Source organism: Parasteatoda tepidariorum, chromosome 4, assembly GCF_043381705.1.
Source record: "Parasteatoda tepidariorum isolate YZ-2023 chromosome 4, CAS_Ptep_4.0, whole genome shotgun sequence".
NCBI classification, from domain to species: Eukaryota; Metazoa; Arthropoda; class Arachnida; order Araneae; family Theridiidae; genus Parasteatoda; species Parasteatoda tepidariorum.
Window position 1 is genome coordinate 84,569,833 of NC_092207.1, and position 61,235 is coordinate 84,631,067.

The 61,235-nt window shown below is 32.3% G+C and overlaps 2 protein-coding genes and 1 long non-coding RNA gene across 5 annotated transcripts in view; 2 read left to right on the forward strand and 1 right to left on the reverse strand.

Annotated features, from left to right (window-relative positions):
- The window catches only part of LOC107452144 (guanine nucleotide exchange factor VAV3), a 53,767-nt gene extending 49,720 nt beyond the window's left edge, over positions 1-4,047 (forward strand). The window contains exon 26 of the mRNA XM_071180132.1: positions 1,894-4,047. Within this exon, the coding sequence (XP_071036233.1) occupies positions 1,894-1,938 (45 nt within the window). The 3' untranslated portion in view covers positions 1,939-4,047. The remainder of the gene's footprint in view (positions 1-1,893) is intronic.
- Positions 4,048-15,247: 11,200 nt separating this feature from the next.
- Positions 15,248-52,673, reverse strand: LOC107452124 (uncharacterized). Of its 3 annotated transcripts, XM_071180131.1 has the most exons (6): positions 52,355-52,667; positions 49,113-49,420; positions 47,890-48,006; positions 43,091-43,237; positions 18,685-18,718; positions 15,248-15,688 (listed from the first exon to the last, which is right to left on the reverse strand). In XM_071180131.1, the coding sequence occupies exons 1-5, from the start codon at positions 52,554-52,556 to the stop codon at positions 18,716-18,718; spliced, it is 777 nt and encodes a 258-aa protein (XP_071036232.1). In that variant the 5' UTR covers positions 52,557-52,667; the 3' UTR covers positions 15,248-15,688; positions 18,685-18,715. The 3 variants fall into 3 exon arrangements, 2 of the variants coding, with proteins under 2 accessions (XP_071036232.1, XP_015923926.1); XM_016068440.3 differs by lacking the exons at positions 15,248-15,688; positions 18,685-18,718 and adding an exon at positions 36,921-40,187 and having other exon boundaries at positions 52,355-52,673; XR_011636648.1 differs by lacking the exons at positions 43,091-43,237; positions 47,890-48,006; positions 49,113-49,420; positions 52,355-52,667 and adding an exon at positions 18,813-18,924.
- On the forward strand, positions 22,867-26,954 carry LOC107452134 (uncharacterized). The gene is made up of 2 exons (XR_001585161.3): positions 22,867-23,313; positions 26,394-26,954. It is a non-coding gene; the product is annotated as an uncharacterized lncRNA (long non-coding RNA).
- Positions 52,674-61,235: the final 8,562 nt, after the last annotated feature.

Sequence of the window (61,235 nt, forward strand, 5' to 3'; positions counted from 1 at the left end):
GGGACTAGTAGTTAGTAGGGACTTGTAACTAGTAGTTTGAATGTAGAATGTTTGAGTTTTCACAGCAATTACTTCTTACAAAGCAACGGTCAAGGAATTGTGCGTTGGTGAAGGAAAATTGATCGAGTTTTGGAAATCAAGGACCGAACACTCCAAAATTGGCAAAAGTGGCAATTCGAAGTTTGTCGGTGCCTAAAAACAGTGTTGACGCAGGAAGATCGTTTTCTAAGTATAAAAATGTATTAAGTGATGAAAGACGAAGGATAAATGAGAATTATCTGACAATGTACAATACTTTGTACCAAAATTCTCTTCATTTAAATAAGAATATTAATATTGCTTGAAATTCAAAGAAATACTTTTGTTGTGTATTTTTAAGTTTTTTTTATTATTTGCGCAATTTCTGTCTTTTGCATCATTTATATAATAAATTTTTTTATGTTTAGAATTTGTGTAATTTTCAAAATTTCCCGCGATTTTTCCGCCTATTTGGGGTCTTTTTTCCCGCGACAAACTTGCAGCCCTATTTATCATGTATGAAAAGTATCACTTTTAAAATATTTTTAGAAATTTTATTGTTAAGATAATTTTAAGAAAATTGTATTTTGGAATAATAAACCTTTTAAAAGAATGAACTTAAAATAAGGATTGTTTTTTCTATAAACCATGAAGCTTCATATCCTGCTTGCTCTCTAAAATCCTTTTAAAAAAAAAATTAAGCTAGAATATTTGGGTTGGTCAATAGAAAAGCAAGAAATTTTATAACTCTGTAATTAATTTGAAATAATAAAGAAAAAGTTTCAAACATGTTTTTTACCTTCAGTCGTAAGAGTGTGTGACTGCCAAAAATTATAATTTTACTGTGATTAGTTTTTCATGTACATAGAAAAATCTGAAAAACCATGACTGTAACCTATTTAATTGCTCTTCATTAATTGAATGAAACTAATTCAAAATTTAAACAAAGTGAGACGAGTTTTAATAAAAAATTTTAAATCAGCATGTTCTTTAAATGTTTCTTTAAAAATGTGCAAAATTTCATTTGTTTCATTGAGTAGCTTTTGAATTATGGCAGTGGGATTGACATTCGGCCAAAAATTTTTTAAGTTGTGACTGCGGTAGTGACCTTTTCACTTTCAAGGTATCTGACTAGTTTTGACACAATTTTTTTTCAAAAAAATCTCAATTAATATTTTCATTTTGTGCTTAATAAAAAGGGGTTCTAAAATTATAAATAAAAAGTAAATTTTAAAAATTTATAAAATCTTATTCATTATAAGAGCAAATTTGCACTTAAAAACTACTACTTTACATGTGTTAGTAATAGCTCTACAACAAATTGTAATGCATAAATTTAAATTTTTTTTTCTAGATCATTTTAATTTAATTACATTACTCATTTAATTACCTATGTTTACATGTGATTACCTGTGTTTTAAACTAAAATATTAAAAAAAGAAAGAAATCAAATTAAGAACATTGTTTAATATAAAATTTTTAACAAAAATTTCTAAATATTCTTACCTAATGCTTGATAAACATTGCAAATTCACACTTAGTTTTTAGTTCAAAACATCGCTAATATTAAAGAAAATCAACTTACAAAATTTTCTGAGTTCTATAATGAAGTGTTTTTTTAAAATGTGTTTTAGCCTGAACAAATTTTCTTAAAATCATTGTTCTTCAAAAAATGCATTTTAAATGCAAGAAAACTCTGAAATTAAAGAAAATTCTGGTCTTAATGAACTGAAATTTAAATATTGATTATAATAATAAAAAAAAGCAAAAGTTTTACCTAATTGGATATCTTAATAAAGAGAGATGTCTGTTTTATGTTAAAATTTATTATTAGTAGTTTCTAAATTTATATTAATTTGTTATTATCTTTTTTAGGTGGGTTATTTTCCATATTCATATGTGAAAGAAATCTTTGATTAGTATTGTGCGTTCTTCTGTGATATTATTTTAGAACTTTGTTACAAAGTGAATGACTTTTTTTCTGACAAGTGGGCAAGCATGGCTCTTATCTTTAATTGATTTCTTTTAAATTTGCATATCATGCATGATGATATTCTTAATACTTTGCTATTTGTTTTTAAGAGTTCTATATGTATCTGTTATCTGAAGACAATTTTAATATCGTTAATTTATATCAAGTGTGGTGCATAACAGATTATCCTATATGTTTTGTAAATATATATATATATGCTTTTAATTGCCAAATGATGCATTCAAAGTTTTGTGCGCTAGCGTAAATTCTGGTGATAATGACCATTGATATATTTTTGACTTTAATTTATAACTGTTATTTCCTGTTAATGTATATTTGAAAAGAGAATGATGATCTGTAGTTTCATTTTTTTTTTATAGAAAAAATTTATTGTTAAAAAAAATGTATATATGTAGTTCTATTAATTTATGCAGTTATATATCTTTGAAACTTTATTTGTGTTGTTTGTTTCAAAAAGAGTTTTGAATTTTTTTAAAAAATTTAATTAACAGGCATGAGATTTCATTTCATCACTTCCTTTTTATTCTAATTTTTTTTTATCATTTACCAGATTTATTTATATTTCTCAGGATTTTAAAGAATAAAAATACTTCCCAAAAGTTATGTCATACATATTTTGAAATTTAATTAAAACTAAAAAATATTCAGCTTAAAATCCATGAATTGAAAAAGATTTGAGATCAGATGAAAAAAATTTGCTGTTTTAGTTTTGCTTTTTAGTGGTTCATTTATTAATTTAATTAATTGTTATAAAGTTATGCGTTTACTCAATCAGACTGGGGTTTCTATGGTCTTTATTGCTATATAGTTCTTTCATATTAATAATACTAGTTTCATTAAGTTGTAGTATGATCTTATTTGTTTGAAACTCTATGTTTGTTACTAATATTCCATTATTCCAATATTTTTAAAATGCTATTTTTTTTAACTTGTTGATCTAATTGCCATATGATATGTCAATACTTTTAACTTACAGTAAATTATTATTATTGAGTTTGATATTTTCTCCCTTATGTAGCAGCATTTAAATTTGATTATCATTAGTTAATAAAATTATTGTTCACAAAATAATCTTAATGGATTTTTGTAATCATGAATCATATTTAAACTTAAAAGTTTAATTAATTTATGAACCCAAAATGGTCTTCTGATTGATTTTCAAATGCATTTTTTCAATATTTTTATTTCACAAGTTTCTTTTTTTGCTATCTCATGCCTGTAAAATAAGAATATATGAGATGTATGTTATGATTTTTACATGTATTGTGCAATTTTTTTATTATATCAATCATTTTGTACTTTTTGACTCAATTTTTTAATTTTGTGTTTTTGTGTGTCTTGTAATATAAAGTGTCATTAATATGAATGAAACATATATCCTTGTTTCATACAGAGTATAGTTGCCATAACAACATGGAGATGATGTCTTGCCAAAACTTTTATACATACTATGAAGGCTTCTTCTGCTTTTTTTAGTATACTGGCATCATCTATTGTCAAATGAAGCTTATTTTCTAAGAATTTACAGTTATATTGGAGACTTTTTATTGCATAACTGTTTCCAAAAATAATACTATCTTATGAAATTGATATATTTCTTTTTGAAAGATAATGTGTGCAATTAATATCTTTTTACTTAAATTTGTTAGGAAATAATAGATAGAGTAAATAAAACTGTCTTATCATTGATTCATAGCCATAGAGCTATAATTTTAATATCTTATTGATAATACCTACCGGGTAACATTTATTGAGCAATGTGAAATGGAAAAGAAATTTTTTTGAAAGCTATTAAAATATAAAATTTTAAAAATATGTCATGTTTGATATGCTTGCCAATAGAATAATAGCCTAATACAAAACTCAATGAAGTGTTAAGATATCAATGCTTTCGAAGAGGATTGATATATATAATTCTGATGCAGCAGGTGAGAGGTAAGCACAGTTCTTTTACCTCAGAAAAGATGCACAAATGGTATTGAAGCAAAAGCAACAAGCAATGTACAAACAAGTAAAAATTAACAATTAAAGAAAAACAGAAGGGAAAAAGTTCTAAAATTGGATGCAAGTTCTCTAGCCTCCCATTAAAAGGAGTCGATGGATTCTTCTTTCAGGGCTGGGCAGAGAGGGAGGTCGTCAGCAGTCATCACCTGGCCACCAAAACATAGGGGAAGTAAAATTGTTGGTGACCTTAAGTTCTTAAAAATGAGCAATAGAAGCAAAAAGCAGCAACTGCTCGTTGGAATAGTTCAAGAGATTACGAATAGTTCTACTCGAGCTACTCCCCAGTCTTTGCTTTATCTCGGATGCACGCAAATCTCGTGACCAAATTGATTTGTGACGCCGCAGATTCATAGTAAACTTCTTGAAAAGGTGTTTGGATGGTAGACCGTTTTTTGGATCCTCAATCTAATTTTGAGGGATACCACAGTGGGATGGGATACTCTGCAAGACAACTGTTTTGTTTCTGAGGAGGCTTCGAAGGTGGATCCTGCATTGTTGTACAAGAGCAGTAATAGGAGTTATGCAGCAGCTAGTAATAGGCAGGATCACTGTTTGAGAATCAGATAATGCAAGAGCCTACTAGTATGGCTCAGAAATATTGTATTTTGACATTTTCAATGAACAATAATGCTAAAAAATAAATTAATTAATTAAAATTAAAAGCATGCCCTTCATTTAAGCACCAAATTTTAACTGAATCTAACCCCCAGTATTATATCATCAAAAAAATTTTATTTTCATATAGCTCAAAAATTGTCATCCCATAAAAATATTTTTTTGTCATCTGATGTAATTAGTTAAAAGTAATGTATAATATTTGTCTACATAGTTTATGATTGCTTAGGATTTTCTATCTATCCATCTTTGCAGCAGAAGACTAATGTTTTATTTACTTATTTCATATTTATCTTGTCCAGAAATATAGATATGAGAAAATAGTAACTAAGAAATATTAAGTTTAGAGATGCTTTAAAATGGTTTAGACATACTTTAAAATGGTTTAGACATACTTAGACTATCTTCTTACTTTTATATCAAGTAAAATCTTTCTTTAGAAAAAAATTCATTGTGTGCTAAAAAAAGTGAGTTATAGGTGCTTGACTGTATCTAAGCAATAAATATTGCGTCAGTATTAAGTCACTTTTAAGGTGGTAATATCCCACAGTCATGAGAATATTTTTAGATAATTGATTACTCATTTTTCTCTTTTGATATTCAAATGATCTCACATTTTAAATGACGCATACTTTTCTAATACAATATTTATAAGGAAATTTTTTTTTAATAGGATTAGAGTGTGTGTGTAGTTGTGATGGTTATTTGAATGTTTAAAACATTTTTATGAATTGTATCTTTCATTGAACAAAAAACTTATTATTTATGTTTATAGTATGGGTGCACAACCTTTTTCCAAAATAAATCTGGAAGAATAATTCATTTTTAGCTTTCAGGATTTACAATTGATTCATTTGTATACCAATTTTTAATAGCGTAATTATTTCTTATTTTTAAAAAGACAATATCTTGAAAATAAAGAAACAAAATACTTCAAATTATGAATATAATAACAAGATATATATTCAGTATTATCTTTTAAATTATAAATCATGTAGAGTTTTATTGACTTTGACATAAATTTTTTTTTATTATAGCGTGTTTTTAACTTTTTTGTAGAAAAAGAAATTTTTTTTAGCAATATAGATTGCTAACATCTTAAATTTTTAAATACACCTTTGGACTACATTTTTTTAAAATCAATTTCGTCAAAAAAAAATCCTTTCTTAAATGTCAAAAGATTTACAACTTCTTGTAACACTTTGAATTAATACTTTTGCATTTTGAAATTATATTACTATAATTTCAGTGTTTCTTCAAAGTTTATTGAATAAAGTTTCTAAAGATTCTTTACACTAGATATGTAGGTTTTTCCAATTAATTTTTAGCTGCAAGGTGCGGTTGAAGGCCATATTGCCCATTTAAGGACTACAATTAGCACTTAGGTTGCAGGTTGTGTACCTCTAATTTAGAGTAATCTTTTTTTTTCTTTCTTTAACTTATGTCAGAAAAATACAAGGCGAAATGTATGAACATAATTTCACCAATGTTTTGCATGATAATTTGCAAAAGAACTAAAAAATGAGCTAAGTTATGTTGCTTGGATCTGCAGCGACAAATCATGAAATTTTATTTTGTGCTGGAATAATATAGCAACACATAAAAACTTTGAAAAACACAAGAAAAATCTTGAATAAAAGAGAAATTGTTGTGTTAATAGTTTAATATATTTATTTGATGTCCCTTTCTTTATGAATTAGTGTGACAAATATTCAGGGATGTTACAAAAATAAATCCATTCTTTGATATAATATTTTTATAACTACAGAGTCATGATTTAATCTGTATTTGATTATATTTTGTGAAAAAAAGATGTGATATCCATTACATTAATTGTGTGAATTCAGTTGCTTTTTAAATATTCGATGTGATTACTTATGTTTATAAAGAAAATATTCTTTTGATGGGAGTAAATTTAAATTTTTTTTTTTCATTGCTGTGCTTGAAATCTTGTATCAAATGAAGCATTAGCACATTAAATTATTTGTTTCAAACTAAATGCATGCTTTTTCTTATTTTACTAAAGGTAAAATATTAAAAAAGCTGCTTTTATTACTATTCTTTTAGTGATCTGATAGTGTTTCGTCCATCAAAAGTAGAATTCAATAGATAAAAATAATTACTTCTAAAAAGTGTGTTTCAGACACTTTCTTTTTAGACTAAAAGAGTTTTAATAGATTAGTGTGAAATCAGTGAGACACATTACTGCCGAGAGGTCCAATGGCATCACAAAGTTTATATTATAATATTAAGTGGATATAATATTTTGTTGTACAGAAATAAACCAGTGTTTGTGAATTTAACTGTAGCAAACAGGAATTGTTGTAATGTTAATGTTTGTGAGTATTATACACAAGATATATTTAGATCATAGTCAAACTGTGCCGTTGACGGTATTTACATAGACCATTCGTAAAGTTTTTATCCTCAACATCATCCATCCAGTTATTACTGTTGTGAAAATACTATCTTCAAATTATATTTCTATGTATACTTTGTTTAATAGCAGTAGAACAGTTGGTTTAATGTTGTTATATAGCAAATAATCTAGTTCTGATGGTGATTCTTTCTATGTATAACTGAAATAATTAATGACCTTAAATTTTTATGTGTTTAATTTATTATTATTATTATACTAAGCAGAGCTTCTTAAGCTATGGATTCCTTCTCCGAATAATCTTTGAGGAGTATGACATCAGATTAACATGGGATCACAATCCTAGGTTACCCCCAGTCAGGGCTGGATTACCCATTATGGTCTGGGGCCCCCAATGATTAGGGGCCCCCTTAAAAAATTTGTTTTGAAAATAAATTTAAAAAAATTAAGAAAAACAATGATTTTTAAAAAAAATCAATTTCAAATATTAATAAAATACGATAATCTTTTTTAGTTCTAATTTAATAGAATAAAGTAAAATTTAATTTATTATTGTTTATTTTAATTTTAAATATGCTTTCTTAAATGAAAAGATAAATAAAAAGTTTTATATTTGAATAAATAAAAAATATATGAGAATTTTTTTTTTTATCTGAGGGCCCCAAAAATTTGAATGGCCTAGGGCCCTGTGTCTGCTTAATCCGGCCCTGCCCCCTATCAAAGAATATATACAGGAGAAGGCTAGTTTCTATAGATATATTGTAAACTGGTCCTCCAATGGTTGGTACTGGTCCTGTATATGAAGGAAAAACCAACATTTAGGGCACTGCAGCAGATTGTTTATCCTTCACCTTTTCCAACCACTGTTGGAGTTGGAGATGAATTGGACTGTTTACTCCTTTCATTTATGATTATGATATTATTTTCCAAGTTTCATGTAAGTTGCTTTTCTGTTATAACATCCTGTTCTGTGTAGTTCACCACCATGGGTGCAAGTCTTCCGTCTCCAGGACGGATTTCCGTCTTTCGAAAATGTTCGTGGACGGAAGTAAGACGGAAACAAGACTGACTTGAAGACGGAAATCTGATTTTTTTTTTCTGCCCTTAAAAATATTTTTAGGTCTACGTTATTGGTCTACTTTCTTATGTCCTGTTGTTATTTTATCACAAGACAGATGAATAAATATTTTTTGTACAGTATTTAAACTTGATGTATTATGGTTCTTAGATAGTTTGCATATGTCGAGGGGGTATTGTGTATGTTAGGTATTTCAGTCAAAAAATTTTCAGTCTTGGCCTTTTTTCCAACTTGCACCCATGTTCTCCACTTAGTTACTTGTTCAGAGAGCCGGATTTCCTCTTTCTATGTTCTTTGTCTTAGTGATCTTGCATCAGACTTAGTGTATAACACCGTTTAATTTCAGTATATTGAGTAATAAAAACATAGTGTTTGGTGCTGCATAACCGATTAGGCGAATAGTTGAAGTGCTGCAAGTTTCATCCTGCAATCAAATGGGTTTTGATGTTTTTCTTCGAGACTCCCACATTAGCGAGTTTCAAAATTAATATCACATTTTTGTTGCTTTATTGTTAATTTGTGTCATCTAATGCATATACTTTTTTTGAAAAGGATTTAATAAATATGTATTAAGATTACAGGGCACTGTATAATGAAAACACTTGTCATAGTTTTACTATATGTTCCCAAATTTAATTTAAAAACAATTATTTTCAATGAAAATTTTCTGTTTCTTTTCAGATAGTCTTCCGATGGTTATAATCTCTTTTAGCAGTAATTTTTTAACATTTCTCAAACTTTTTTTTCTGCAGCTATTCATGTTCTGAATTTATTCTCTTTAGTTTCAATGAATTTATAAAATATATGGAAACAAATAAATATTAAAACGTTTTGTTCAAAGTCTGTGGTAAGTGTCTGTGTAATAATATATTGTTATTTTTACAAGCTTTTTAGCATCAATCTGTTACCTCCATTTATTCAGAAATTCTTTTGGATCGCTTTGTAACATGAATTTGAGTAACAATATTCAAATTGAAAAAAAAAATACCATCATAAAAAAAAGCTTAAGAAGCTCTGTTTTAGAGTAATAATTGGAAATTAAACTAAGGAAAAACAGACTTTTTTTCCTGTTTCATTAAACTATTTACCCTTATTGTTGTTTCATAACTAAATTCATATTTATTCAATTTAAATAACTTCTTTTAAATTGTTTTTAAGCATTAAAATTAAAAAATTGTATGTGCATATTATCTTTTTAAAATGAATATTATGTTATCCTGTTTATTGTTTGCCAATAAAAGTTTGTGAAATTATCGCAGTTTTTTTTTTTTTCCTTCACATTTAAGAAATATTTTCTTGGTAGAAAACAAAAATTATTAGCAATTCTTTAATTTGAATGTAACTCAAGAATTGTTCCATTTTTTGACAACCTGACGCTTTTATTTCAAACCACTTTTGTTGCTTCATATTTTGAGTGCTTGAAACATGTCGACTGTTTCCTATCTGTAATTTTTTGAACCGATTGAAGTTTTTAATCAAGTAGAAGTTTTTCTTAATAATCGTCTGTACTAATTAATAAGAAGCCTTTCTCTTTTTGTTCGAACGCAACTGTCAAAGGGGTGGAGAGTAAGTTCTAAATATGCTTTTAATCTTCTTTATTTAATTTTCATAAATAAACCGATGGTGGTTATTTACTCTATTATGCAGTATTTTTTGCAGAGAGATGGAGCAACGAGATGCTTGGGCAATAGTTGTTCCTTTCTTGGCTAAGAAATCAGCTTTTTCATTACCCCAAATCCCGCAATGTCCCGGGATGCATTGGAGGACGATTTGCTTGTCTTTTAGTGTCAGGCACTGAACAGAATTGTCACTAAATTGAACAGACTGTCAGGACACTGTAACTAATTGATATGACCAACAGAAGCGTAGGCAGAGAACAGGTGACAAAATACTCCCGCTCCAGCACTCACCCGCTGATCCACTCGGGAGCCATCTGTAAAGATTCTCAACCATTCAGGTTCAGGATATAGCTCATTCATAGTTGCGTAAGAGATACCTTTGAGGACATCACTATCAAAATCTGATTTTAGGACTCTGAGAGCAAGGTCTGTGACCACATTGAAAGTCTGGTAGTTCAGTGGGCTACAAGGAGTGAGAAGAATTTCAGACTCAATAAGAAGGTTGTACTATTTGTCTTTTAAGCTCAGCACCTCCTGTAGGAAACCTGCTTGAGTCTTTAATTGGCGATGCCTGGGACTCTCTAGGTTCCAAAGAGAAAGATACCCAGGAGTCCGTAATATTTTTTCCCAGAGTTTCAAGGCCTTTTCGACTGTTCAACGGCGGTCATAAAATAAAATAAAATTATTTTTTCTATCGGCCAAAGTCCAGTGCAAAGAAGCATAGCGTCTACTGGGGTGGATTTAACAGCTCCAGTGATCAAGCGAAGTGCTTGATTATGAAAAACTTCAAGAGATCTGCGAACCTGACTTGGAGCACTAATTAAGGGTTCACAGCACTCATTTAAATTGCTGGTCCGGAACATGCTCTCAGAGAACTTCCGTAAAAGCAATATACACAAAACCTGGTTCAACTATATTTTAACTATCCCAAATCAGCCCAGGTTTAAGGCAGTCGCTCTCTTTAGACTTGTAACGGGCCATGACTGTCTGGCCAAACACCTTTTTAGTATAAACATTTTTGACTGTCCTAAATCCTCTGTCGCCTTGGGGAGGACATGGACTTGCCCCATATTTCCGTCTGTTCTGCGCTCATCACTACTGTGTGTGGACGCTACTGGGAGGCTAGGGCCCGTATGGGCTAAGCATGTCACTATGCATTCTATTCTATTTATCTCTTTTTCCCTTGTTTTTCTTGTTATTTTATCCTTTTTGTTCTTTTAAATTGGCCTGCCATTGGAAATAAAAAAAAGTATTCTTTGCTACATGCAAAATACTCAAGGATCACGTAATCAGCGTCCACGTCAGTAATATGCGATATAAAGTGTGCGGTTTTATTAGATTATCTTTTAATTCCTTCTGACAAAATTTTAAACAATCAGTTCTACCATCTTTTCATTTTTTGAAAGGTTAAATACTATATACAGGGTGATTCATAATTCCCTCCGGGGTTTCGAAGCGTTATAGTAAAAAAACGAAGACGAATGTGACAAAAAAGAACATATGAAATTATTCCAAAGGTATTCAAGTTTTAATTTAAGCAGTTGCCGGTAAATGGCAGTAACATGTACCACTGAAGCCAGTTGTAGTAAAGAAAAATGGCGTTTACAGGCGGAGAGAATTATGAATAACCCAGTGTTAGTCTGTTTTTAGATTTTGGATAAACATTTTTAATTTTGTGCAATCTACGCTGTAAGAATTTATTAGCGCCAACCAATTAGGTTTTCATCAGTTTAAACTTTATATAAAAACTGACAAATATGTAGTTTGAAACAACTGACTCAAAACTCAAATAGTATATTTTCTTTTCTTTGAAGTTCTGGTGGAGTATCCATAGAAATTCTAAAAATTATCAAGCGCTATTTCTCTTAATAAAAAATATAACGACCCCTTTATGTTTCATTTTTTTAAAAAAAAATATATTGTGCTGTCGAGCAATGACTATGTCAGCAATAGTTAGCTATGCACTAAAATATATCAAGAAACCACAAAACAAAAGGTTGAAATAAAATGCAAGAAAGTGAGAATAAAGGCCTCTTAAGATTGAATCCCTGTACGCGAAAATCCGATCACTGAATCAAAAGTTATTCCTGCTACTCCATTTTTTATTTTTCAAAACTGCACATTTCAATGCTCTTTAAGAATTACGTTTGAAATAAATAAATTCATAGAATTTCCCGATGCGATTATAAACTCTAGTGTTTAGAGACAATAGTTTTAAGTCTTTCAATCTAACATAAACTCGTAGAATATATATCTAAAATAAAAAATTAGGAAAATGAAGGGAGAAAAAAAATACATAGCTGGTCGATCTTTATTGATAAAACGCCTCTCTCTCTCTTTTTTTGTTGTTTAAATTCAGTTTGTTGCCAACGCGAAAAAGGAATTTCATTGGTTTTCTAACAATCTAAATACATTCGTTTCCCCCCCCCCTTCTTTTTTATAAATATGAGGATAGATATTGATGATTAAGGAAGTCCGTTTCAGTTATCTGAAAAATGTTACTAGGTAAGCATTCGTAGGAAATTGCTACATGCAACAAAAAAACATTACCGTGATGAGATTCTCAGCAGTGATGAATCGATATTGTCCCATTTTGTGGGACAACACCATTTCCAATGGTGGTAGGGAGGAAGAAAAAAAAGAAGTTAAGAACTTGTTGGCATCTGGATTCTTTACGTTCTAGCGCTTTTATTGTAATGAATCGCACGATCTTTGATATTTCAATTAAAAATTTGATTAACGCTACAATTCTATCATAATTGCTTTTTAATATCCGTGAATAAAAAGCTAAGAAATTTATGAAAATAATAAAAAAACTTACAAAAAAGCATTTTATTTAATGGAAGGCCTTTTGTTATTACTACATTTTTGTCTACTCACTATAGCAAATGTGCGAACGAAATCTTGCAATCGAAATTTCGACCATTTCCTACCATCTAGATAGTAAAGATCTCCAATTTTTTTTTGGTTTACCTCCCATTTATACAATTATTTTACAACGAACCCATATTTTAACAAACGTTTATTAAACAGTTTTAAAAAAAAGAATTATTTATACATTCTTTATTATCAATTAGGTACACTTTTAATAATACCATTAATTAATTAAAAATTCGTACTAGCTAGGAATTTTATTTTTGAATATTTTGAATGAAATCTTTTTATGAAAGTAGAAACGCAACAACAGTAAAATAAAAAATGCCCTTACTTAAAGAAAAGACTCACTGTGGCGATCTTTTAAGTAAAGCGTAAAATAACTTTTAAACAAGCTATTTAAAAAAGCTCTTGCAAATTTTAACATTACGTTCACGATGAATAAAATGTACCAAAATCAAATATTTTGGTAAGAATTCCAAAAGAATGATTTGAAGTTTAGGGAACAAAAAAAAAGGTCACATCAAACTTCCTACTGTGCAATAATTTTTGAATAGAACAAGATGCATAGAGTTACTTTCATTATAAAATTAGGTAGTAATCTTTTTTCGATATAAAGGGGATTCAATACAAAGTAAAATATGTATTGGTTTTTCGATACAGAACAAAATAAAATTCAAAAAAAGATACACTCAAATAAATAAAAAAAGTCTAAATTTTATCACATCTAAAATGAAAAATATAAGGTGTATCACTTTCATAATAAGCCTCTCTGTCACCACGATAAATTCTCCCTACTTCATTTTAAAGTTTTCCGCCTTACGTTTTACATTATAAGGGCGGACATAATAAAATTATTTTCTTTAAACTACTTGAAAAAAGGAATTTTTTAAAACTTTCATTTTATCACTTTCATCTTTTTAGTTTGTCGTATGTCTCAAGGCAATCAAAATTTTTTTTGCTTATGAAATGATAAGTTTTGATTGCTCCTAGGAAAGAATTAAGCTTGTACTGGCATCACACACAGAGTTACACTTAAACTTTGAGAGCATTGTAGATAGTCGGAAAGCGGTCGATTCACTGTAAATTACTTGGTCCAAAGAAACCGATATAAATTGTATTTGTAGTTGTCAGAAAACTATTGAAACTTGTATTGTCCTTCAGCAAAGATCACCAGTTAAATTCTTAACACCTCTAATCAGAAGGAAAGTAGTTGAAATTAAGATTGACGATAAATTTCCTTGATTGGCGATGAGTGAAGGGCTAAAAGTAGAGTTGTCATTAAGGACTTGGGTTCAATCTTCAGTGGTGGCTGGTTGCCAATCTAGTCCAGTTTCAGATCAGTTTGTGTGCGAAGTAAAAGAGCGCTGATCACATAACTGCAATCATGTCATTAATTACAAAATTGTGGAGGCTTATACCTCCTAGTCTACAACGGGCTATAGTAAGAAAATTTTAAATTTAATTTGGCAAAAGATTTGTTTGTAGCGGCAAAAACGTTAGAAATTTTCATTGTGATCAAATATGGAGCTCTAATGAAGATTTGAAGACATAAATTAGTCGAAAAAAGTGGTCGAAATTTTTATATTTCAAAATTTCATTAGTTTAGACCAACACTACCTAGAAGAGAGATATCCTCAGCACGAATCAATTTAGTAGTCCAGTAGTCCGACGTAACGAACATAATCTGCTCTGTGAAGGAAAAAGTAAGGCTATACTATGAGAGCTGAACTATCCGCCATTATGGAGCAGACGGGTTCGTAAAATATTATATTTTACTCTTAGTAACAATGTTAAACATAGATGTGCTTATTCTTATTCGCCCAAACGTAATTTTAATTTCAAGGCTTTTAAATTTATTAAATTCTAATACTAAATATTTTAATACTAACTCTATTTGCAATGGGAGCAAAAATCAAAATTTTGCACTTAAAAAATATTAGAAATATGCTAGAAAATATTGTGTGCTAAACAGATTTTATTTTTTAATGAATATTCATTCAGCATCTATATTTTTTATAATTCATATTGGGTACCCTGTTTTTTGCTAATGTATGCTAATGCGGATCTGATATATTTTTGAGAGTGAAAGTCATCCAATCAGAATTTTTAGAGCGTGGTGTGTAAAATGTTTAGATATTTAAAATGAACACTGGAATATATATAATTAAATGAAACCTATCAATGTAGGCAATTTTTCTATTTATGAAAATGAAATTTTTCCTAAAATGCATGAAATTTTAATATAATTATATTAAAAATGTACGGTATTATATTTTAATCAATAATCTTAAAAAATTTCTTAATCCTTTTTTGCCAATACCTTTATGATTCTTTTTAATTTTTGAAAATTAATGCTTTAAGATTTCATAAATTCTTCTAAGAGTTCATAAATTATTATTCATGTACTCTAAGTTTGTTTCTGCTTCAACTTTAATTCTCACAATTTTCATTTCTCTTCAGATTTATTAATTTTATGTTAATGGAAGCAAAAAAAATATTGAAAACTGGATCCAAGCATGTGACTAATAAAATTCCCTGACAGCAATCGAAAACTGTTATACTATATTCCGATATCCTGGGTGATGCCTTTGCAATTTAAGAAATTTGTATTGTCACCGATTTTATGGGTGGGTGTGGTTGGTTATGTAGACAAGGAACACTTAGAATTGATACTAACAATAAACTTTTAATTAAGACAGTTAAAATATTTGACACAACTGTGGCAATGCAAACATCAACATTTAGAAATTAGAGACTGCAAAATAAATGTAATCTTCTGACAATGTTTCGTGGGATGAATACGTTTCGTTTACTAGAGACGTTTCGTTAGTGCAAATACAAGGCTCCTTATGCTTGTAAAGACAAACAATACCATAGTAGGACAAGATAATCAAACCGACAACTAATATAAAAATAAAAGAATAAAGTGCCATGTCACTACAATTTCTTCCCAATTTAACAGAAATCTTTATGTTTTTCCACACATCTCTGCTTCGGTTGATTTCGGCACTTTGGTCTGTATTCAATCTCATTCTTCTATAACCGACTCCAACTTCCTCTTGGATTGATTCTCTTGGCACATCTTCTGTAGGCATGATGTTAGACAACTGAAACAAGAAACTCAAAATTATTTATATTATACTAGCTGAATATTCGTTTTTCGTACGGGGTGAAAAAAGAAAATAATGAATAAATTGGTATTGATCAGCTTTTCGAAATTATGCTCAAAACTGTTAGAAACACAGCAACAAATGGTCATGTCATCTCTGCACTCGCATTGCGCGGTGAAAAATGTCTGATGCTTTATATCACCTTAATTTTTTGCCAATGACTTTTGAAATACCCTGTAAACAGCATAAAAACATAATGGTCTAATGCCATTGGAGTCTATGAATTTTTATTGGCCATATAACCACCTGGTAGAATCCAAATTTCCCACATTAACTTCAATACATTTTTGGTTGTCCCCAGGATAAAATTGATAGAAGTATATAAAGGTATTTTTTCCTATAAAATATTTTTATGTCCCTAATTTAAATGTATTTATTTGGAATATTTATTTTTCTTATTCTACTCCATTATTAAAGTTATGATTTTCATTGTTTTTTAAAATTAATGGCGCTTTTGAAGAATACTAAAACAAATTAACACCTTAGTTAAAATCAAACTTTGCACTTATTCTCATCTGATACGGTACGACACTTTTTTACTTACGATGCACTAGAGCTGCACAATGGGCTATTGGTGACGATCTGGGAGACATTCCTGAGGATGATCCGGAGACCACATCCCATGTGGGAGGACACATTCACACAACATGCACCTATCCGCAAATCGTAATTTTGACCTGAACCAGAGCACGATCAATTTCGGATCCAGTACTCTGAGGTATTGATCATTATGGGAACATGGAGGACTTTTGTGTCACCAAATTTCGCGTGCACCAGTGACCATTTTGTGCACTGGGATCTTCGGTCAGAGGGGATCGAACTCACTATCTCTTGCACATGGGCCCGATCAACCAGGCTATCTTTATTCTCAATTGAATCAAAGAGTTCAAAAACCGGTCATCTCTAACTGAACTAATTTTACAGAAGAGGCAAAAAACTGAATAGTTAAGTATTAGCTTAATAAATAGAACTTTTTTTTATTTTTTTGGGATTAAAATATGGCTTTTGGTTACAAAATATTCTGTTGCAACTTTGCGAATAACATCACTTAATCTTTTGAATTAAAATATAATTAAAACTTGGTGGTGACTGGTTTCGAACAAAACCCTACAAAGAATTCTATAAATTATTTTTAGCAAGCTAAAATATTAATAATTTGTAACTTAGAAATGAAATAAAGACTTTATTTAAGTCTTAGACTACATATTCATGCAGATTCAGAAATCTTTTCGATTTTAACTTAACTGTGCCTGGCCACTTTCAGATTTCTTCATAGAAAGAAAAAAACTAATTCGGTTTAAATTTTAAAAACTTTTTGATGTCTGCAATTTTCTAGTGGTTTTATAACAACTTTTCTACAAATGCTTCCTTAACTCGTTATGGTGCCATTTTTAGGGTACTTCTTTTGTACAGAGTAAATATTAATTTACATAAGCCACTAATAAAATGACACTTCACCAGGTATAGTGGTTTTATGAGTAAACTTGCAGAAACGAGTCACCTGAAGCAGTGTTGACTCCTTTCTTGCTTTCCAATAAAACATTTTGACAACACATTTTTCTTATAATGCCACCAGCTTTTTAAATAAAGTATATTATTTGTAGTCACCCCTTTCACAATTCATAGTTACTTTTTTGCTCATACCGTCTAAAGAACTACTCTTTGAATAAAAATATTCAACGAAATGACAAGCCTAAACTTTATTTTTTGTTTATGCAAACAATTTCATAAGCAAAAACGGCAGACATCTATCTGTATATTTCCAAGTTTATTCCGAGAACAGGTCATCTTCAGGCTATTTCATGTTTTCGAACTACATTGAGTATATAACATATATTCGAATTGCCCTCAAGGTTGTTTACCAGACCATTGCCAATAGCCTATTGTGCAGGCTCTGCAGCGTAAATAGGCTTATCTACGTATAATAACTTATCTACGTATAATAACTTATCTACGTATAATAACTTATCTACGTATAAAAAGTAAAAATTAAGAAGTAAAAATTTAATTTAAATGAATAGATTTAAAAGTGCTCGATTTATAATAAAAATAATATATTTTAAATTGTATTCATACATCCCTTCGGTTCATTATATAAAAAAATTGAAAATGTCAAGCATATTTTGTTTCAGTTTTTTGCTTTGTATCTTAAAATAGGTACAAATTTTTTTTCTTCCAAGATTTAGGTTTTTTGTACCACTATGCGGTGGAACTTAACTTCTTCAGTTTTTATCCGACTTTCTTAAAAGTGTGATTAATCAACATCTGATAACTCTAAATTTCCACTGTCCGTTACGTTTAAAATTTTTAACAAAACGGCATTTGCAAATTTTTTTTAATGAAATATCAAAGAGAAATTCATTAACAAAAATATAAACTATATCAATGCGATGATTTTACTAAAAATTAAAACAAAACAAAATAAAATTGTATTTGAGAAAACCTAATTGAATTTTTCTCAATATCCGAGTTTTAAAGTTATTAAATCGGTTATAAACAGAAATAAGTTCCTAACATGCAACAGAAATACCACCAGAATGATAAGGTTCAAATTAATTCAAGTATTTTGAAAGGTGAATGTATATATATATATATATATTTATAAAGAGAAGCTCAATAAGCTGTCCGATTTTCAACCGCTGCTTTCCTGTCATATACGGTAGATTCTTACCATTAAGTAATACAATCTAAAAACTTTTAATTAAAATGGTTTTCGGAAAATTGCTTTTATGCATCCTTTTACCAAGGTTTAACATTTTAACGGCGTATTTAATAACAAAAAAGAATCAGCTCTGACCTATTACCATAATGATTCATAAAATAAAAATTTATTATTTTTAAACATATTTAAAGATAATGTGTTTATATACAGATATCTATAGTTATTACAAACTTAACTGAGATTTTAAAAAATCAAAAATAACAATACTTACAATATTTTATTCAGGACAGATATCACCAACTTCACTAAGAAGAAAAAAATTGAGTTAGTTATTTTTTTAGTTGGTTATTGCAATTACATACATTTTCAGGCTTGTGTGCTCAAAATAGGCTTATAAACCTTCGTCAAGTAGAAGAGGACAGATAGCACAATAGGAGAGACAGCCAAAATCGTTCGTTCGTTCGTTGTAGTGGAACTGGGCGTCTGAGGCCTTACGGCCCTTTTAAGACAGCCAAAAAATTGAGTGCTTCATTATTTATTGGATTTACATACACTTGAAGGCTTGTGTGCTCAATTTAGGCTTATAAGCTTTTGTAAAGTAGATGGACAGATAGCACAATACAGAGAATTACAGCACGAAGATACATCCAGAGTAACAGCGGGATTCGAACCCGCTGCCTCCACGCTTTGTACAGGGTTTGGCGGAGGATACCCCTCTGCCAGGGAGGCACCCAAAAATTGATTGATTTGATTTGTTCATTGACGTCGCACTAGAGCTGCACAATGGGCTATTGGCGACGGTCTGGGAAACATCCCTGAGGATGATCCGAAGACATGCCATCACAATTTTGATCCTCCGCAGAGGGGATGGCACCCCCGCTCGGTAGTCCAACGACCTGCACGCGAAGTCGAGCACTTTACTGTAGAACGTTTAACGAGGACCAATACCGCACACCCTCGGTCCCTACGCAGACTAATCCAAGTGGTCACCCACCCGCACACTGACCGCAGCCAGTGATGCTTGACTTCGGTGATCTGCTGGGAACCATGTCCTAACGATCACTGTGGGACCAAAAAAAAATGAAATTCATGGAAAGAGTTGTTGTTTCAGTTCATTTACGTCACCCTGGAGCTGCACAATGGACTGTTGTTGGCGACTGTCTGGGAAACATCCCTGAGGATGATCCGATGACATGCCATCACAATTTTGATCTTTTGCAGAGGGAATGGCACCCCCACTTCGGTAGACCGATGACCTGCACGCTAAGTCGAGCCCTTTACGATAGAACAGTTTAACGATGACCAATACCGCACTTCATCGGTCCCTACACAGACTAATCCAAGTGGTCACTCACCCACACACAGACAGCAGCCAGTGATGCTTCACTTCAGTGATCTGCTGAGTATCCTGTCTTAACGATCAGTCCACTGCGGGAACATGTAAAGGGTAAGAGGGCGTGTGTTAACTTGTTTTTATTTTCATAGGAATGAAGACTGTAACTGTCGACGATCCTCCTTTAAACGCAATGAAGTTTAGAGGTAAAAAGGTTCCATTCCTGCTGTAATCTTGGATGTTCTATTCTATGTGAATGTTCTATTCTTGAATGACGACTCAATGAAATTCTTCTGTGATTTATGCTGTCGCCCAATCTGGTTAACTTTTCACCTACCACAGCTTGGGCCAAGGTTCGATTCCCCGTTTTTTTAGATAGGGTGTCTGGTGAGACTGCTCTTATTTCTTATCATCGTTATTCATATCATTCTATCATATCGTGATTCGGTTGTAATTCAACCTTTCCATTTTCGGTCACTACACTTGAAAAAATAATGGATTCTCAAATCTACGACATTTTGTTTGTTTTTGATGAAACCGTTTTCTAGTAACAATACTTACAATGCTCGCAGCGAATATTTCGTCAAAGTGACGAAACAACTGTCTTCACTTCTTGAAGAAAAACGAATTCCGTCAAAAGTGAAGAAATATTTTGACAGTCTAGTTTCGTCATATAAAGAATTACTTTCGTAAATTTGAGGAGGTGAGATAGTGATAAAGCTCCAATTCAGAAAACATTTTTGTTATATGGGTGGTTGATCGTGAAAAGCTAAGCAGAGATGGCGCTAGGCGTTAAAATTCGTCGCAAGACTTCAGCCTTACTACTTTCGACTAATCTTTACGTCTAAGCTTGCGAAAGTGCTCCATTTAATATTAATTTAACAACACTACGAAATCATGCACAAAAACTAAAAGACATGAATTATTTTAACTCATTTAATAAAGATAAAATAATTCCATTTATTATTTTCATATTTATATAATAGTTTGCTCCCTCGATGGTTTTACGCTATTAGACTAAACAAAACACGTTTTCAGCAGTTCATCCCATCACAAGAAAGAGTTACTTCAGTATGATTTGGCATGATGCTGTTGCTTGAGGCGAACTCATTATAGTCAAAATTTAATACAATGAAGTGGTTTTCTCTAGTATTTATCCTTTGAGGTCCCGTGCAAAATTCCTTTCCACAATGTATATTTAAATATTGCTCCATTTACCATAATACTGAAAGTCCCTACTACCAACAATGGCGTTAAGAATAGTATAGCGATTTCTTATGGTTCTCTAAACGATTAAGCACCATTTCATCATATTCATTAGCTTTGCTTTCTAGTACATTGCTTTTTAGTTTAAAATAAATGGAACCTATTATCAAAATTAATTGAGCACCGTTGGCCTCAATATTATAGTGATTTTTTTACGCTTCTCTTAAATAACTTGGTACCATTTTTCAATTAACAATGCTTTTCAGAAGACAACTTGCTTTTTTTCCAAATAAAATTAATTTCAAATCATTTAGTTTAAGGGAACTTAAACACTTATAACATTTTTAATATTTTCAGTACTTTAATTTAACCTTTTTATAATATAAGCAAAACATATATAATTTAACCATAACTATAAGCAAAGCAAAAAACACGTTGCTCAGATATTTTAGAAATACTAAATTTTTTTGACGTGGTTTACTTATAACCATTGATTTTATCTGATCTGACGAATAAATATCTAATATCTAAGAATGTTCAATAATTTTTTTATCTTTGAATGAAAACTACAGTCTAGGAAGTAATCCAGATTTAATTCTTAAGTTTTTTTTTCTTTTTTGAAAAGACACCTGTAGTATAGTTTTTATGCATGGCAAGCTTTAAGTCAATGAAAAAAAAATTCCTTTTCTAAACGTCGAATGATTTTTATGTTCGGGAGCTAAAATTGGCCCTTTACCCTCTCTGAAAATTTCAGGACGCTTGCACAAACGGTTGAGATATTATAAGAAAAACACATAGACACACATTTTTTATTTTAATATTATATATTTATTCATGTACATAAATATGCAGGCTTTTGTGTCTATTACAAACAGCTTATAAACTCCTATCAAAGTGAAGACGAGATTTCTCAATTGAATAATAGTAGTAGAACGTCGCACTAGAGCTGCTTAATGGGCTATTTGTGACGATCAGTAAAGACATGCCTCCAGAATTTTGATCCGGTGCAGAGAGGATAGCTTCCCTTTTCTGGTGTCCCGACGATATTGCTAAACTCAGAGAAGGACAGTACAACACTACACCGAGATTTACGGAGAGTTTCGTACCCGTTACCTCCACGCTTTAGAGCGTTTGGCAAAATCCTCCTTAGCCATAGAAGTCCGAAAAATTTTTAACTAATGTTTTGATTTGATGATAGGAAACAGTGATTTATGGTTTCTGGCAGTTTTAATTTATTTTATCACATTAACAAAATCATTCGCAACAACAATTAACAAATTATCGCTTGCGTCAGTTGTATTTGCTGCAAGCGAAAGTGTTTGAGATTGATTTTGTCGATGTGATAAAATAAATTTGCGATTAACAATTAACATTTAGATGGTAGGTACTTTATTTAAGTCACTCTAGAGTTGCACAATGGCAATGATCTGCGAAACATCCCTGAGGCCCTCTGACTTTAGCGATCTACTGGGAACCACCTTGTCTTTACGATCAGTCCACTGCGGGACGACTTCGCGTAAAGAAAAAGATATGAATATTCTTCGGGATGTATAGAAAGAAAGTTAAGAATCGAAAAGTTTGGAGTAGTGAGTAAGGCTAAGATCCTTCATAGCTTATAGTGCCCAGGAATTGGTATTCTACGAACAGACACGGAACAAAATGGTTTGTATCATGCCAAATTGAAATACGAATAAGCATAAACTAAGGGAGGAAATCAAAAAGTGGATACACACAGGGCTACAATGGGTATCTAACCCACTACCTCTAAGCATCGTAACTTTTCGTGGAAGAAGATAACTCTAGCAGCCAGTTACAGTTTTCATTCTTTAGAGGTCATAAGCAAGTAGCACACATCTTCTTACTACTATAGGTCTGATCAGTGGATTGATCGTTAAGACACGATTCCCAGCAGATCACCGAAGTCAAGCATTACTGGCTGCGGTCAGTGTGCGGGTGGGTGACCACTTGGATCAGTCTGCGTAGGGACCGAGGGTGTGCGGTATTGGTCCTCGTTAAACTGTTCTGCGATAAAGTGCTCGACTTTGCGTGCAGGTCTTCGGGCTACCGAAGTGGGGGTGTCATCCCTCTGCAGAGGATCAAAATTGTGATGGCATGTCCTCGGATCATCCTCAGGGATGTTTCCCAGACCGTCGCCAATCGCCCATTGAGCAGCTCTAGGGCGAAGTAAATGAACTACAACTACAACTACAAAATCTTACTACTATAGAAAGGTATAAGCATTGTTTTTGTCAAATTATTGACTGTCGAATATTGACTTGTTTTTGTTGAATTATTATCGAATGTTAAGCCGCATCACCCAATTCCATTTTGAAGGCTGCTTTTTACTTATCCTGAATCAATGTAAGTATTGTTCTAGAGATTTTTTTCAAAAACATATCATTTTTGATACTTGGAATATTAGTTTAGTATAAGAAGATCTTAAGTAGTAAGTAGATGTTGACATAAAGCGGGGATGATCAAACTTTTCGTACACCTACTGGAAGAAAAAAAAATTGCCTAAAAAAGTATAAGTTTATAGAAAGTTAAAAAAAAGTAAGTAAAAAAGTTTCGTAAGTAAAAAATTCGGATATAAGTGAATTAAAATTCAAACATTCCCAGACTAGCTAGAGTGTTTAAACTTTCGCTGGAGTTTCGTTTGTAACGAAAATACAGGTTTTGTTTCCTAAGCGTTGAAAAATTCAAAAAAGAAAATAAATTCCATCGCGACTAGTTAATTCCTGCAAAATATTCTAATGCTATAACAATTATTTAATATTGATAATTTTGCACTTTAAATTTAGTTAAAAGGAAAATAATTTTTTTATTATATTAAGCTTTGTATATAGAACCAATAAAATGAGTTTAAACCCTTTCACGACTGTAATTACATATTACGAGGCAAAATTAGAAAATTTCGTAACCTGCCAATGGCCAGTAGTTAATTTTTTAATAGCGGGCACTTTTTTAATAATTGAAAATTCTAAACCGTTTAAAAAAAACTACATTATTAATGTAAAGCATTTCTCAAAATGTGGTAAATACTACAGAGTTAATATCAAAAACGAAGAAAATTTTTCTTGCTCTCTCCAAATGAAAATATGTAAGATTTAAGTATTGTACATAACATTTTCAACTTACAAAATTTAGGATTTGAGTTTTGGATCAATAATGCAACCTGAAACTTATGTTTATTAAGAAAGATTCGTTCCAAAAAATAAATCCAGAAGTAATTGTAATCATAACAATGAAATTATATTAATTATTTAACTTTTAGTTTTTATCCGCCATAACTTAAATTAAAAAAAAAGCACTATGAAATGGACTTTAATTTGAATGAAATGTATGAAATCTAAATTCAGTCCCCCTAAAGTTTTGAATCAGCTTGAAATATCCTGAGCGATCCGGTAATGGTTTCAGCCAGTGGCCCTCATTCCCCCCAAGCTGTTGGGCGCATTCATCCCCCCCCCACAAAAAAAATTTGCTAACTTCCCCCTTCCATGTTAGCTTGTTCGAAATAGTGCTACTTTACTTGCATTGCCAGTTGCTTCTTTAATTCATGTACTTAAAAAAAAAATTCCCTCGTCTAAATTCCCCCCCCCAAACTATTCGTTTTACTTAGTGTAAATATCCCCCCGCCCCAAGCTTTAAGTGGGCGCATCATGCGCCCACCTTCCCCCCTGATGGGGGGCCCCTGGTTTCAGCGTTTCCGAGCAATAAAAAAAACAGAAATTGAAAACATTCATTTCAAAGCTCATTTGCCTTTTCGGCGAAAAAAGGGGCAATCGGATGGCGATTAAATTTTATTTACATTTACTTGCCTTGTGGTGACTAATGTCGATCGTTAATTTTGTACTATATCGCACATATTATCTCAGTCGATACGAATTCTGCACCCGGTTTGCAGCGACCACAGTGCTGACGTGAAATGTCCTCAGTGGTAGACGGAGCATGGGTTAGAGTCCCCTTACCGTCAGGCAAACCGTGGGAGGTTCTCGTGGTCTTCTCCATGCAACGCAAATGCGGGTTACCTCTATCAAAATTTTCCCCCGAAGGCAAATTTCTCCTGATACTCCATCCAGGAATTCTCTTGTCTTCCGGATTGGGTTCAAAATTACAAGGCTACGGAGTTGAATATTAGTAGTCGTTAGCCCAATTTTTGGGTCAGCTGTTCAACGACGGTTATGATATATATATGTTTTATTTCAATTTTTAATATTTATTAGTTTATGTGAATTTAAGACTTGCTGGCAGTTTGCGGTTATGATAGATAGTATTTTGTATGTTTTGGGTCAGCTTTGCAATTTTTTTTAAAAATTAAATATCCCGAAAGATTTATTACAGTATATTTAGGTACTATCAATGTTATTACATATTATGTAAATTTCAGAGTTATTTAATTAAATCAATGATTTTAATTGAAATTTCAAATATAATCAGCCTTAATAGGAAAAAAAAACGACATAGTGCATGCGTATGCACTTGGAGCGTGAGCATCTGAAAAAGGATTTTTCGATATGGTTCAGTTTCCTGAATAGGTTAGTTTTTTGCAATTATCAATTGTGAGTCTGGTAGCTCTGGGGATAGAGGGCTCACCTCCCAATGATTTGACACTAGTTTGAATACCAGTGCTGACATAAACTGTCCTTAGTCGTAGACGGATCCTGGGTTAGAGTATCCTTGCCGTCAGGCTTACCGTGGGAGATTTTTGATGTTTTCCCTCGACATGTAACACAAATGCAGGTTAATTCTATTAAAAAAAATTTCACGAAAACAAAGTTCTCCCAGGAGTTCTCTTCTCTTCTGGATTGGATTCCAAATTTCAAGACTACGGAGTTGAACATTGGTAGTCATGAACTCAAAAGTTGGGTCGACTGTTAAACGATGCTTATAAAATTAAAACAAAATTTTCAATTTCGAGATATTTAAAGTGAGCCATGAAAGGCCCATGAAATCTTTTCAATAATTGCAATAATTTCAAATAAGTCTAAAAAAGTGTTTTTTTTTGTAATAATTTATAATAAAATATTTAAGATAAACCATGAAGTGATTTTTAATCTTTTGCGTTTATTTATTGCGAAATACTCAAAATAAGTAAAAAAGAGCTTATTGAAAAAGTTAAAATTCGAATTGTAGCTCTAAACCTTATCACAAATAGCATTGTCCAAAACAGTTTTAGCTACAAACCAGTATTGTCTAAAATTGCGCAACCTGTAAACCAGCATTGTCCGAATAATATCATTTTGCAGCTATGAAAAAAAAATTTTTTTTGGCAGGACAATTTCCCAAAAATTTTTTTTGCTAAAAATTTCTCTAAATATGCTCATTTTTAAGCTATCATTAGAGTAATTTTATACCTCGGAACCAGTTTAATTCATTTATTGGTCTTCTGTTTCCAAAATTTTATATTAATAATTTTGTTTTTGAAACTTCAATTTTTCTAGTATCATGGCAACAGCGGGAACATCATCTGGCTTGAAAAAGAGGGTGCATGGGGAGAGTGAAGAGTTTGATGATTCTCCGTCATATCAACCATTTTATTCTGAAGATTCTGTAGATGGTCGAGCTCCAGAACTTATTTTAAGTACCACCTCACTACAATCCCAAGAAACTTCATTTAGCAGAACTCATCGTCTTCGGAACAGCAAGGTTGACCCTGTCGATCAAGTAGAGCTGAGAAATCTTAGGCAAGAAACGTCACAAAATAGGTCCACAGACCGCAACTCGTGTTTCTGTGTAGGGCGATCGCAGTGCTTTTACACGGGACTTGTTAGTGTGCTCGTGTTCATGGCGATTTGCATTGTTTTATCATCTTTTGGAGCACACTGCCTCCTTCGACATAAAGTTTGTAATTGTTCAGAAAATCTCGAAACTAATGAAACCTTCCCCGATTATTATGTTACAAATGCTACTGTAAATATTTAAAAAAAAAATTCTAAAATGTTGCTGTTAATGCTTACTTGCAAGCTGTTTGTTCTTTAAATAAATATAACTTTCTAGTAAAATATCGACTATGTCCATAATTTCTTAGGTTTTCATGTTCACTTAAATTAAAAATCTAGATTTAGAGTAAATATATAGCGCTTGGTAGTAGAACAAGTAAAACATTCAAATATGTAATGTAAAGCATGTAAAAACATGTAAAACACGTTTTGCTAAAACTTAAATATCGGGTTGACAGAACATCAGGTTGGGGAGCTTTTTAATCTGAACAAAACTTAAAATGAGCATTTAAGGAAATAGACACAGAGTACAACATGTATACCTTTTACAATGTTTAATCCAATTTAACAACTAAACCTGAAATTTTGTTTACTTTTTTTTAACATAATCATTACGGAACAAAATCCCCATCTTCACACGGTCATAGGATGGCTGATTGTATTACTAACTAGCCGCCTAAGGCGGCCAGCTGTCCACCACGCAAAACAGGGGTCTGTCCAGACATTTTGTGAAAGGTCCGTTTTTNTATCGCGATACATCGCTATATCGCGATGCAAAACTGACGATATATCACGATATATAATTTCTAATATCGCCCAGTCCTAGTTAAGTCACATTCTATCAACCAGGGTTCGTTTTTGCGAATTTGTGCAAACAAGGTCCGTTATTGCAAAAAAAAAAATTCAAGGAGTTTTTAAATTGTAAAGGCATACAAGATTATGCTGAACACTGTAAAATTATAATTAAAAAAATTAAATTCAAAAAAATAAAGAGCAATTGCAGCTACTAAATTAGCGATGCAACATATAAATATTTGGTATTTAGCCTATACTGCTGAACGCAGAATATTCTTTTCGGACGAATGAAGGAAGAAGCGACTGCGGAAGAAAAAATTTAGTTTGTTTACATCTTTCTTCCCGGGAAGGGTTTATTCGATTAACAAAACAATAATGAAGATGAACAAATTTGTGAAGGGTCCGATTAAAAGAAAAATCATTTTGTGAAGGGTCCGTTTTTAAGTTAAAATATTTTGTGAAGGGTCCTTTTTTATGAAAATATATTTTGTGAAGGGTCCGTTTTTATGAAAAAATACTTTGTGAAGGGTACGTTAACGGACCCAAATTTCTTCTAAACAGACCCCTGCTAAAGGTTTTCACAAATAAAGTTTTTTGAAACGTAGCAGGAAATCTGAAGATTAGTGGACAATTAAAGTGTTCCTGTCCTGCAATTTTAACAAACTGAAACTTTCTGAAAATAACAAATTACATTTAATAAAAACTGTTAAAATAAAGAATAGAAAAACCAAAGAGATCCAAGGTAAGTGTGATCGTTCTTTCAAAAACAATTAAATTCCTATTTTATGTATTATATAGCTACAACGCTTAAGAAAAAAAAACTAAAATGCTTGAAATACATGAAAAGAACACGAAAACGAATTAATTTTTTATGGTATCAATTTCTATATCGCTATAAAAATTATCGTCTTCGCTTAAGAAAAAAAAAATAGAGCGTGGAAAGAAGAAGAAAAACTTATTATAACAATTATGAACAGCGACAAATATATCAAAGCGAAGCGTTCTATTTACGTATCGAATATGTTGCCACATTTTTAATACAAAAGTTAAACTTTTCTCCACTTTGATAAATGTAAACTAATGCGAACCTTACAATTAAATTATTAATTCCTTCGTATATTATTGGTTTAAGTTGTCGAAAATTAATATTTCAATTGTAAGGTTCGCATTAGCATACATTTATAAGAGTGGAGAAAAGTATATGCATTTTTTAATAGTTTTTTGAATATGGCTCTTTAAAGACGAAAAAGAATAGATTTTCTTACAAAATGACTGATAACTAAAAAACTAATCCAAATTTTTGAAAAAGAAAAAAAATGTACTTCTTCATTATGTCAAAACACAATTATGTGACGAGTTTCGTGCCTGGGTGAGGCTTCTGGGGCGATATATTGTGATTACAGACACACACACAGCCGCGTTTATTATTATGTATAGATGTAGATTTTCAGACGAAAAATTTTTGATTGAATGATCAGATTTTTGTTTACTAGAACTAGGACTCAATCTTAGGTTTTCGAGGGCCTAAGCCTTAAATATGCTAATAGATTACTGTTAACTATTAAGTTATGGAATCTGATATGAAAACGTAACTTTTCTGGCAAAGCATTTCTTGTTTTTATTATTTATTTATTTACGTATTTTGCTTTGAAGAAGCGAATTTACTCCCAATTCCTCCGATCCAGTCAAATTTTAAAAATATGATTTTTGTAACTTAGATGACTCAAACATTTGACTGATTCACACTCTGAACAGAATCAGTTGTTTATTTAAAATTACGTCGGTTAAAATAGTGCAAAATTCTTTATTCCTTACAATTCAAAATGTTTCGACTAATAAGGCCTGGTTTCTTAGGACAGGACACCGTCAGCTGGAAATCAGCGCTAACCTCTGATTGGTCCATTTGTGAGTTTGATAGTGTACGTCATCGAACGCTCATCTTGAACTCGATGACGTATACTATCAAACTCACAAATGGACCAATCAGAGGTTAGCGCTGATTTCCAGCTGACGGCGTCCTGTCCTAAGAAACCAGGCCTTTACATGTTATGTTAAATAATCAAAAAACAATTATTAAAAACCATTTTTTACATGAAATTGTCTTTAAATAAATAAATTTTATAATTTCGTGCAAAATATTTTTGATTCGGTGTAAGTGTTCCTGAGATATGACGGAATACACAAAAAGTGAAATTAACATTAAAGGGCTCAAACTTTAAATCGCTCTCTTGACCAAACACGGGGGACACTATTTTGCAGATTGTCCACTATTACTCCCAGCTAACTCATATATTTTGGGGGGGGGGAGGGTTGGAAATCTGAATCCGTCGAAAAAAAAATCATGTTTATTCAGAGAAAGGACGTTTTAGTGTCTGATTACGTAACTTAAAATATCTTCTGTGGGTTAAGCCTTCAGATCATTAAGACTATTAACTCTTAGTTGAAATTGGGTTATTAAAAAATTATTCAGAGTGTTAGCTTTTCTTTCATACTACATGTCGTATGCTCATACATAAAAAAAATTTTAATCTGGACAAATCATTTAGGCTTAACAAAAAAATGTACTTTCTCTGAATAAGCATATATATTTTTTTACATATTTGGATTCTTCATCTTCAAAATATAGGGGGTAGCCGCAATCTGGGGAATGTGGTCCCCATAGTTTGGTCAGGAGAGCTATTCAAAAGTTTGGACCCCTTAATGTTAATTTCACTTTTAGTCATATTTTTAAAACTAATAAAGCAATTTAAAAAAATTGCACTCACTCGTAAGACCCATTTACCCAAAGATAATTTCATGCAAAAAGTAATTTTTAATAAGTAGTTTTTAATTACTTAATTTAATTGAGGATGAAAAAATTTTGAATGAGGTATGAATTTTTTATACAATATAAATCTAAATATTTTTCTATTGAAAAATCTAAAGTGTCAACTGTTTTTTTTTAGTAGAAGCAGAGAAAAATCGAAATTAATTGTTTTTCAAAAATAATTTGTTGACAAAGAAAAAATATGGGGCGATTAATATTTAAATGTGGTTAACTTACAAAGACTTATGCGCGCGTAGCTTAAAATTTCATTCATATATTTTTCGCTAATAACCGATTGCTAATCTTTTTTTAAATTTTTTTTAAATTATAAAATACTATGTTTCTTTTTTAGTCATCTAAAAAATTATTGCAATTTAGTTAAAAAATTTGAATAAAACATTTTATAGAATAAAAAATATTTTATTCAACTAATGTCGAGTTTTATAAAAGCATGTTTCTGATAGAATGTGATTATACATCAAATTATGATTATATTTAATAAGATTATATTTTATTTTTTAGTTTGCTTTTTTAATAATTGATACAGTTTCAATAATAAGCATACGTATGCATACATTTTTAAAAATGTATACATCAATATCTTCAATATATATTTTACAATTATTAATACGAATACGCAGTCAGCATTTCTTAGCATCTTAAAATTTCTCAACATCTTACATATCATCTTAACCTTAAAATAAATTTTTTAATTACCTATCCTCGCGTGTTTCGCAGAACTATTTAATTAAATTTTTGCATTTTTAAAAATATTATTCTTTACCCTGCCACATTTATTATTTCATTAATATACTAATCAATCTTTTTTAGAACTTTAATTTAGGTTCTCCTTTAAAGTAAAATTCCTTTTTAAGTTATTCTCAAGTTTTCATTTAAAAAAAAGCTTAGAATTATTGCCTCCTAGCTAAGAATAAAATCTTGTTATTACAACTATTAATAACTTGTAACAACTTAATTTTGATTTCTGGTGTCTGGGGGACATTTCTTTTTCACAGTCGACTTTTAAAAATTCAATTGTCAGCGGAATCTTTTTGAGATTTTAAAAAATGTTATTAATGCTAGCAAAGAAAAAATAGTACTGCATTGATTTTTTAAGCAAGTAGTGATTAATTATTTTTTTTAATCTAAGAAACTATATCTTTATCTTGCTTAAAACTTATTTCAATATCACGTGAAGTAATTTTATAAACTGTGTTACTAAATGAATAGTCCCAAGAAACTGAATCAAAAAGAATTTTACATTTGGACCTTGATTATTATTTTGATAGGGATTTTACTCTCGTAAATGTAAACTTATACATTTTAATATTTTAACAGGATTCATGTGGTCCTTAGAAAAGTAAGAGAATCGTAGTATCAATATTGTAGCTATGAAGTTATCTTTAACTTTAAAATTTTGAGACCAGATTTGAGTTAATGAAATTGTATATTTTATCTCTTAAGTTTTTGCGCCACCATTACAGTACTTTAAGGACCTTACGAGCTATCTTTGAAAGTAGAGTATCGTATCAGATATAAGTAAGAAAACAAAGAAATCATAGTAGCGGTATTTGTTGATTAATGTAGCTTATCGTAATTGAAAAACATGTTGTGCGACATTTTACGGTGAATTTGCGAAAATAAGTTTCAGCATGTATCAAAACATCAGGATGCTATTTGCAAATCATCTTTATTCAAAGAAAAAATTTGAAATTTCTATCCCTGTACCGACGGTACTGCTCAGGGCTCGGTATCGCATGTACTCGGTAGGTCTCGGCGGAGTCGAGGATTGAACCCAAACCCCTCTGGACTGGTGACCGTTTCTTTAACCGCTGAGCCAGTCGAGTAGAATATCAGACAGCACAATTCAGTTACTTTGACACTTTTTTATTTACGAGGCACTAGAGCAGCACAATTGGCGACGGTTTGGGAAACATCCCTGAGGATGATCTGGAGACAATATACACTCTATAACAAAAGAAATCGACGCACCAAGAAGCAATCATCCGATTGCTTTGAAATTTCGTATGCATGAATGTTCTGGCTGGATCAGGCTGGAATGATGCCGACTGGGGATGTATAGTCTTTAGCGACGAATCCCGCTAACAACTGCGTGCTGACGATAATCGAAAACGTGTTTGGAGACGCACAGGGCAGAGGGGGGATCCTGCCTTCACTATTGCACGCCACACCGGCCCTCAACAAGGCATTATGGTCTGTGGCACCATTTCCTTTGGTCGTCATTAGAGGTATACTTACTGTACAGCGGTACGTCGACGACATCCTGAGACCTGTTTTGCTACCGTTCCTTTTGCAGCGCCCTGGGCTGGTTTTTCAGCAGGACAAAGGCAGACCACATACGGCACGTGTTGTTATTAACTGTCTGCAAGCTTGTCAAACTCTTCCTTGACCTGCCAGATCACCAGATCTCTCTCCCATCGAGCATGTCTGGGATATCATGGGAAGGCGATTGCATCTGGCACGGAATGTTGATGACCTCGTTCGACAATTGGATCGAATTTGGCAGGAAATACCGCAAGAGACCATCCGGGAGCTTTATCGGTCTATGCCACGCCGTTTGGCAGCTTGTATCCAGGCTAGAGACGGGTCAACACCTTATTGAACTTGTTACTGTAACTCTGCAATAAATTATTTAATTGTTCTGAAATTTTAATCATTTACTATTCTGTACATTGTCTTCCTATCCATCAATTTTCGTTTCAATCGGACAACTCCTTCTTGATGCGTCGATTTTTTTGTTACAGAGTGTACATACGCGACATCCCGTTTTACAGAGAGGACACATTAACAAATCATTCTTCCATAGATCGTAATTTTGACCTGAACCAGAGCGCGATCAATCTTCAATCCAGTACCCCCAGAGATACTGATTTATTATGGGAACTTGAAGGACTTTGTAACATTGACAGATTTTAGCGTGCACCAGCTACCATTTTGAACGATCGGAGTCTTCGTCAGGCAAGGAAACCGTTAATGACATTGTTGTCACACATTTAAAAGAAACCCGCTGCTTTTTTATTTGCTCTAACTTTAGAGTGAAAGAGCACTCTAATGTTAGAGCATATGTATATTTCTTTGTGGGTAGCAACGATGAACAATAATAGTTAAGGATAATAAACTCTGACGTCATTATGACGCTTATTTAGAAGTTTCTCCTTTCACAACGAGGCACTGCGTCCACCAGCGACACAGAAAGAAAACTGTTAGTTGATATTGTAGATTTGAATGGTTAATTCTCTAAGGTTTATAATTGTCTCCGTCAGGTATTTGTTTATTTCTGTGCGATCATACTGCGATAAATATTTATTGCTATATTGAAATTACATACGTTGTTGTTATTGTTCATTTATGTCACACTAGATCTGCACAATGGACTATTGGCGACGGTCTGGGAAACATCCCTGAGGATGATCCGAAGACATGCCATCATAATTTTGATCCTCTGCAGAGGGATTGCCCCCCCCACTTCGGTAGCCCGACGACCTGCACGCAAAGTCGAGCACTTTATAGTAGAGCAGTTTAACGAGGATCAATACCGCACACCCTCGAACCCTACGCAGACTGATCCAAGTGGTCACCCACCCGCACACTGACCGCAGCCAGTGATGCTTGACTTCGGTGATCTGATGGGTGATCTCTTACATACATTTGTAGGCTTGTTTGCTCAATTTAGGCTTATAAACCCTTGTCAAGTAAAAGAGTATATAGAACAATTTAGTGAAGGATATCACGAAAGGGTTAGGGTGGGATTCGAACCCACAACCTATACGCTTCACACTGCGTTTGGCGGGCGATACCGCACTGTGCTAATACTTTTGTGACTTGTAACTTTAAAGTTCAGTTTTTTTTTCTTCAATAAAGCTTGTTAAATAATTATTATTGATTAAAAACAAGATTGCCCGAATTTATGTTAATGAATCAAAATACTATCATTTTGTGCAATTGAATAAAAACACAAAACTTTCTAATAAATTCTCAAGTCTTATGTCTTTGATTTCATTTTTTTTAATTCTAAAAAGTGTTACTGACATATTTTATTGATCCTGCATCAATTCGCCACGTATATTCGTCGTGGCGACAATTCGCAACTCACAATTCGTCTTAGCGACAACTCATCACTCACTGGGGCCTCCCTGGTCGACTCGTATCGCCCGCCAAACGCTGTGCAAAGCGTGGAGGTAGCGGGTTCCAATGCCCTGAATGTATTTCCGTGCTGTCATTCTCTGCATTGTTCTATTCGTCCTTCTATTTGACAAAGGTTTATAAGTCTTAATTGAGCACACAAGCCTGCGAATGTACGTAAATCCAATAAGCGAATAAATCATCACTCACTATTCGTCAAAGCGGTATTTCGCAGTGCACACTGCAAAAGTCACAGACATTCTGTTGTAAGCACAATTCGTTGTGAGCACAATTCGTTGTGAAGACATTTCGTCGTAGGAACAACTCGTCGTAACGACAATTCGAAGCAAGCACAATTTCTTACGGTATCGATGAAATACATTTTACTCAAGTAATTAAGGCAATAAAATAGATGTTTCTTCTGAAAAATTAATACCAAAAGTATATATTTTTGGTAGAAAACTTTGTTATATCATTATAAATGAAATCGGAAAACTCCCTTATTCTCACCTGTACGCTTCTCCCGTTTATGAGGTTGTTGCTGCTGTTCAGTTACGTCGCACTAGAGCTGCACAATGGGCTATTGGCGACGGTCTGAAAAACATCCCTGAGGACATGCCATCGCAATTTAGATTCGCAGAGGGAATGGTACTCCCGCTTCGGTCCGTTTTTGAGGAAGATTTGTGGGGAAGAATAGAATTTCTTTTAAGATGAAAAGATCGGGCCAATAATTTAGGAGTTAAGTGGGTGCCGCAGTGTACTGGTCGTTCATCATCATCATCATCAGTAGCTCAACAGTCCTGGGTGGACCATGGCTTTCTCAAGAAGACTGCACCAGTTCTTTCTTCTGTGTTTCACGGCTTTCCAGTCTCTGACCTTGATTGTGGTAAAGTCCCTTTGGAGGCAATCCGCCCATCTCAGTCGGGGTCTGCCTCTCTTTCTAACTCCAGTTGGCTTTGCCAAAAAGATTCTTTTAGTTGTTCTGTCATCGTTCATTCTTACAATGTGTCCGGCCCATTTCATGCGCTGGATCTTATGGTACTTCAGAATGTTCGGTTCTCTGAATATCCTGTAGAGTTCAGAGTTAGTTCTCCTTCTCCACACTCGCTTGTCAGTACTGGTCGTTAAGACACGGTTCCCAGCAGATCACCGAAGTCAAGCATCACTGGTTGCGTAAGAACCGAGAGAGTGCGGTATTGGTCCTCGTTAAACTGTTCTACAGTAAAGTGCTCGACTTCGCTTGCAAATCGTCGAGCTACCGAAGAGGAGGTGCCATCCCCTCTGCAGAGGATCAAAATTGTGATGGCATGTCTTCGGATCATCCTCAGGGATGTTTCCCACACAGTCGCCGATAGCTCATTGTGCAGCTCTAGTGCGACGTAAATGAACTACAACACCATAGAAGTTATGTGGGTTTTATATACAAAAAGTACAAATTTGTATTTGTGCCTGTTGACGCATCGGACCTTGCTATCTAAACAAATGAATCATTGTTTCCTACGTAGTTTTTCACGTTTAATCGAATGAAATTATACACGAGTCAATAAAATGAAAAATTTGTGAGCTGAAAGCCTTTTTTAAAAAGTACTTCTATCGACATGTACTTGAGTACATTTTTTACACTGTTGTCTAGAAACTATCTGAACATATAGGTACATTTTTCTATGTACTTTTTAATGGTGATTTAAATCAAATAAAATTCAAGTCGAGAGAATAAATATTATTGAAATTATAAGGAATTTCTCTATAATAAGTACAATACAAAAAGAAGTATTTTTTAATATAAAAAAGTTGCACTTTTTGAAACATTATTAATTTTAATTTGCATCTGTTTTCATTCGATTAAATAAGAAAAATACATAGGAAAGGGTACCTCACTCGTCTGTTTAACAGCATCAGAGGCGTATATAAGTGCAAGTACAAAGTTGTACTTTTTGTACACAAAACTCTTACAATTAATTAACTATTTATCTTATTATTTCTTGTTTGATGACAATCAATTTAACATAAATACATCGAAATATATATCTTAGATACATAGTTTCTACATAGCAATGCAAAAAGCGTACATAAGTACATGTCCAAAAAAAGTATTTTTTAAACCAAAAAACCCTTTAAAATTTTGAACTATTTGTGTGATTGATTTGTCTATAATCTTTATCGATTCAACGTGAAAAAAATACATAGAAAACAATGCTTCACTTGCTTAGATAGCAATGTTAGTTGCGTAATTTGCCCTTTTTTTTTAAATAACCACTGGATGACACCCCCACTTTGGGAGCCCGACACCTGCTTGCGAAGTCGATCAATTTACAGTTGACTAGTTTAACGAGGACCAATACCGCGCACCCTCTGTCCCTTCGCATAATGATCCGAATGTTTACCCCATCCCACCCCGCACACTGACAGCAGTCAGTGATGCTTGATTTCGATAGTTCTGCTGGGAACTGTGTCTTAACGATGGACTCACAATAAATAGAGAAGAGAAAAAACTACAACAAAAATATTTCTCCACATTTATTTTAATTTATAAAGATTAATGGAACTAGAAAAATGGCGTGAGATTAAAATATTCAAAATTTATTTTAAAAATGTGCTTTTGCTTCTTTTTTATATGCAAAATCTCTAAAGAATTATTATCTAAACACTTTTAGAACATTAATAAATCAATTTGAAATAATAAAAGAAAACGATAAAATCATTAAAAATGACAGCTGATGAACTCACCAGTAATGACAGTTCATCAATAATGACAGTTGTTAACAGAATATGTCTGTCAACAAACGTTGTTGTCTGTTAACAGACTATTTTGTGTTTACAATGTTGCTTAGGAAGTGTGAATGCGTTTCCTTTATCTTATTTTATTAAAAAATGTTCTTTTGCACTTTCATGAGAAAATAAAGACACTCAAAACAAACATTTTAAAATTTGATGAAGTATGAGATGAAAATGCAATTGCTTGCCATTTTATGATACAAAAATGCTAATATTTGCCAGTTTTTTTTTTTTTTTTTTTAAAGAAAAAAATTGGCAAATAAGGTATTTTTGAATTTTTAAATTTTTTGATTTCATTGACAGGATAGTTGCTTTTTATAAAGATATAAGAGAAGTGTTTTATTATTATTATCAGAAAAACATTCATTGAATTTGGAGAGCCAAAAAGGAATGTCATCAGGTATTTTAAGAAAAACACACCGTTATAGTAATTGAAAAAAAATTGTGCCCGACCATGCATTGACATGTATTTTTTGCTTTACAGCTTTCATCTTAACATTTAAAACTCAAATATGTGTAGATGAACTTTGGCATGAAAGCCCAAAGACATTGTACGATAAAAGGCTTTTTTCTTAGACTTTTACCACTAAAAACTAGAGCTGTACCAACAATGAACTAAAAACAGCAAAGAGAAACTTGGGAGTGCAGGAATGTGGATGGAGGAGAAGAGAAATGCAGGTGCTGGACCTTGAAATTACAAATGAACTGAAATTTTACCCAAGCTTCACCCAAGGTATTTAACAATAAATATTATTTTTATACATTCTTATTCACCTGTCTTATTAATTTAATTTAGATCTCATTCAATTTTGTATAAAAAAGAAAAAAAAGAAACTACGTCAAAATTTTTGTACTGCTTATTTAGTTAGCAGTTTATAAGTCCTTTCTTTCTCCTTTACTAAATTCAAGCTGGCACCTAAAGATTAACTTGCTGAGGTAGCAAACATCAGGTAACTGTATTAAGTTAATAAAGGTTTAAAAATGCTTTTCTTTTAGTATTATCACTCAGAAACTATTTAACTGATTTCTTTCAAAATTTTGTGCTTAGTCATTTAAAACCACATTGTATAATATAATATGTTTTTTTAATGATAACGACAGGCACTGAACTTTGGCTTAGAAGATGCTACTAAGAAGTGCTGCTCATTTATCATTATCCGACAATACACAGAGAAACATCCATGCCCTCAGCTGGATTTAAACCCACAGCCGTTGACTTCGCTCTCAGGCACGCTAGTCACTAGGCCACCTGGCCGACTATTAGTGGTGTAAAATTGTGTAAATCTCAAATTTCCCCCCCCCCCACTATTAAATGAAATAATTCAAAAAATAATAACTAAAAATAATTATTTGTTGCATAATCTTTTTTCCCCTTCTTTTTATACAAATCTATTTTTACATCGATAATGGGATGAGCGAATTCATAATTGTTGGTAAACATTTTTCCATTGACTTAAAAACTTCCCAAGATAGATATGGCGAAATTGAAATGAAATTTTTCAAATATTGAATTGAACATTGAATGAATCCATCATTATTAAATTGAAATGAATATGAAATTTTCGGGGACAGATATGACAAAATATGCAAAAAGAGAGGCTAGCATTAAAAGGCCTAAACTTACAACTGATTTCTTTAACAATCATTGGGATCATATTTTTCACTTTGCTGCTACCTCTACTTATATTTTGATAGTCAAAAATCAAAACCTGTCTGGGGAAAAAAAAGTTTTTGTTTCAGAGAAAATGCGTCTTTTTTTAAAGGATTTTGAATTTTAAAATATTATCTGCACTAATTAATTAGCTTATATGAGGTAGACTTTTTAAACATAATAATTGTTAAGGAAATCCAATCATTGCAATAGATGTTATTCAATGTATATTTTTTTTCCAAATCGTACCCCAAAAGTACGCTACACTCTGTATTTAGCAGGCATAACTAGCTAGCACCCACGCGATGATCTGTGTGTATGAGGTCCGTATTTCGCCGACATCAGGCGACTATCTGTGTGTACGAATACCGTATTTAGCCGGCATCCACGCGATGATCTGTGTGTATGAGGTCCGTATTTCGCGGACATCAGGCGACTATCTGTGTGTACGAATACCGTATATAGCCGGCATCCACGCAACTATCTGTGTGTATGAGTACCGTATTTAGCTGGAGTCAGAGTGAAAAAAGCATATATTGAGTACGTTTAATATCTTTCGTGGGTCGATTGCATTTCTTGCAAAATCACCAAATTCATTGCTATGCAAGACTTAATTAAGAGACTCCGAACATCAGTTTACCGACACGCAAGATGCACATCGTTCATTGGCGTCACTTCAGCGGAGCGGATTGCCGTAACGAAAGGGTTAAGGATCATGGAACATATCTTGAAAATTTCATAATATAAAAAAAGCTAGATGCCTTAAAATAATGGTTGAAAAATAGGATTTTTTTTAAAATTAAAAAGCATTGAATAGCTCTTTGACAGTTTAATATTTCTGAGTAAAGCCTGAACTTGATGGGAAAATTCTGTTTGGAAATGTCAGAGTTTTGAAATGCCGAAAGTTTAAAATGTAACAGAAAAAAGATTTGACAGCATCGCAACCGGCTCTCAAGAGATAAAGAAGTTCACGTGCAAGAAATTTATATTTGAAAAAATTATACACAAAATTGAGGGCGTGTGGTAAAAAAACAAGTCTGACAAAAGTGCATCTAACAATTGGATACCAACAGGTTATTATGTCAGCATATGTTTTGACGTGGAAATATAAAGGTGGAATATGCACGATATTGAAATATTTTAAATATATAAAAACCATAACAAAAACAGAAAAAATAGCGTAGTATATGACGAAATTCCATTGAGTATCAGTAATACACGATACTTTTGGCATAATTTCATTATTCATGGACTGGCTCTTTCTAAGCAAGGATTTCGATTTTCCAACAACTTTTTCCATCACCTCTAATGTTATTACTTTTTTTGCAATAACTTTTTGGGCAATCTGTAAGTACAGTAAAAATGTATGCAGTTTTATTTATTGATTCTTAAATGTTTTATTTAATTAGAATCATAGAATATTATTTCTCGGTGGCCTGCTAACCCTATTTCTTAGTAAATTTCATAGAATAAAACCTTAAGCTGTAAAAGATCTTAAGGAATGCATTTATATACAGGGTGATTCTAAAAAGATGGGCAAAACACCCAAACAAACAATTTTAATCAAAGAATGCATCGTCGAAAACAAAACGCAAAGGTGCTGGCGCATTTGGAAAGTTGTTTGATGCAAACGTGAAAGCTCCATTCCTGTTGCGAGTTATTATTTGCATGTTATGGGAAGAAGAAGAGCTCGTATGCAAATTTTTCACCACGATTCATACATAAAAGCTGCTGATTAGAGTGCTATAATGTCTATAAATATTTAAAAAAAAAATTGGCTTTTTGTGGGGACAGCTTAAGGCTCTTATGTATGAGGCTCCCATTGAATCTGCAGAAGAACTTGTTGCCAAGCTGTCGGCCTCTGCAGGGAAAGTTCGTGATATTCTTGGGGTGCTTCAGAATGTACGCCTATCTTTTCTTCGCCGTTGTACTGCGTGCATAGCTTCTGCCGGCCACTGTTTTGAACACTTATTGTAATCACATGCCGTTAAATTTGCTTTTATAACTTAACTTCAACGTTCTTTGTGTGTTTTTGCCTCATACAAGAACATAAACTTTGACGCCCTCTAGCGGTTTTGCATTTTGTTTTCGACTATGCATTCTTTGATAAAAATTGCTTGCTTGGGTGTGTACTATCACTTCCTAAAATTTTGCCCATCTTTTTAGAATCACCCTGTATAAGTAGTTTATACAGCTTTAAAATCTTGTTGAATACTAGAGAGATTAGGAGAAGGATAAACAAGTAGAGCTACTTTCAAAATTTGAAAAATACCTTTACAGCTAACAAAGTAACAAAAATTAAGCATAATAACATAAATTAAAAATAATTAAATAATTACATATACTCGGAATTATTTCAAGAAGGCGATTGATAGATTTATGATAATTGTATATCTTCTAATATGTACATACACAATTATCTTAATTAAACAATTAAATTTTTGAACGCAATTATAAAATTTGTGTATTTGTTTGTTGTTTATCCAAAGATTATTTCATAAAATAAATAAATTTAGGAAATATTTATTATTTTTTATTATTTTATTAAATACTAGTCTAAAAACTGTTATTGTAGGATACACAAAGTTTTAACATCATTTTAAAGAATGTTATTTTATGTGGAAAAATACGAAATTTGAGCGAAATTGATTAAATAATTTCTGAACATTAAAATTTTTAACATGCAAGTTTTTTAAAATTCAATTTAGCAGAAACCATTCGACCGATTTCACTAAATTCTTTTGTTTACCAAGTAAAATTATATTCTTTAAATTGATGTAAAAAATTGAAGGCCTTAAAATTCAAAATGTTTTCGATTATTATTAAATAAAATAATAAAAAAACAATAAATATTTCATAAAACTTATTTTTTTGATTGGGACTATCTTTGAATAAACGAATTTTACAATTGCGGGTAAAACTTTTTGATTTACTTAAAAAATTCTCGAGATTTAGAGAAATACGCAATGAGTGAAATTAACATTATGGGGACTAAGCTTGGACGGCTCTCTTGACTTGTTCGGACCCTATTTCCCTCATGTATCAGGAGGTAGAAACCTGAATCCATCGAAAAAAAAGAAGTTTATTCAGAGAAACTACGTTTTTGTGTCTGATTTCATTACTTAAAATATCTTCTGCACCAATTAACTAGCCTTTGAGGTCACCCTCCTGCAAACCGTTAAAATTGAGCGTAAAGATCCGATCATTAGATCAAAAGTTATTCAGAGTGGTCCATTCCATCCAACGTACTGGAACCATCTGTTATGTGCAATTTGTAATTGAACGCAACTTGCAAATGAGATATTTACATTAATCATTAACTGTTGAAGCCATTGAAGATATTAGCTGCTGTTTAGAAATTTTACATTTAGACGCATGATGTTTACCTCAGCATTTTATGCATAAAGCTTTATCTTTGCTAGGATGATTTCTGTAAATGTGACCACAATTACGGCCTGGAAAACGCCTATTTGTCTCTTTTAATTTCTGAAGGTGAATATTTATATAAGATAAGTAATTTGCTAATCATGTATCTAACGACCAGTTTCTTCACAGAAAGGACAGAGCAGCGAAATAATTTTAGTTTTATTTCGCCTACATTTGACTGAAGTAATCTCAAATGATCAACTATAAAATTTAAATGCGATTCATTCAGTGACTCATTCACAATTTTTTGAGATATAAGTGTTCCTTCTACTTTCACCTGCCTAAAATTCAATACTTTTCATAATATTACCATCGGAAATGTTTTCTCGCATCACGACAAATTGGTGACAAATCCATCGGCGACAAATGTTACATGGTAACGTTCGCAAAATCATTGGTACTGAAATCTGTCCATATAAATCAACATTCTCTGATAATACATTTTAAGCTTGCAATTTTCAATTGCATTCTACTTATAAATTATTCAAGGCAGAAAGCGATGAATTGAGTATTGGCGTTAAATTTATCCTGGCAAAAGTTTAGTCTAAATGGGTTTGAATTGTTATGTCCTTACTACCATTTTCTTAAAGATGCATTTTCAGCTGAGTCTATTTTCGTAAGTACCCATTTTTAACTGAGCTCATGACATGAGGAACGGTACGCGAGGACCGGTGCTTATTGGATGATTTAATACGCTGTTCGTAAGCAAGAAGTAGGGTTTCAACAGTTGGGGAGTGACCATAACATAAATTTTCCTATCGTTGCATCTGTAAAGGAATTTATCAGTTATTAAATGACATATTACAGTAAAAGAATTTATACCCGATATACTTCCTCTGCGTGCTGATCAAATAGATCTGCTAAATGCTTGTAACATTTCTCCATATAATTTCTCATATTCCGTTCAATTAATTCTGATTGGTTGTTTCCAAGTATCTGCCAATTGGATTTCCTCGTTTCCATCAAGGCCTATAAATAGAAATTTAACACATATTTTACTTGCGACTTCTTTATCATTATTTAGTCACTTTACTGTACTCCGTTGCAAAGTTGTGAAAAGATCATTGAGGTGTGGGATTTAAGTTATCATCAGCTACTGCATATAGTTCTGTTTTATTTCGCTGTCAAATTACACAAATATGCTTTCAAAACAATATAAAAGTTTTAAAAAGTTAAAAACGTCAGAGTAAAATTTAATTCGTGCTATCTTTTACGATCTATCATAGAATTATTTAAAAAAAAGGTCATTCGCAATTTCACTGGAATCCTAGACTGGGCGATGTATTTTGATAAATAAGGAAAAACAAACTATCTGATGTCGCAAGAGCATTGGAATTCATTGGACCACTAAAAATGGCGCCTCGTATACTGACATGCCCTTAACAAATCAAATGAGAAATTAAAGAAAATTTGTTTCGCTCTCGAAGAAAATCGTCTGTAAGAAACAATATTTATTATTCTTTCCTCAGTTTCTTTAAATGAAAGTTGGCGATGATGACATACGTTCACGCTGGAAACGTATGTTAACAAGGGAGCTTGGCATCCATTTGGCTAGCATATATATGCAAACAGGCTCTCTCCTAGGAGATAATGTTTTTTTTTTACCCATTGGCAAAATGGGTGATATTTTGGGTTTGATGGCATTACTAGGACGTCATCACACTTTTCAACTGTATTCAAGGGTCAGAGTAAACAGTGCGCATGAGTCGTCACTGCATGTGTTGCTATGGCGACCACTGCTGCTTGATAATATTTTTAAAATTCTTTTTTTCATTTTCAATTTCGTTATGCATTAAGTTGGTGAGTTCATTTTTGAGATATGGGACCAGAGAGATCCCATAAAAGAGAATTGTAAATAAAATCTGAGTTGTAAATAAAAGAGAATTTTATAATTGTACAGGTTTAGACCCGATCACGAAGTCCAATCCTGTCTTTTATGCAGCAGAAAAGAAATACTAGTTAATCCAATATATTACATTTCAATGTATTTAAAATAAAATAATTTAAGGTTACATGAAAATAAAAACATATCTCGCTGACGATCGCGAGAGAGAATAATATCAGATGAACGACATCTCGTGAACGAACTTGTTTATATCTAAAAAGAAACTACTGTTCACTCCAGTTCAAAGTTCGGACTGGTTCGGATGTAGAAGTTGAAGTAGCAGGGGGCGGAGTTATCGACCATGCCAACCGTCATCTATCAAAAGGTACCTCGACATAGATGACGGTTGCCATGGTCTGTAACTACTTTCCCCACATTGGTGACCTTCGGACGTGATGCGAACACGCCTACCTAGACAGTAACGCCTACTTCGATGGATGATCCACATTGAACAGTTGACTTGCTACTTGTGACTGCGACATTATCCACCTCCTCGCACTGTTGCTACTCAGTCTCATCTCGACCACGAACAACGTCGGCTTGCATACTTGTGATTACTCGACTGCTAACGGCAACAGAGGAGCGACTACGACCGTGAAGTTAATACACCTCTCACATTCAGCACTAAAAAAAAAACGGTGATCTTAATACAGCTCTCCCGGCTTCTNAATAAATATTTGTATTATAAGTAGGGTTGAGCAGCGATGGCTCAGGGGATAGAGTGTTCGCCTTCCTATGCGGCGAACAGGGTTCGAATCCCAGTCCATTCGAATTCCTCATCCTGCTTGCACCGACCACAGTGCTGACGTGAAATATCCTCAGTGGTAGAGGGATCATAGGTTAGAGTCCCCTTGCCGTGCCGTGGGAGATTCTCGTGGTCTTCCTCTCCATGTAACGCAAATGCGGGTAAGCTCCATCAAAAAGTCCTCCGCGAAGGGAAATTTCTCCCAATACTCGATCCAGGAGTTCCTTTGTCTTCTAAATTGGGTTCAAAATTACAAGACTACGGAGTTGAACATTAGCAGTCGACTCATAAAATTGGGTCGGCTGTTCAACGACGGTCATAAAATAAAATAATAAGTAGAGTTGGGTACTGATTTGGAGATTCGAATCATAAGCTTACATTTGATTCCAATCAGTGATTAGAATCAGTTGATTTAATCGAAACAGATTTAAATTAAAATGAACTATTGTTTCCTAAGTATCTGTTGAAAAATTTTAGTCCACTTTAGTTTAAATCTTTTATTTTATAGTAATGCTATGTCAAATTTCTAGTGAACCCTTAGAGATTCTCATACATTAATTATTATGGAATTATTATTTTTCAATCAAAAAATTCGATAAGTACACAAATAAAAAAAAACGAAAACAACAAACTTAGAAATTTTTATTAACTGCCACAAAAAAAAGTATTTTTAGCATTTAGCAGCAGATATAATAAGAACATACGAAAAATGTAATAAGGATATTTATTTACTTGAAAGAATTCTAAGGTTTTAATACTTTTTTATCAATCGAATTTTGATAAAGGGATAAAAAAAGTACTCAGTCAGTAATGAGAATCTAAGCTGAATAGTGTTTTGAATCATTTGATTCGCGATTAATTCGTTAAACCATGTCTTTCAAATCAGTGATCCGAATAACATGAATTGAGATCTGAATCATTTGATTTGAATCGCTAATCCAAAGCATTGATTAAAACGGCTTGATTCAAATTATTGATCCGAATTCCTTCATGCAAATAACTGATATCGCTTGATTCAACCAACTGATCTGAATCACTAAATTCAAAAAGTGATTTAAATCACCTCCTTTGAACGACTTTTCCGAAACACACATGATTTTAAGAAGTGATCAGAATCACTTGATTCGAATCAGTAATCTGAGTCAGTGATGCGATTAACTTGATTCGAAGTTATTTGAATCCCTTATCTGAGTAGCATGAGGTGAATTAGTGATCTGAAACTCTTGATTCGAATCATTTGATACGAATAGTAATTCTGATCACTTATTTGAATAGCGTGATTTGAATCATTGATCTGAATCACTTGATTTGAATCAGATACCTGAATCACTTGATCTGAATTAGTGCTAAGAATAATTTGATTTGAATCATTGATGACAGTCACTTGATTCGAATGAGTGATCTGAATTACTTGACATGATTCAATGGTCCGATTTACTTGATTTGAATCAATTATCCGAATCGATTGATATGAATCAGAGATCTGATTCACTTGATTTTAATTACTTGATTCAAAGCACACTTCTGTATCACTTGTTTCAAACAGTAGTTTGAATATTTTTTTTGTATCACTAAATCACTTGAATCACTTTTACGAATAGTGATTTGAATAACTTGATCCGAATTCCTGATCAAGATAATTCGATACGAATAGCGATCTAAATTATTTCATTTGAATCATTGAACCATTTGAAACAATAATCTGAATAGTAATTTGAACCTATTGAGCAGTAATTTGAACCCTTTGATATGAATCAGTAATCAGAATCACATAACTTGAATAATTTATCTGAATCAACCTGATTCGAAGTGATTTGAATCATTTATCTGAATCTTATAATTTAAATTTCTTGATTCGAACAAATGATCCCATTATTTGATTCGAATAGTAATTTGAATAATTTTATTTGAATAACTGATCGAGTCGCTTGATTTGAATGACTGATCTAGATCACTTGATTTGAATAATGGTTTGAATTACTGTCCCGAATATCATGATTTGAATCAGTGATTCGAATCTTGTGTTTCGAAATCATTCAAATCACTTATCCGAATCGATTGCTATGAATCAGTGATCTGAATCACTTGATTCGTATCACCGATCTGAATCACTTGATTCGAACAGTAATTTGAAACACTCATATGAATCACATGATTTTAATCAGTAATCCGAATAACCTGATGCGAATACTGATTTGAATAACCAGAATCAAATCTCTGATTTGAATTCTTGATTCATATCTCAAATCAGAATCACTTGAGTCGAATAATGATTTGAATCACTTGATCCTATCCCTAATGATCGAATCCCTAGTTCAAATCACTTGAGTTAAATCACTTTTTATGTCTATACAATTTCGGGACTTACGGGATGATTGTGGCAATGTGACCATGGGCTTACCTAAACTATTACTGACACTAGGGATGCTTAACTAATTGTGCTCATAGGAAAATAATATACTTCTATAGGCGTAATTTTTTGGCCCACCGAAATGTATATGAATCAAAGATTTCACATGATGTACGTATTTCATATTTTTGGATCTTAGTTTTAAAAACTATATCACTATTCGCACAAAGTTAGACTAAAATATGCTAGCATTAAAAAAAGCGAGCTGGATAGCGAAACCATTTGGAAAAAACTTCAATATTCATTCGTTCGACATTTTTTTTTTCTTTTTTTTTTTGTCCAAACATATTTTGCTATTCCTTAAGACAGTTTTGATTTTATTTTTGACAAGGATTCTACACATTAAAGATGGAAATTGCGGAATAGCAAGTGTAAAATCAATTAAACCAATAAGTTTCGGTGAAAAAATAAATTCAAATCAAATCAAATGCAATAACCGATTGTTAGAATCCATTTTAATTTTTTACTAATGAAAAAAACATTGATGTTAGTGTTTTTCCACTCTGTTTTTGTTTCTTGGACTTTTCACAACAGAATTTTTTTTTTATCTCGAATATGTGAAAAAAAAAGCTATTACTTACGCTGCTGTAAGCACACACTGTCATTCCAATTATTGGTGATTCTTGAGAGAATTTAAAATCTCTGTTTTCCTCGTCACAAAAGTCGCATATAGTACAAAGACACATCATTCTGAAAGTCTGTTAAAAAATTAAAATCAAAAAAATGAGCATGCCGCCAAGGAAAATGAAAAAGCCACAGTTTCAGACCTTAAACCTGAAGCAAAACGAAGCTTTTAAACTTCACGTGTCATCTTGACGTGAAGATTTATCTCGGCTTCAGAACGGACAAATAATTTAAAGATTTTAAAAATTACTAAACAGTTTTTTAGAAAAAATAGCCAATTTGGCGAGATTTTCCTACCTAAAGCAAATTATCAAAATCACTGCTTTATTATAAGTTTTTTGCGAATTTCCATGAATCCCGATAACAAAAAATTGGATTAAGTTTTTAAATATTAAAAAATTAGACCACAAAAGCTTTAAATTTCCACAAAACCGTGGCTTTTTCTCCATATCGACGTTTTTGCACCATTTTCAGAATAATCACAAACAGTGATAGATAAGCTAAACTTTAGATAAACTAAACTTGTCCCAGTCATAAGTAATTGTTGCAAACTCATAAGCTGTTATAAAAATAGCATATTATTCTAAAAAAGAAAAAGCATTATTCCATACAACGACGAAGCCTGAGACAAAGAGTCATTTTCAAAAAAGCGCTATATAACGTTTACGGCCATCTTTGACAAAAAACAATTTTTATAAACTATTATTTTTCAACACTATAGCAATAACCCCGTGAATATAATACGCAATACTTTCTGTTCTTTTGAAGTTTGTTGTAACTGATTATTTATTTATTTTAGCGCAACTACCTATATACCTTTGAAATACAGCTAACATATGCATCAGTACTATAAGAAGCAAAAAAAAAAAATATATATATATATATATAACCTGGTCCTTAACCTAAATTGGTCGAATAAATCTTAAAAACTACCCTGGTAGAAGAAATGTTTCAGTTGACACATGCTTCAATGCTATAATGAGCAAAGAAAAATATAACTTAGTCTTTAACTTAACCTGGTCCTTAACCTAACCTTGCAGAAGGAATGTTTCAGTTGACACATGCATTATAAGCAAAGAAAAATATAACTTAGACTTTAACTTAACCTGGTCCTTAACCTAACCTTGCAGAAGGAATGTTTCAGTTGACACATGCATTATAAGCAAAGAAAAAATCTGACCTGGTCCTTTGAATTCCATCTTTCGATTTCCATCCAAGGCAAATGTGCTTTGACTTCATATGGTTTAAAATCAAATTCGATGATATGAGAAGTCGTTAAGAATACACTAAGATGCAAATAGGCTTCCATTAATATTTGTCTGATTTGATGCATTTCTGATTCTTTCAACACTTCTCCTTGTTTTCTTTCATAGTAATGTTTTAGTTTATTCATCACTTTCCCACCGAATAGACGATTTTTCAGAAATGTTCTCATTGGCAAAGCAAGGGACGAAGTTGCCGAAGTCATTTTTTCACAAAATGGCTCATCTGAAACAAAAATTATACTGAGTTTTATTGAGAAATAATAATGAAACAAATACATTTGTAAATCTGTGTTTTTTCAAGTATAAAAAGGAAAAGATAATTTTATAATTGTCACGCTGAAAATAATCACTTAACACTCTTATCACTCTAAAACGTGAAGGCTATGGTTAGTTTTAGTGGTGATGGTAGAAGTTTGTCGTGTAAGTGATTCCCCCGTTTTTTGTTTTACATGTGCTAAATATAGAATTTTCTTTCCCTTTTTTCAGTTCATTTGAGCAACTCAATTTTTAATTTTATTATTTTATACTTTTTTCTCCTTTTTTAATTTTGCGTCTGTTAGTTTATATGGATAAGTGGTAAAAGTTTCAAAGGGGGATTAGAAAATGAGAATAAAGCGTATTGATCATTAAAAGCATATCTCCGGTATGAGTTTAACACGTTTATTTCCGGTATGAGTTCCAGCACAGGGATTTCCAACTGTCTTCCCGCGGGACGCATCCGGCTCTAGAAGTCTTTTTGTGTGGCCCGCGAACTAAAATTTACTGTCGTTTTTTTGCGGACAATTTTCATAAGAATCTATATGGGTTTGAAATACTTTTCTTGCTAAAAAAAACCTTATTTCTTTGCTTCTGTGAAATTTAACATACTAACGGTGCAAAAAATTTTATTTCTCCGGTTTTGCATTCAAGAAAATATTTATTCAAATACAAAAATAATTGTATATGTTGCTTGTTTTTATTTCGTTTTTTTTTTCTTTTGCATTTTGTGAATATAATTTAGCATGTGCGTATCAGAAATTTTCTTGAAGAAATTATCCCATTTAACTTTTTGAAACCACTCATTTTGGATGAAATTAATTACAATTGTAAATTTTAAAACGCATAAAAGAGGGAATGAATAGCACGTTTTATTTAAATTCCTTGAATTGAATATCGCATCAAAAAAAAACTTCATGTGCTCGCGAATTTTTTAGTTATTGCTATAAATCCTAATAAGTCGAAAAAAATGTTACTTTATCACAGAATTAAATTTAAAAGGAAAAAAAAAACCTTGTCACTAAGTATCTGATTAAGAGAAGACTCAAAATAATGCGTAACAAGCATTGCTTGTAATTCTTGTTATTTTGCTTTTAAATATTAAAAAAACTTTAATAAACATCTGACAGTAATATTTAATGTTCCTTCAAATATGAGTCCTATATAAAATTTTGATAAAGTTCCGTCCCGCCATTTGACTGGTGTTTTTAATAGCTGCCCCCGTCCTCATGTAAGTTGGAAATCCCTGTTCTAGCATTTGGAAAGTTGTTCAAATTTTGGCCTTTTCAAATAAACTTTTTCTTCTTTGTTTATATTAGTTTTGGCTTTGAATTGAAAAAAATTTTTACGATTTTTTTTATCACCTTTAAATATTATTTTGCAACCTTCAATATACATAATAGGACAATATGTAGGATACGACTCGATTTTCACAAAGATTTTAAAAGTGTATACAAGTTAACCTCGTTGAAACAAAAACGATTAATATGTTGTTCTCTATAACACCATCTCAAAACACAGAATAAATGTCATGATCATTTTTGCGGATTTTGAGCTTTGATTAAAAGCAATTAGAAAGACGTGCTGAAAATGTTCATTTATCCCATCTTGATACTTCCTTTTAATGATTTGAAAATCAAACTGATTATTATTGCAAACAAATAACAAAACATAGATTTTAACACAACGGTACTTATACCAAAACTCATTATATACCAAAAACATTTAACAACATACAGAATGTAAACAAATTTAAAAAGAAGACAGGATCTTAATTTTCAATCCAATATTATTCCAGTAGAAAAAAAATGTGATTTGCTTGAAAAGATAACAATTGTAGTTTTCAAGGAAATACAGGATTTAAACAAAATTATGGAAGCACTTCTGTACTTACTTATTTCTCGAATATTTAGCGAATTATTTTTTAACTTCAGAAGTGTTTAAATCATGCAATTTCTCATACATATCAGAGAAGTTTAAAGTTTTTAGAGGTTTGAAGGACCTCCAATAAATTAATTTTGAATATCATCTGCCAAAAAATATAGCAATAAGCTTATAACTTGTAACTATTATTTTTGTTAAAATATGCAATAATTGCAAAAAATATATTTAACCTATTTTAAAAAAATTTTTTGCTTAATATTTTCTTAGTGTAACTGCATAAATATTTAAAACATATATAAACGAAATTTTTAAGGTAATTTTTAATAAATAACAAAAATATCATTTTAAAATTTGTAAAACATTTCTTACAAATTGTTCAAGACGTATGTTGTATTTTTTTCATATGCTACCAAATACGATTCAGAAAAAATTTATGAAAATTTTTTCAATGATTTTCTAAATGATTCCCGAGCACGCGCAGTATGAAAGAATTACTTTAAATGCCTAAAATCTTGCCCAATTTTCAAAAGAAAAATTTTTTTCAAATTTTAAAATATTTTTGTTATTAATTAAAATTTACTTTAAAAATTTTGTTTAATTTTATGGAATATTTATACAGTTATAATTAGAAAATTTTAAGCAAAATAGTTCGTTTTTTATAAAAACTTTCAAATTTCCATCAATATTTAAAGCTTGGTTCACAAATTTTCTGCAATTATTTCATGTAATAAGAAGAATAACTGTTACAACTTACAAGCTTATTGCTATATTTTTTGGTATGAGTTGTTTAAAAGACCCTTTTTCGTTCGCCATTAATTGCTGGTTCCCAAACGGCTGAAAACTTTAAACGTAACTTTATATGTAAGAAGAAAAATCGCAAAACTTAAACACTTCGAAAGTAATAAAAATTCTCTAACTTTTTCTTAAAAAATATGAAAAAATGAGCTAGTATAGAAGTGTTTCAGAAATTCTGTTCAACCCCTGTAAATGCTTCACTTATAAAGAATTCGCAGCTTACCGTCAAAGAGCTTGAAACAAATATAGTCGCAAGTATATTCCTCCATAAATTTAATTTCAATGTACAATATTTTCGCGCAGGCCAAACATAGGAATCCAGTCATTGAAAAAAAAGCGACCATTATTGCTGAGTCTGTTAAAACTTCTGAAAGAATTTCAGTAAAAATGTGAATTGGTATCTTAAGTGAACCAAGGCAATCCATTTTGAGTCCTACAGCAGAATATAAACTTACAGAGCAAAGCTACAAGTAAAAATAAAATGCGTGATGAAGTTCTCAGCTCAATTATCATGTATCGATTTGATCCGTATAAGCGGGACGATACCATTTTTTCTGTGGTGTTATAGGGAAAGAAAAAGATCTATTTGTTTTCGCTTCCTGCCTTCAGGGTGGAGTTCTATTTTCCACAACGTGCGTTCTATGCAACCCGGAAACCTAGATTATTGATCAGATACCTATTGTGTGCAAAGTGCATTCGCTACAATTACATTGTTTTTAAAATTTGAGATGACTTTTGCAAATTATTTTATTGTTAGAAAAAATGTGGACCTTACAATAGCAGAATACTTCGTGCAATCAGAAAGATATTGTTTATTTGTATCTCGTCCCGCCCTATTTAAGGGCATACGAGAGTAGATACATAAAACTTACACAAAACATCAGAAATTATATCAACAAGTATAAAAAGAATAAAACACAAGCGAACAACAGTTAAAAACATGACCCTAAATCCAGACAACACATTGAAAATCACAAAGATCATAATTAAAAGAGTGAAAACAATATATACATAAAAGTGAATAAAACACGCACGTGGTAAAAGCAATGCATAAAAGTAAAAGATTACATAAGGAACAAACTGGAANTTTTTTTTTTTTTTTTTTTTTTTTTTTTTTTTTTTTTTTTTTTTTTTTTTTTTTTTTTTTTTTTTTTTGAATATTAAACGGGAGGGGTCGGGTTATTCTAGTTTGTAGGGTGCTGCGCCCATGTACAAGAAGCCTTGAGCCAAGAAGCCTGCCGGCCGAAGATTCCCCGTGTAGTAAATGGTGACGAGTGCAAGTTAAATCTGTCAGATCACAAAGTTTTCATTGTTCCCATGACAAATCATACCTGTGGGGGTACTGAATTTTAGATTAATCAGGCTCTAGTTCAGGTCAAAATTATGATCTGTGGATGAATGAATGGTCCCGCCCTATAAACGGGCAGTGAAATGTGTGTGTGTGTGTATGGCTGAAGTTGTATTCTTGGCCATGGATGGTGCCACTAAAAAACAAGAAACGCACCATCTGACTTGAATTCGCTTGGTTTCACCAAGCAGGCTTGCTGGTATTAGCAAGTGACATTAGAAACAACAACAACAACAAAAAAACAGGAGAAAAACCATGCTTCATCAACCATAGCATTTATATTAAAAAAGGGAGAGTTACCATACAACCCCAACAGTAGAATCTATTGAGTCAATCTACTGTACCATCTTCATAAATCAAAATTTTATTTCATTTCATAACTGTCAATGAACAGCCAACCCAACTACCAATATTCAACACCGTACTTTTGTAATTTCAAACCCATTCCAGAGGACAAGGAAACTCCTGAATGCTGTATTGGGAAAAAATTGCCTTCGTAGAGACCTTTTTAATGGAACTAACTCGCATTTGCGTTACATGGATAGAAAAACCACGAAAACCTCTGACGGCAAGCGATCTCTAACCCAGGATCCGTTTACCAATGAGGATATTTTTATGTCAACACTGTGGTCGGTGCGAACTGGGTGTGGAATTCGCATCGCTGATATTCGAACTCGTTCTCCATCATTGGGAGGTGAACGCTCTATCCCTTGATCCTCCACGGTTCATAAATTTGTCTGCAACCCAAACCCTAAAAGATGGAGACTATAATTGTAAAAAGATAAGGTTTACACAAACTCGTTTAATTAAAAATTTGAAATCTCAAATTTAAGGAAGTTAAAAAATAAGCAAAAGAAATGCATGTTGTTCAAATTTAACTTCGAACATGGCATTATTATTTATACATTAGGAAGATGGGAACAAAATCCTTATTTAAAGCATGAAAATAACTAAGTAGAAAAAAATGTATGCTGATAAAGTTAAATTCAAACTTTTAATTCATTTTTTATACAATAACTGGTGTAAGTATAAATAAACTACAGAAAAGGAAGAAGGATGGAAAGAACATCCTTTTTTTCTGAACAAAACCAAACTATCGCAAAGACAGTTGTACTAAAATTTAAAGTTATTGATCTGAGAATGAATCCTTTATTAAAACAATGATTACACAACATCTGAACCATGTGCTTTATTTTTAATTTTTAGTTATCTGCGACAAGTACTTAGTTCGAAATGCAGTCACTTTACGAATCAGGAAAACAAGCATGAAATTAAATACTGTTTAATTAATTTTGCATGATCAATAGAGGGCGTTGCAATTCACAATAATTCTGATTATATATCACTTGTGTGGCAGCTTATTGGAAAGCCTAATAAATATCACGTCATGGGCCTTGGCTGCTCTGGGGGTAGAACGTTCACCTCCCAATGAGGTGATTCGAGTTCGAATGCCAGCGGTGGCTGGTCGATATGAATTCCACACCCTGCTCGCACTGACCGCAGTGCTGACGTAAAATGGTAGACGGATCACGGGTTTTGAGTCCTCTTACTGTCAATCTAACCGGGAACGGCTTTCCGCGTTTTCCTCTCCACGTAACGAAATGCGGGTTAGTTCCATCGAGAAGTCCGATACGAAGGCATGCTTCTCCCCAATACTTGATCCAGTAGTTCCCTTGTCTTCTGAATTAGATTCAAAATTTCAAAGCTACGGAATTGAGCATTAGTAGTCGTATACTCAGAATTAGGTCGGCTGTTCAACGACGGTTATAAATTAAATATCGCATCATTTCATTGTTTACTTTTATTGTTTTCAATTAATAAATTTGTTTATTATTAAAAATGGCTTTTTTATTCGATGCACTTTTCCAGCATGAACCATTCTGCAATCAATGTTTCATGTATAACAAGTGTAATTTGGTTACGCGTTTGACATATCTAAACAAATAAAATATTCTTTCCAGATTTTTTGTTACGTTAACTTGAATTGAACAAAAAAAAGAAGAAAAAAGAACTGAAGGAACTTATAGTCTATGTATAAAGGTTTTTATGAAAAAGATGTATAGTTAAATTATAAGTATAATTTGTATAATAAGTATAATTTGGCACTTGGCTCCACCTCCTCCAACGAAGAGCTCATTTCAGCTCGAGAGTAAGAGGAGAAACGTCTCCACGCTTGAAATTGAGACAACCCTTAATGCGTGTCAAACGCATACAGTGAATTATTTTTCAGTCACTTACTACACTTTATCCTTTGTTATTATATCTTTCGTTACTCTATCGAATTAAATATTTTAAATTTGAAACCCAGCAAAATGTCTCATAAAAGGCAAACTATTCACTAAAACGAGAGAAAAGTCAAATTTATGACATATTTAATGTTTAAAAAATGCACATGAAGATTGCGAAATAGATATTTTTGTCATACTATCGCCAAATAGCAACCTTATTCGGGATTGTTCACATCCATCTCCCAAAAATAACGAAACATTATAGTGGGATACTACGTGATAAAGGTGTAGCCAAGTGCCTGGTGAACGAACTACACCAACTTTCGATTTCTTCTTACTTTTACACTTCTAATAGTGCAATAATTTTTTCCTGACAGATTTGGATTTTTGATTTCTTAAATATGATGGGTAGTCGCAGCCTGGAAAATATGGTTCAAATAGTTTAGTCAGGCAGCTTTCGAAAGTTTGTGCCACTTTACATCAATTTCACTTCGAGCGCATTTTGTTGCATATCTCGGTAGTTCTTTTAAGCAGAGACGAAAACTTTATGCTCACAACTGTAAAATTTGTTTATCTAAAAAGAAGTTTCCCTAAAATCAGTCCCGCTGTGGGTTGATTGTAAAGACACTGCTCCCGGTGGAACACCGAAGTCAAGAATAACTGGTTACGATCATTCCTGAGTAGGGACCGAGGGTGCACGGTATCGGTCATCGTTAAACTGTTCCACTGTAAAGTGCTCTACTTCGCGCAGGTCGTTAGGCTACCAAAGCAGGGGAGCCATCTCCTCTGCAGAGGATCAAAATTGTGATGGCATATCTTTGGATCATCCTCAGGAATGTTTCCCAGATCGTCACCAATAGCCTATTGTACAGCTCTAGTGTAACGTAAATAAAATACCTTTCTACCCTAAAAATCATTTTAATGGAATTTATTATTCTTTATATATATATAAATAATTTTTTTTTTAATATAAGTATAAAAAGTTGTGAATTTCAAGATACCCAAATTTTTATATCATTACATTAATCATTCCCCTGATGTTAGGTTTTTGTTCGAGAAAGTACCCTTACGAAAATTTAAGGTATATTTAAGGTTGATTTGAGGTATTTTTGAGGTATTAAGGTTGATTTGAGGTATATTTAAGGTTGCAGATGAAAGAGCAATAAAAATTATACCTCGTAAAGATTGTAATTAAGGTGTACGAGGTTGTTTTATATACACTTCAGCTTGTTCTGGGGTTGTTTAAAATTCACTTCAAATCAACCACACTGATAAGGGGATTTTTGAGGTATCCCTTACGAAAATTTAAGGTATATTTAAGGTTGATTTGAGGTATTTTTGAGGCATTAGGGTTGTTTTGAGGTATATTTGAGGTATATTTAAGGTTGCAGATGAAAGAGCAATAAAAATTATACCTCGTAAAGATTGTAATTAAGGTGTACGAGGTTGTTTTATATACACTTCAGCTTGTTTTGGGGTTGTTTAAAATTCACTTCAAATCAACCACACTGATAAAGGGATTTTTGAGGTATACCAAATTTATTTTCTTACACTTGTAGCAAAAGAGGTATTTTTGAAGTATAAAATTTTCTACTTTGTTTCAACTAAAGAGAGTGAGGTATTTATTGAGGTATATGGAGTCATTTTATTTATACCTAAGCTTATTTTGAGGTTGTTTTAAAATCACTTCATATCAACCAGACTGATAAGGTGATTTTTTTAGGTATACGAGGTTGTTTTTCTTACATTTGTAACAAAAGAGGTATTTATGAGGTATAAAAAAATCAACCTTGTTTCAAATAACGAGAGTGAGGTATTTACGAGGTATAAAAAAATATACCTTATTTCAACTAAAGAGAGAGAAGTATTTATTGAGGTGTATGAAGTCATTTTATTTATACCTAAGCTTGTTTTAAGGTTGTTTAAAGTACACTTCATATTAACTAGCTCACTTCCCAGAGTTCCATGCGAGTCAGCAAATGGCGTGTGTGTTGACAATCGAAAGTCTATTCGAAATTCTGTAAGTGTGCTTGACATTTATTAATTTAGTTTTATCACTTTTAATCAAATATGCTTTAATTTTCTAAGTTAAATTTTATTATTTTTGTTTTAAAGGCACGTCCTGATCTTAAATAATTTAAGTTGGAGGATATAGTTAGAGGCTATCGTTGTAGGCTTAGGAATAAAAGAGAACAATCGAAATATTTCTCGTCGCTGCTTAGGGTAACGTTACTGGTGAATCATTACAGCAGGTTATGCACAGTATATTTTATTGTTTGTAATTTATTCAAATAGAACTATTCTTTTTATTTTACTTAAATGTATATGTTTTAGAGTAGCAGTATGCAAGCTGATTAATTGAGTAAAATGTTCATAATTTCTCTTATACAGGGTAACAAAAAAGTATAGAGATCACTTTTGTGGCTATCTACTACCAAAGTTTTAAAGCCTTTTTACATATATAGCTTACTGATCTAAGGCTCTGCTATTAGACTTTCAATTGCAATACTATTTCATAAAATCACAAAAACGCCTTTGAAGAAATTTGACAAAAAGCTAATTGGTCAAGTACAAGCATTTTTAGAACTTCGCTGGAGCCACAGGATTATACAAACCCTTTTTAAAAAGAAAGGTAATGTGGTTTCACTCAGCCATATCAGTCGTATCAAGAATTCAAAACTCGGATCGATGCAAAATAATGCAAAACCAAAAAGAAGTGAACGGCCAAGCAAATTGAAGAAATCAGATTTGCAGAAGCTTGATAAGATGACAACAAAACCGGATCCACCAACACAGGCAAGCATGGCTAAAGCTCTTAACGTGAGTCAGCAAGTTGTAAGCTATCAACTAAAGCAAAAGTTGAAGAAAAATGCCATAAAAAAAACCCCAAATGTCATCATTTAAGTGAGAGATCGGTGCAGATTAGAAGACAACGTTCATGGACCCTCTACAAGCTTCTCCGTAAGGACAGATGGCGAAAGTTCATTACAACTGATGAAGCTTGGATCTATCTATCTGATACCAATGCTAAATCTAAAGTTCAATATCTTAGTCGCGGGCAGAACAGGCGAGACTTGACACCCTCAACCACTGGGCCTCATCTCAAAGGCGTAATGGTTTGGATGGGCATATCCGTCCAGGGTGTGACCAAACCTCGGTTTGTGAAACCTGGGGCCAAAATAAATTCCGAGTATTATATACAGAAGACATTTAAGCCCTTTCTTAAGGATGATTACTGCAGATTGTACCCTAATGGTGATGCTGTGTTCCATCAGGACTCTGCCCCATCGCATGCATCTAATGTCACCCAGAAATTCCTAACAGATCAGCAAGTGCAATTCCTGAGACCAGAACAATGGATTCCAAACAGTCCTGATGCTGCACCATGCGACTATTTCCAATGGGGACATCTGAAAAACAAACTGAATAAGCGAAGAATTTCTGCATTTAGAGGCCTTCAAAGAGCTATTAGAGAAGAGGTGAAGAAAATCCCCCAGGAAATCATTTTGCGGGCTTTAAAATCCCGGCCGAAGCGTTGCAGACGAATCTATTATGCCGGAGGTCGACATATTGAGAAGCATCGCTGAATTTATGTAATAAATTTCGGAAATATAAACATTCAAAAATGATCCCTAAATTTTTTTGTTACCCTGTAAATAAATCATTGAAAATTTAGAGATTTTTTTAAATAGCAATTTTGCTTTGAAATTCTACTATAGCTGTATGATTATCGCTTGGATATCTGTTGCAAAGTTTATATTGNCCTAAAAAATAGCTCTGAATTTATACCTAAAAGAAAAAGTAATCTCTCCTAATAAACTACAGAATTTATGTAATTGTATAAAACTATAGTTTGCTAGATATTTGATAATTGAAAACTAATAACTGTACTAGCACACTTCTTCATGTTTGATCAAAAAACTGCTATTTTCACTATATGTTATTTTTTCGCAATTTACCCACGTTTATTATTTACTAAGTGGATTGTTACTACTTATTAGAATATTGAGCAGAATTAAATTAAATCCGATTTCAAGTTTATATCATAATTTGTTACAAGGTTACGAGCATTTTTATGTAGCTGTTTATGTTTCACTACTTCAAAAATTGGCGAATTTCGGAAATCTTAAGTTTTTTAGAAAAAAGTCAGTATAGTATGCAATTTTAATATTGAATTGAATAAAATCAATTGCAAATAAAAACATTTATTGATGAAAGTAATATGCTTTTTTTGGAATTTCATCCTATGGGATGTGTATTTATATTTAAACAAGTGTTCGTAACAACTAACTATTAGTATTCTGCTCGGTATTATAAGTTATATAGAAGATATTATTCTCAACTTATTTTAAAAATATTATTTCAAATCATTCTCTCTTAGACATTTTCTTCACTTAAAAATTACACACAATTTTAAGATAAATGCTCCTTATCAGCTTGTAATTTGTTCTGAGTGTAAAAAAAAGAATAAAAAGTGGCACATAACATTAAATTTTTAATTTATTAAACGATTGTTGATTCTTGTTTACATTGATTAAAAATTATTAAAATAACTATTTTTTAAGAAACTCTGATGTGATTGACAATAACGTAAGTCCTTTTCAGAATCAGCGTCAAAATTTTAGAAAAAGCTATTAGATTCATGAAGTCTGACAAGAAGTTAAAAAATATAGACTTGGTTTATTGAGTTTAAAGATTTTTAAAAAAACAAAGAAAGAAAATCTAATTATCAAACTTAGAAGTTAATGTTACCAGATGTACGTATGGAAAAATAAAAATTTTTAAAATTGCAAAATAAGATTGGAATTATGTATTTGAATTTCTGTAAATGTTGTTAATGGTAGTACTGTCTTCAGTGTATTTTACTTTGTGGCTGCGATACCTGTCATGCTTTTTAGCTACGAGGATTGAATTGAAATGGCAGAAGAGTAATACTACACTGAAGAGCCCGAAAAACTGGTATACCTGCCTATAAAGTGTAGGGCCCCCGCGAACGAGAAGTGCCGCAACACGACGTGGCATGGATTCGATCAATCTGTGAAGTAGTGGAGATAATTGACACCATGAATCCTGCAGGGCTGTCCATAAACCAGTGGGAGTAAGAGGGGGTGAGGAAATCTTCTGAACATCACGTTGCAAGGCATCCCTAATATGTTCAATAATGTTCATGTCTGGGGATTTTGGTGGCCAGCAGAAATGTCTAAATCCAGAAGAGTGCTCTTAGATCCTCTCTGTAGCAATGCTGGAGTCGGGTGTCGCATTGTCGCTATCTCGGAGATGCTATATCCCGTCTCCCGTGCGTCGACTATAACACCGCGCTCAAACTCATTTAAATCTGTATAACCTGGCATTGTAGAACTGTGCTAGACACTCGTTATCTTATATACGCGTTGCCGATCTCAGCGCTGTACTTTGATTACCTATGTTTTTAGGGCATGAATCTGAATTGAACAACCTGACAATGCTCACTCTGGTTATTGTTTCCGTTTTTAAAAGCGCTATACCCTTATGAAAATTTAAGGTATATT

Bases quoted from the DNA above. Each gene is read 5' to 3' on its own strand.
- LOC107452124 (XM_016068440.3), bottom strand. From the start codon at position 52,556: ATGGATTGCCTTGGTTCACTTAAGATACCAATTCACATTTTTACTGAA. The intron at 49,421-52,354 runs GTAAGCTGCGAA...TTTTTGTTTCAG, and splicing joins TTGTTTCAAGCTCTTTGACG to ATGAGCCATTTTGTGAAAAA. The intron at 43,238-47,889 runs GTAAGTAATAGC...TTCTATTTATAG, and splicing joins CAGTGTGTGCTTACAGCAGC to GCCTTGATGGAAACGAGGAA.